Raw genomic sequence first — 72,089 nt, forward strand, 5'->3', positions numbered from 1 at the left:
AATAAAAATGTAAAAAAAAAATGTTTAAAAATTATAATTTTTGGTTATAAAATAATTAGGATTTTTTTTTTTACTAAAAAAAATAACGGAATAAATTTTGGCCAAGATTTATGATGAAATATTATTTATTTGCAAAATTTTATTCAAAAAACCCACTTTTTTTCAAAATTTTTGGACTTTTTAATTTACATAGTAAAAAAAATAAAAATCCCAGCGGTGAATAAATACCACCAAAATAAAGCTTTATCTGTCTCAAAAAAATGGTAAAAAATTCATATGGGTACAGCATTGCATGACCACGCAATTGTCATTCAAAGTGTGATAGCGCTGAAAGCTGAAAATTGCCCTGGACAGGATGGGGGTAAAAGTGTCGGGACAGGAAGTGGTTAATACAACATGGCATCCACATACTAACATCTCCACTCTAATTGCTTACAGGGATACACTGCGTGCGCCTGGAGAACCGTTCACGCCGAGATTGGGAGGAATCTGCGACTCGCAGCCCTACTTTCAGCTCGCATGAGAAAACAGAAGCTGCAATAACAAAATCCCTGACTCATCACATTAAAGGAGCCCTATTATCCTAATAATAATAATAATAATAATAATATTTTTTTATACAAAAAAAAACTATTTATTATATATATTTATATTGTTATATGTATGTTATATTTATTCCTTTTTGTTTAAACCAATCCAAAATAAACTTTTTTTGGTGAACCAAATTTCTGGTTTGAGTTCCTTAACAGTTTGCAGTTTAACTAAAGGAATTTCTGTGCTGTAATATTAAAGGCTAACTGCAGCCCAAATCACAAACAGAAAAATCAGCACAAGGGACATATCTTATAGGCAGTAGGATGTGTCCCTTTTGCTGATTCCTTTTCTGTTATTAAAAGTCTTCCTCCAGCCTGTCACCACCCTTCAGCAATCTTCCAATGTGGTGGGGGTTAATAGAACTAAGGGGCTATCACAAGCTCTCATCAAGAGAGCCAGACTATGCCCCTCTCCTCCATTCACAAAGCCCTACTACAGCTTCTGTGAATAGAACAGGATACATGAATAGAGGTCCTCCATTCAGAGACTGTTTACCATTGATAGAAGCTGTTGTATAGCTTTTGTGAATGGCAAAGCTGGGTGGAAAAGGCAGGCATAGTTGGGCTCTCTTGATCAGAGCCAGTGAAAGCCTCTTAGTTGAATTAACCCCTGCTGCACTGGAAGATTAAGGCATCGGGGGTGGGGGGTAAGGACTGAGAAGGATTTCTACCAACAGAAGAGGAATCAGCATAAGGGACCCATCCTCCTGACAGTAAGTTATGTCCCTTGTGCTGATTTTTCTATTTGTAATTTTGGCAGCACTTTTAGGAATATGCATTTTATTCAATTCTCACATTTTCAGTATTTCTAATACTTCAACAAGCTTTGCCCACTGAGAGGATAGACAGGCATCCTGAGAGGACAGAGAGGAGTTCTGAGAGAATAGATAAGGGCCCTGAGAGCACAGATGAGGGCCCCTGAAGGGATGGATGGGGAACCCTGAAAAGAAAGATGGTGGCCCAACAGGGCAGATAAGGATTTCAAAAGCACAGTGGCTAAATGGTTAGCACTTCTGCCTGGCAGTACTAGTGTCGTTGGTTTAAATCCCAACCACGGCACCTCCTGCCTGGAGTTTGCATGTTCTCCCTGTGCCTGCGTGGGTTTCCTCCGGGTACTCCGGTTTCCTCCCACACTCCAAAGACATGCTGGTAGGTGAATTGGATCCTGTCTAAATTGGCCCTAGTATGTGTATGTATGAATGTGAGTTAAGGACCTTAGATTGTACGCCCCTTGAGGGTTAGGGACTGATGTGAATGTATAATATATATGTAAAGCGCTGCATAAATTGACGGCGCTTTATAAGTACCTGAAATAAATAATATTAAATAAATAAAAGGATAGATGGTGGCCCTGAGAGGTAAATAGGGAGCTCAAAAGGATGAATGGGGGCTCTGACAGGACAGACAGGAATCCCGAAGGGACAGTTGAGGGCCCCCAGATGAAATATAGATGTAATGTGTGGAAAAGGGCAGGGGAATGGGTGCGGGGCTGGAGCAGAGAGTTGGGTATATGCAGCTGAAGCAGAGGTTCGGGCAGATGTAGGTGGAGCAGAAGGTCGGGTGATTTGGTATGGGCACTAACATGGTGCAATCTACATGTGTCACTTTTTCTTTCTTTGTAAATGTTCTCCAAATCTTCCCCCAATTTACCACGTCTAGCAAAACAGAGAAAAGAAGACAGATTGGCAGTAATCAATGACAGATTGAATAAAAACCCTATGGAAAGTCCCATCCATTGACAATAATGGATTTCAGTGGATTCTACCAGCCTGGCACCATTTCCACTTGACTATCAGAATATGACGAGAATCGTCCGGAGAAACGTCACAAACAAAAACTCATATTTCTCATGAAAAAATCCCCAACCTCAGCTATTATGTTCCGGCTTTGACCCGTCACCACTCTCCACCTCACTTCAATATCTGGGAATTCTGGCAGTGATTATGAGGGAACTCCCTGAAAGAAATCTGAATTAGCGATCATTGTCCTCCAGTGCCGAGAGAAACATAAAACCATGGAAGACGCTTCTCTCAGTGATATGTTTTATTTTAGAAAACTCTGAAAACATTCACTTACTTCAAAGACATTAAATAACATCAGACACAATCATGAATGTCAATAAATACAAATTATCACATTGTCAGCCGTCGGATTTGGCACAGAATGTGTGATCCACAAAATGATCGGCAGTGCCCGCCCCCCCCCCCCCCAACAGACTGTTTTTTATCATACAATATAACCTCCATGAGGATCGCCCACAGTCGTTATTATAAAATAATAAAAATAGAATTTTTGTACTCACCATAAAATCATTTTCTTGGAAACCACTCAGAGAAATAGTCAACTGTCAAGTGATACTGCCCCCTACAGGAAGGTTGGATACCATCAAACTTTGTAGGCCAGAAAAAGGATAGTCCCTTCTCATGTTTCAGTGTGTAACAAGCAGTACCAAAATTAATATAAACAGAGAGCGGAGGAATCTGTGCCCAGCAATGAAGCTGCAATACGAAAATCTTCACAATACATAAAGTACCCAAAATAATGTGACCCTCGGTCACCTAGGTGACCTAATAAAGTGATATTCCACAATATGAATAAATGACAAAGACCCCTATGTATTCGGGGATAAAATACAAAAGTGATAGGTGCCAAATGTGACCACACTACAAAAAACTACTGTTTGTAGTGTAGTCACATTTGGCACCTATCACTTTTGTGTTTTATCCCCAAATACATAGGGGTCTTTGTCATTTATTCATATTCTGCAATATCACTTTAATAGGTCACCTAGGTGACCGAGGGTCACATTATTTTGGGTACTTTATGTATTGTGTGTGTGTATATATATATATACACACACACACACATACATACATACACACACATATATATATATATATATTTTTATATATATATATATATTTAATTTTTTTTATTTATTTAATTCATTTGGGGAAGCGCTGCACTATATTTTATTATTTGTATACACTGTTTGGGTATCAGTTTAGAGTTTCAGCAGCTTTATTTTAGGTTACACTTCCTTTAATCGCAGGAGGATTTTGTTGAATATTTAATACGAAAATCTTATTTCATTTCTTGTCTATTGAGGGACACAGGAAGTCACAAGGCTCTACAAATCTGTTCCATGTGCTCTATTAGGAAAGGGTCCACTGTTACGGTGGAAAGATTCCTTTTAAAGGACTTAAAGTGGAAGTTTAGCTAAAATAATAAAAAAAATGGCAGACAGGCAGGAATTGTAATGCAAAAGAGACTTGTTTTGTCTCATATGCATTAAAGGTACTTACCTGCCTGTCCGCCCTGTACAGTGAGCAGCGCATTCGCAGCTCACTGTACAAATTTGGCAATGATGAAACTGACTGAACTCCCACGTATGCGTGGGAGTGATGTCTCCCCCCCCACCTGGCTAATGGCAGCAGACATCGATTGAGACACGGAAGGTGGCTGTTTGAAGATGTCAATAGCCGGGCGGGGAGAAGAGGGATGCTGTATAGCTGGAACTGAGATGAGTAGAGTTCTGCTTTAAATTCCACCAGTTTGACAGATTAAGATCATAGCTAGAATAGGGCAATGAGTAAAGCCCATCAGCGAAAAAACTAGGTTTTCAGGCAGGCTTCTAGCTGATTCTCAGTAGAATCTTTGAAGGTAAGAATGTCCTTTACTGCTATCTTAACCACTGCCCGTCCGGCCCATGTATATAAACGGCTGGACAGGAGCATTGCAGGAGCGGGTCGCCCTTTATAAATGTCCTCCCCATTCCCCGCCTGTGTGCGCTCCCTGGGAGCGCGCAGCACCACAATCTGGTGCCTGCTGTGTCCTCCAGACACAGCGGAACACCGATCGCTGTACGGGACCTCTGTGTGAGGTCTTGATCATGTGATCACTTATTGGCCAATCAGTGATCACATGGATAGTAGTTAGCAAGATGCCACTTCTGTCATCATTGCTTACTACGTGTGAAATCTGTGAATGATCACAGTGGTCACATGGTACAAGGCTATGAACAAAAGCCTTGTACCATGTGACAAGCTGTGACCAATCACAGCTCGCACAGTATTTCTCAATGGCTGCAAGAATGCAGCCAGAGAGAAGGAGAAATGATTGCTTTTACAGCCTTTATGGGTGTAAAACCAGTGTAAAAAAAAAAAAAAAATCTTCATCACCCCCCACAAGTAGTACAGTGTCACCATGGTGACACTGTACTTCTAGGGTGACAGTAGGTTAAAAATAAAACCATACATAATAATATAAAAAATAAAAATGTCAAAAACATTTTTGAAAAATTATAATTTTTGGTTATAAACTAATTTGGGTTACTTTTTTTTTTACTAAAAAGATAACTGAATACATTTTGGCCAAGATGTATGATGAAATATTATTTATTTGCAAAATTTTATTTTTATTTTATTTTTTTAAAGAAAAACACTTTTTTTTTCAAAATGTTTTGACTTTTTCATTTATATAGCAAAAAAATAAAAATCCCAGTGGTTAATAAATACCACCAAAATAAAGTTTTATCTGTCTCAAAAAAATGCTACAAAATTCATATGGGCACAGTGTTGCATGACCGTGGAATTGTCATTCAAAGTGGTATAGCACTGAAAGCTGAAAATTGGCCTGGGCAGGAAGGGGGTGAAAGTGTCTGGACTGGTAGTGGTTAATAAGGCAGAGCGCTGGAAGACACACAGGGGTTAGCAACCACTGTATAAAAAAATCCTTTCAAAATGGAAATAGATCAAACAAGCACCTAGGGGGAGTCCATGACCAAATGGGGTGCCTCAAATAAAAAAAAAAAATGGGTGCAACAGGAAGATCTTTGCAGCTGTGGAACCTCTGAAAGACCCTAGACTGGAGACAGCAGGCTGATCCTCCAGATGAAGAGTAGAATGTACCATATTGATAAGGTTGAAAATGGTCTCTTGGATTTCTGAGGTAATGATGCAGTAAAATACTGAGGCAATGCCAGCGATTCTGGACCTGAAAAGAGCTCCATTGCTAACTTGGTACCAGAATGAAGTCTGAAAAGGGCCTAGTGTGGCTTAAAGTCACTTCCAGACTATTCCTGCAAGGTCCAGTCCAGCAGGGTCTGACTATGTTCCTCCAAAGCTAGGTTGATGAAAAGGCAATCAGAATAGCTGCTATCATAGAAATCAGCTCAAGCAGTGATGTGCTGCACAATCTTAACTGAAGAAATATAAAAGAACAGTAGAGAAAATGTAAGCATAAAAAAAAAAAAGAAAAGAAAATCAGCTTGGAATTTTCCCCAGCGGAGCTGACAAGAAGATGACCATCATCCTAAGACCGTAGCAAAAAAGCTAAGACATGCTGGGAATAAGAGGTGTTTTTTCTTGGCTGGTTTATAGATTTTTCCAAGTCTCCTCTAGGCGGCAATATAACCCAATGGTATATGACTTCCTGTGTCCCTCAGTGGAGGATCCTGTGAAATCTGTAGCTTCACTGCCTACCTCACCAGCTACATCAGCCCTGATGGTATCCATCTCATTATCTTCTATATGAAACTCCTCCCCTAGATCACATTCCCTCTACCTGAATCTCAAACCCCCACCAGCCTCGTGACTGCCACAAATATCAGTTCCCCTATTCCCAAATGGTTCCACCACTACGGCTGTGTGCCCTCTTCATTCATTTCTGGCCCTGTGCATTTCCTACAGAACGGATTAGGAGTAGCCCAGCACCAAAGGAAGGAGCCTAATTATTAAATAATAATAGCCCACACTTTTTAATTCCTAAATAAACATTTTTCGAAGTGCATTCTTGTATTTACAAATCAACAAATCTAACGTTGAAGACAAAATCCAGTTGTAGTGGCACCTGAGAGTCTCCCTGGCCCATACAATTACCTGAGAGTCTGCCTACTCTGACCCATGCAATTAGCGGCTCCTAATCAGTAGTACTGTCAGAGGTCAGTGAGCACTGAATTCCACAATCCATTTTCTGGAGACGGCTTCTAATTGTTGATATTCAGGATATTGTCACTGATAACCAGCACAGGCTGGGATTTCTCCAACATATAAAGATTATGTGGTCAGGATGTGGTCAAGCATTGGTGGAGCCTCAGCCAGCCAGGACTCCATAATATCACATTATCAGGAAACTGCAGAGAAAACACGACGATGGAGAGACTTGTTTATAGTGTGGGCAGCCCAAAGAAAAAGCACCCCCCATGGTGAACACGCCAAAGACAGGTAAGCAGTGTCACCTGGACAAGCCGCTCTGCATTCATCAAGTCAACACTGCACCAACTGCCAGCATGGAAACTCTGGCTATAACAGCTCATGCTCATCGTCCTCTGACCCAGATGGCCCTTGGCGGACCTCTTCATACCACTTGTTGGTCAGACTTTTCATCTGTATGCGGCCATGATGAAGATCCTAAATTAAAAACAAACAATGTAGTTATCACTTCCGCCTTGCACAATTGGGGTCCTCAGTTCAAATCCCAGGCAGAATACTATCTGCATGACGTTTCTCCCTGTGCTTGCATGGGTTTTGCCTGAGTATTACAGTTTCCTTCCCAATTCCAAAGACATGCAGGTAGTTAACTGGCTCCTGTCTAAATTGGCTCTAGTATGTGTGTATGTGTGTATGATTACATGTGACATAGGAATCTTAGACTGTAACTTTTCGAAGGCAGGGACTGAAGTGAACATACAGCACGTAAAGCTGGTACTATAAAAAAGTCCTGTAAAAATCAAATTATAAATGATGATTAATATCTGTAAAAAAAATCAGATTTGCTCTTTGGCCAGCAGGTGGCAGAAGCGTTGTGAATCTTCTGTCGCCTATATATGGTGCAGTCCTGGGGTAGCTGAATGGCACCTTCTGCTCCCTAACACGATATACAAAGTCACCTTCCCATCCTAGTACTATATTTATACTAATACAATGCTACCAGTGTGAACTGGGGGCACACAGGGAGTAACAGTCAGTCTGGCAGAGCTATGTTACCTCCTGCGTCAGCCTGCGAGTGAACAACGGGTTGAGATATTTGGCGTCAAGCCACATGAAGCCTTTCAGATTGTGTTCTTTAATGTAATGGGCCTCATACTCCTCCTCCGTCAGCTCGGAGAGGTGTTCCGACTCCACCGTGTTCCCCTGAAACAGAAAGCAGTGTAAGCCCCTGTGGGAGGTCAGCATCATACACACTTCTCTACACACCGGGTAAAGATCCGCCCCATGACATCACCCCAGGCACAGCTCTTCCCCATGACATCACCCCAGGCACAGCTCTTCCCCATGACACCACCCAAGGCACAGCTCTGGCCCATGACACCACCCCAGGCACAGCTCTGGCCCATGACACCACCCCAGGCACAGCTTTGGCCCCTGACATTACCCCAGGCACAGCTCTGGCCCATGACATCACACTAGGCACAGCTGTCTCATGACATCACACCAGGCACAGCTCTGCCTCATGACATCACACCAGGCACAGCTCTGCCTCATGACATTACACCAGGCACAGCTCTGCCTCATGACATTACACCAGGCACAGCTCTGCCTCATGACTTCACACCAGGCACAGCTCTGCCTCATGACTTCACACCAGGCACAGCTCTGCCTCATGACTTCACACCAGGCACAGCTCTGCCTCATGACTTCACACCAGGCACAGCTCTGCCTCATGACTTCACACCAGGCACAGCTCTGTCTCATGACTTCACACCAGGCACAGCTCTGCCTCATGACTTCACACCAGGCACAGCTCTGCCTCATGACTTCACACCAGGCACAGCTCTGCCTCATGACTTCACACCAGGCACAGCTCTGCCTCATGACTTCACACCAGGCACAGCTCTGCCTCATGACTTCACACCAGGCACAGCTCTGCCTCATGACTTCACACCAGGCACAGCTCTGCCTCATGACTTCACACCAGGCACAGCTCTGCCTCATGACTTCACACCAGGCACAGCTCTGTCTCATGACTTCACACCAGGCACAGCTCTGCTTCATGACATCACACCAGGCACAGCTCTGGCCCATTACATCACCCCAGGCACAGTTCTGTCTCATGACTTCACACCAGGCACAGTTGTGGCCCATGGCATCACCCCAGGCACAGCTCTGCCTCATGACATCACTTGAAGCACAGCTCTGCCTCATGACATCACCCCAGGCACAGCTCTGCCTCATGACATCACCCCAGGATCAGCTCTGCCCCATGACATCACATCAGGCACAGCTCTGCCTCATGAAATTACATCAGGCACAGCTCTGCCCCATGTAATCAGACCAGGCACAGCTTTTCCCAATGAGAACCAGGATCTCTTTCTCAGAATCCCTACTGCAATGAGAGCTGGGACTGCCTCCCCAACAAAAACTCGAAACTCCTGTACCTCCGTCCCCAAAGACAGTCATGACCTCTTTGTTCCATTGGTTGACTGAATCGTCTAATTGCTGTTGAGAAGGCGTGAGGCACAGAGAACCACAATCTCACAGATTTAGGAATCATTCTCCCCAATTACAGACCAAGGTCAGAGGTGTAGAGGTCAGGACAGATGAACGCCCACTCACCATTTTCTCAGTCTTGCTGAGATTAACATCCTTCTTGTTCTTCTTCCGAGCTTTGGAGTCCTCATAGTCTATTAGTCGGATAAGAGGCATGGTGCCACCCCCCAGGAGGAGGATGGTGAACAGCACAATGATGATGGTCGTTGTTCCAATCAGCTGACGTTTCTCCATTGGCTCCAGCTCCAAGTGAAGACTCAAGGCATAGGGAATGGCCCCCCGCAATCCTGGAAGAACATAGCACAAGGTCAATAGGACAGACCATAGCAAGTCAACATGTCACAGCACACATGGAAACATACAGTATATCACACATGCCTCTGGTTCACTTAAAGCAGAACTCCAGGCAAAAAAAAATTCCCATGTCCTTGTTGCTGACCTCCTACCTTCACTGAATATGTCATTCATCTTCTGGTTCACTAAGTAGTTGCTCTGCAATAGACTGATGATTCTTAAATAAAACTGTTATTCCCCTGTGGTTTCCTGTTTTTAAGACCGGTGGCTGCTATTCCTCCTATTCCGCCAGCCACTGGTCCTGGCACATCCCGTCTGTAGTTCTTCCTCTAGGAAGCAGGGATGTATTTACTCCCTGCTCACTGTAGTGGGTGGAGTCAGACTCCTGGTCTGTACCTCCCACCCAGGCAGTGTTCTAAGAGTGACAGCTCAGGACACTCTGGGTCTGTCCTGCCTCCCATAGCTTCAGCTAGGAGTCTCTACACCTCCTCCACTAGTAACAGTGTATATACTATACATACTAGGGATGCACCCATATATCAGCCACCAAAAAGCGTGTTATCGGCATTTATCGGGATTGGAAAAAAAGGGGCTGATAATTGCCACCGAAAACTCAATTTTACCTGGGATTTTGCCGCTATTTTACCAGTGAGTTTACCTCCGATTTTGCTGAGATTTTACCCGTGATGTTGCTGCGATTTTTGACGTGTTTTGCATTTTTTAAATGTTTTTCTTGATGTCAAATCCAAAAAAGCAATTACATGATGTGGTACCACACTGATTGATACCCAATTGCCAGTGGGGATCCGAGCTGTCAGTGACAGTATAATTGGGTTGGTAAGACAACAACTGAGCAAAGTGACAGAACCTTTTTAACTACTTGAGTAATAGTCTGCAATACCCCTTCATTAGCAGGCCAGTTTTCAGTGCTGGAAAAAGAAACAGCCACCTAGCGCACTATCCAAGGTTTATTGAAAATGTAAAAATGAAAAACATACTCACAAAATGAAATGCATATAAAAGCCTGTAAAACCACTGAGATGGCCCAACATGATGGCAGCGTACATGATTGGTGGTGAGGTCGGCCTGCTGACGCATTTCAGGGACGTATCCCGTTCCTCAGAGCGAAAGCCAACAAGGTTTGTGCCCTACTAAATATGTGTATCAAAGGTGCCGCCTATCGCATAACCCCTCCCCTGTAAGTGGGAAGGGGGCGATAAAAACGAAAATAAAAACAAACTATTCTTTCAGTCCAGTTTTCAGTGCTGGTATAGTTTGACTGACAATAACTCATTAATAATACTCATTAATTATATAATTTTTTGAGACAGAGCTTTCTGTTGGTGGCGTTGTTTCATTTTATAAAGGTAAAAAAGTCCAAAATTCAAATAAATAAATAAGGTTTCTTTACTTTCAATATTAAAAATATTCAAAATATTCAAATCTGCTGCTTCCTACTTCCCTTCTCATGCTCCCTACATTCAATAAAGGTTAAGTGCACTTTGATACAACACAGATGTATACTTACCTTGATCCAACAGCAGTGGCTCCCAATGACTGTTTACATCCAGAGCCGCAAATCTCATTCTCCTGGCCATGCCTGTGTCACTGCAGCTCCATAGAAATCTAAAAGGCTCTAATATGTAGGCATGGCCAGGGTAGTGAGATCTGCAGAGCCCCAGAATGGTTTAGCCCAGGGACAAGGAGCTTCGGGACCTTCTTATAGTCTAAGCCCCTGGGACAGGGACCTACCAGTTCCCAAAAGGGGCAGAACCCCTGGGACAGGGATCCACCAGAGTCCTCTGGGACAGGAACCTGCTGGAGTCCCAGAAAGGCTGTGCTATTGGGATATTTATTTCTTATCGACCTTTACTGAGATTTGCAGAAAATCCCAGAAAAGTTAAGTGTCTGTGAAAAAGATAGAGAGAAAACAGGTGGCGCACACACCTAGTGCATTATCCAAGGTTTATTGTAGGAGTGAAAGAATAAAAAAAACATACTCACAGACGAAGCATGTATCTAAAAAGCATAGAAAAATGACAATGGCCACAACGGCGGGCAAGGTGTTCTCACTGTCAGTGCGGTCAAATGGCTGACGTGTTTCGGGGACTAATCCCTTTCCTCAGAGCTGATGACCAACCTCTGTTGCTGATGTATGATGAATGGAAAGTAGGAGCCTTGCTGTTGATACCTGAGTGACCATTTGACCATCCCACTCAGGCATCAACAGCAAGGCTCCTACTTTCCATTCATCATACATCAGCAACAGAGGTTGGTCATCAGCTCTGAGGAAAGGGACCACACTGACAGTGAGAACACCTTGCCTGCCGTTGTGGCCATTGTCATTTTTCTATGCTTTTTAGATACATGCTTCGTCTGTATGTTTTTATTATTCTTTCACTCCTACAATAAACCTTGGATAATGCACTAGGTGTGCGCCACCTGTTTTCTCTCTATCCAGTGGCTGATTTCCCCGTCTGAGGAGGGCTGCACCCCTGAAGCATTTCCTTTGGTTGTCGCTGTCCTGGTACCCTTGGCTTCGCTTTTGGCTGTGCATATCCTGAGGCGCTGGAGAGTACATATGATATCCTGTCTGTGAAAAAGAGCTGCAGGACCCCCAGAAAGGCTGAGCCCCTGGGACAGGGACCTATCAGAGATCATAAGAGGCTGAACCATTGAAACAGCAACCTGCCAGTGCCTCCTGGGGCAGGAACCTGCTGAAGCCCCAGAAAGGTTGTGCTATTGGGACATTTCTTTTTTATCAACCTTTACTGAACATTTTTAGGTTGTATACTACCTATTTGTGCCAGCTGCTTGGTATTAATAGCGCAGATATATGCTTTTTTATTTCTATTTGGTCGTTACTGAAAATTACAAAGCATACTGGGAGAAGATAACTGACCACTTACCACTGAACCACATGATGAACATCATTTTTGGGGTGATCTTGTGATCACGGAAGAAGTTGAGCAGATAAGACAAAGGAAATATATTGACCGCTCGACCCAGCAACACCAGAAACTAAGCGATAAAGAGCAGCATGTCAGAGACCCAACAGTCACCAATAAACTCCATGGACATAATTCATATGAACTTTTTCTAGCTTGGTTATATGAGTTCATCAACAAATGATAGGACAGCACTAAGTGCTGACATCATCCGTACAGAGGCATGCCAGGCCACAGGGCATCAATATGTCGGGCCCGTCCAAACACACCCAGCATTAAATAATGTGTACAGGGGATGGGGGAAAGGGGTGCATCACACCCAGCATTAAATTATGTGTACAGGGGATGGGGGAAATGGGTGCATCACACCCAGCATTAAATTATGTGTACAGGGGATGGGGGAAAGGGGTGCATCACACCCAGCATTAAATTATGTGTACAGGGGATGGGGGAATGGGGTGCATCACACCCGGTAATAAATTGTGTGTACAGGGGATAGGATGGTGGGGCACACCCGGTGTTATAGTGTGTGTACAGAGGATGGGGTGGGGTGGTGTGGCACAACCAGTATTTTATTGCATGTACAGGAAGCGGGGAGGTCCAGCACATGCAGAATTACACTGTTTGTACAGGGGATGGGTGGTGGGGCAACAGCTGCTGTATGAGGAGCCATGATCACAATACTTGTTAGGACATTTTGTGTGTTGTGTGTCTCCAACTGTGCTACACAGAATTAAGGGGAAGAGTTACTCTAGAGCAGTGGTTCTCAACCTTCCTAATGCCGCAACCCTTTAATACAGTTCCTCATATTGTGGTGACCCCCAACCATAAAATTATTTTTGTTGCTACTTCATAACTCCTCCCATGCACGACTGCAGGACTTCTCCAGGTCCTCCCCCATCCTCTGGAACTCACTGCCCCAATCCATCAGACTGTCGCCTTCCCTATTCACATTCAGGCGCTCCCTCAAAACCCATCTCTTCAGGGAAGCCTACCCCACCCTCACCTAACGGCCATCCTCCCTCATTCCTCCCACCACTTCATCCCCCTCAGCCACTTCCTACTGTACCTTTACCCCCTCCCTCCTAGATTGTAAGCTCGTAAGAGTAGGGCCCTCTTACCCCTCGTACGTTGTTTGTTGTTGTTGTACTGTGCCATGTATTGTCCCCCCTATTGTACAGCGCTGAGCAAACCCTTTGGCGCTATATAAACTCGTAGTAATAATAATAATAATAATAACTGCAGCAGCTCTTCTCATTCCCGCCATACAAGGTGTCACACCTCCCCCATCCCCACCACACAGAGCTGCCAGCTCTCTTCACACACGGCCCGCTCTCACCTCTTCACTGACACCATCTTGGATCTGCTCTCCCCCCTCCTCCACCCAGTCCCCAAGTAGCCGGCTCCCTGACAGAGGCCACGCCCAATCTGAGGACGTAAAAACTTCTTCACTGGGGCTTCCCGTTGACACGTCACCTCGTCTGGTTGGTCAAGTTCTAGTCCGTCCTGCATTTAGAGCTGGGGATGATGTTGCAGCTCAGCGATGATTGGGGGAGCAGTGCAGACAATGGGCGGGGTGGATGTTGTGGGAGATGATAGGCTGGGGCAGAGGGGTCAGATCTCATCACTGCTGACTGTTCTCTTACTCGTATGTGGGCGTATCTGCATGGGGGCGGACCCACCTGGAGATAGAGGAGCGGTGTCTCGGTTCCTGAGACCATCGGAAATATGTTTTTTCCGATGGTCTTAGGCGACCCCTGTGAAAGGGTTGTTCGACCCCCAAAGGGGTCGTGACCCACAGGTTGAGAACCGCTGCTCTAGAGAGAAGCCAAAAAAACATTCAAGACGCTCTGACACACATGCAGAAAAACCCCAAGAAAGAGACATCCATCCTGACACAAACAGGAACCTTGGGGGAGAGATCTCTAATCTGACACATGGAATCCCTGGAGAAAACATCTCCACACCAATACATAGGATCCCTAGGACACACAGAGAAGCCTGACACACAGAGAAGAAACCTGGGGAAGACACCTCCAACCTGACACACACACACAGGAACCCTGTGGAGGACAGCCTCCCCACCTTGACACACACAGAGGAACCCTGGGGAGAACTCCATCCTGACACACACAGATGAACCCTGGGGAGGAGAACTCCATCCTGACACACACAAAGGAATCCTGAGGAGTAGAACTCCATCCTGACACACACAAAGGAACCTTGAGGAGTAGAACTCCATACTGACACACACAAAGGAACCCTCGGGAGTAGAAGTCCATACTGACACACACAGAGGAACCCTGGGGAGGAGAACTCCATCCTGACACACACAGAGGAACCCTGGGGAGGAGAACTTCATCCTGACACACACAGAGGAACCCTGGGAAGGAGAACTACGTCCTGATACAGAGGAACCCTGAGGAGTAGAACTTTATCCTGACACAGACAGAGGAACCCTGGGGAGGAGAACTCCATCCTGACACACACAGAGGAACCCTGGGGAGGAAAACTTCATCCTGATACACACAGAAGAACCCTGGGGAGTAGAACTCCATCCTGACACATACAGAGGAACCGTGAGGAGTAGAACTCCATCCTGACACACACACAGAGGAACCCTGGGGAGGAGAACTCCACCCTGACACACACACAGAGGAACCCTGGGGAGGAGAACTCCATCCTGACACACACACAGAGGAACCGTGAGGAGTAGAACTCCACCCTGACACACACACAGAGGAACCCTGGGGAGGAGAACTCCATCCTGACACACACAGAGGAACTCTGGGGAGGAGAACTCCATCCTGACACAGACAGAGGAACCCTGGGGAGGAGAACTCCATCCTGACACACACAGAGGAACCCAGGGGAGGAAAACTCCGTCCTGATACAAAGGAACCCTGAGGAGTAGAGCTTTACCCTGACACAGACAGAAGAACCCCGGGGAGGAGAACTCCACCCTGACACACACAGAGGAATCCTGAGGAGTAGAACTCCATCCTGACACACACAGAGGAACCGTAAGGAATAGAACTCCATCCTGACACACACAGAGGAACCGTGAGGAGTATAACTCAATCCTGACACACACAGAGGAACCCTGGTGAGGAGAACTCCATCCTGACACACACAGAGGAACCGTGAGGAGTAGAACTCCACCCTGACACACACACAGAGGAACCCTGGGGAGGAGAACTCCATCCTGACTCACACAGAGGAACCCTAAGAAGTAGAACTCCTCCTGACACACACACACAGAGGAACCCTGAGGACCAGAACTCCATACTGACACACACAGAGGAACCCTGAGGAGTAGAACTCCATCCTGACACACACAGAGGAACTCTGGGGAGGAGAACTCCATCCTGACACAGACAGAGGAACCCTGGGGAGGAGAACTCCATCCTGACACACACAGAGGAACCCAGGGGAGGAAAACTCCGTCCTGATACAAAGGAACCCTGAGGAGTAGAGCTTTACCCTGACACAGACAGAAGAACCCCGGGGAGGAGAACTCCACCCTGACACACACAGAGGAATCCTGAGGAGTAGAACTCCATCCTGACACACACAGAGGAACCGTAAGGAATAGAACTCCATCCTGACACACACAGAGGAACCGTGAGGAGTATAACTCAATCCTGACACACACAGAGGAACCCTGGTGAGGAGAACTCCATCCTGACACACACAGAGGAACCCTGGGGAGGAGAACTCCGTCCTGATACAGAGAAACCCTGAGGAGTAGAACTTTATCCTGACACAGACAGAGGAACCCTGGGGAGGAAAACTTCATCCTGATACACACAGAGGAACCCTGGGGAGGAGAACTCCATCCTGACACACACAGAGGAACCGTGAGGAGTAGAACTCCACCCTGACACACACACAGAGGAACCCTGGGGAGGAGAACTCCATCCTGACACACACAGAGGAACCCTAAGGAGTAGAACTCCATCCTGACACACACAGAGAAACCCTGGGGAGGAGAACTCCATCCTGACACACACAGAGAAACCCTGGGGAGGAGAACTCCATCCTGACACACACAGATGAACCCTGAGGAGTAGAGCTCCATCCTGACACACACAGAGGAACCCTGGGGAGGAGACCTCCATTTTGACAGGAATCATGGGGGAGAGACTTCCATTCTGGCACACAGAGGAACCCAGGGAAGGGGACATCGAACCTGATACAAAGAAACCCTGGGGAGCAGACCTCCACCATGACACAACAGTGTAACAAGTGACCCTCCATAACAGACACACAATAAACCCCCTATATACAATGATCACACAGTGACAGATACTTACAATACACCAGATGACAAATGAGATCTCAAACTTGTGTGGGAAACTGAAAATTGAAAGGCCGAGAAAGGCGAAGACGCATGTTTCTGGAGAGAAAGAAGAAGAGAAGTCAGCATTTAACCACTCAGGAAAAATCCAGCCAACACCAATAATAAACACCACACTTCACAGAACGAATATACACTTTGGACACGAAAAAAACCCTACACACAAAAATGATAAACACATTAATTATACAATCCACACTGATAATACACACCGGTAACACAATTTGCCATATCAAGCCCTGATGACAATGTCCATGTACACATAATGCTCTGCCAGTAGAGAGTGCTGTATACAGGCTGTACACTCCTCATGACACAGTCTATGTACACACACTACTCTGACAGTAGAGGGTACTCTATCCAGGCTGTACACCTCTCAGGACACAGCAAATGTAAGCAGACTACTCTGTCATAAGAGAATGCTGTATCCAGACTGTATTCTGTACAGGACACTGCAAATGTACACAGACTACTCTGCCAGTAACAGGTGCTATATCCAAGCTTTGCACCTCCCAGGACACAGTCGATGTACACACACTGCTCTGCTAGTAGAGGGCGCAATATCCAAGCTGTACAGCCCTCAGCACACATTTAACGTTCATAGTTACATAGTTTGGCTGAAAAAAGACAAAAGTCCATCCAGTTCAACCATTAAAAAAAAGTTATAATACTATACCCACAGATGACCCAGAGGAAGGCAAAAAAAAACCCAGCAAAGCATAATCCAATTTGCTCCTGCAGGGAAACAAATTCCTTCCTGATCCCCGAGAGGCAATCGGATATTCCCTGGATCAACTTTACCTATAAATGTTAGTATCCAGTTATATTCTGTGTATCCAGGAAAGAATCCAGGACTTTTTTTTATAGTAATCCACTGAGCTGGCCAGAACCAACTCTTGAGGGAGTCTATTCCACATGTGCGCTCAATACTCTGCGGGTACAGGATGTTGCATACAAGCTATGCAACGTTCAGGACAAAGTCTGTGTACTCACACTGTTCTGCCAGTAGAGGGCACTGTATCCAGGCTGAACACCCCTCAGGTCACAGTTCCATTACACCGGGGGTCAGCAACCTGTAGATTGAGATCTACCAGTAGATCACGGCCAGGTGACGGGTCTGGGCTTGCTGACCTGCCATCCCAAAGCATCAGAGTTCAGCTGTAGTAGGGAGCAAGAGCTGCATAAGCTGATGGCTCCTCTGTAGTGCCGACTCCTGTCCCATGCGGAGTGATACAAACAGCACTCCAACTCTTATCCCCGCTAGCGGTCTCCAGAGTCGTGCCAGCAGCAGGAATGGAGAGATCTTCAGGTCAGTGTGAAGCAATACATATGGGCATAATAGTACAGGTCTGCTTTCACACTGATGTGCTGCGTTTACCCACACCACAGGTACAGTAAAGTGCACCAGTTTTCCTGCAGGTTTGCTGCGCTTAGCCATAGACTTCTATTATATTGGGCTTGGTACTCTTTCTATTAGCGCACCAAAACTCCTGAATGCAGGAAGTTTGGTGCGCTTTCAGAAAGTGCACCACCTGCAGGATATAATAGAAGTCTATGGCAAAGCGCAGCTAACTCAGGAAAGTCGCAGATGCACTGCGCCGAGCCTACTGTGCAGGTAAACCACAGTGGAACAGTGTGAAAGCAGTCTTATAGGGGGCTCAGAACAGCAAGGGTTCATTTACTTTTGCAGTTTTGGGGGTGGTAAAACAACCATAGTTTTATGTTTTTAACTTCCCTGCCCCAACGGCACCCCCTTTAGTTATATGCCCTTTCATGGTTGGTGGGTGTAGCACCTGCGAAGCATCACCCATTCAAGTGCATGAGGCCGCTTTGCAAGTGCCCTGCAACTTGTGCAGTACAGCAAACAAGGGGTTAAAACAGGCAGCATTGTGTTTTCTCACCACCTGATTTAACCCCTTGGACCCCGCACAAGCATGGAGTTGTGGGGCACTTAGAATGGCCCCATTTATTTGAATTGGTCCCGATTGGCAGGCGGTAGCACACACCAAAAGCAACAGGGGGTTTAATTCCTGCTGCGGCATGTGTACACCTTTTGTTGCTGCCTGGAGATGGTAAAATTGCAACTCGACAGCAAGGTTTTACCACCTTTACATGCAAAGGAGTCCTAAGGGTGCCATTGCCGATTGTAAGGCTCCTTCACAAGTGCAGCAGGCACTGGTGCTCCTCTGAAAAATGATGTGTGTTTGACAGGTAGTGAGGTGGTGATAAGTTGCCTCCTCACCACCTGATTTAAACCCATGATTGCCATGCAATGCACGAGATTGAGAAATGGTAGTACAGTAATTAGAGGTTTAAATTGGGTGTGAGGAGGTGACACTGTCCCCGGAGATCTTTGACTTCTCCTATGTTGTTCAGGTAGATTTCCACCTCTTTAAGGTTGACTACCCCTGCTGTACACAAACTGGTCTGCCAGTAGACAGTGTTGTGTCCAAGCTATGCATCCCTCAGAACACAGCCCATGTACACAAATTGCTGTGGCAGTAGAGGGTGCTGTATGTAGAATGTGCACCCCTCAGGACACAGTCTATGTACACACACTGCTCTGCTAGTAGATGGCACTGTAACTCACCGCACAAGAAGGCCACAGTTCTCAGGGTTTGCTGCATGAGGATCTGGGTGACAGGGGACAGGTTGTGATGAGTATAATGAGACATTACAATACCAGCAAACAGAATTGCCATTATACCTGCAAAACACAAGACACACCAATCAGAATCCAAATATCACAATGGATGTTACTACCCCCCACGTTACAGTCCAACCCCTGACCCATACTCATCACATCCCCCACTACTCCCCATTACAGTTCAACCCCCCTGACCCCATATTCCTGACATCCCCTACTACTCCCCATTATAGTCCAACCCCCTGACCCCATATTCCTGACATCCCCTACTACTCCCCATTACAGTCCAACCCCCTGACCCCATACGCCTCACATCCCCAACTACTCCCCATTACAGTTCAACCCCCTGACCCCATACTCATCATATCCCCTACTACTTCCCATTACAGTCCAACTCCCTGACAACCCCCACTACCACCCATTACAGTCCAACCCCCGACCCATACTCATCACATCCCCTACTTCTCCCCATTGCAGTCCAACCCTCTGACCCCATACCCCTGACATCCCCTACTACTTCCCATTACAGTCCAACCCCCTGACCCATACTCATCACATCCTCTACTACTCCCCATTACAGTTCAACCACCCTAACCCCATATTCCTGACATCCCCTACTACTCCCCATTACAGTCCAACCCCCTGACCCCATACTCATCACATCCCCTACTACTTCTCATTACAGTCCAACTCACTGACAACCCCCACTACCACTCATTACAGTCCAACTCCCTGACCCATACTCATCACATCCTCTACTACTCCCCATTACAGTTCAACCCCCTGACCCATACTCCCCACATTCCCTACTACTCCCCATTACAGTTCAACCCCCCTGACTCCATATTCCTGACATCCCCCACTACTCCCCATTACAGTGACTCCATATTCCTGACATCCCCTACTACTCCCCATTACAGTCCAACCCCCTGACCCATACTCATCACATCCCCTACTACTCCCCATTGCAGTCCAACCCTCTGACCCCATATTCCTGACATCTCCTACTACTTCCCATTACAGTCCAACTCCCTGACATCCCCCACTACCACCCATTACAGTCCAACACCCTGACCCCATACTCCTGACATCCCCACTACTCCCTATTACAATCCATCCCCCTGACACCATACTCCCGATTCTCCCACTATCCCCAATTACAATCCAACCCCCTGATCCCATATTGCTGCCACACTCCACTACCACCCATTACAGTCCAACCCCTTGATCCAATACTCCTGACATCCTCTACCTCACAGTATAGTACACCCCATACTTCTGGCATTCCCCACCCCACAGCAAAAGTAAAGCATAATATATTTTGGATTCATGAAGGGCATATATCGCCCCCCCCCCCCCTCCATTATCCTCCCATGTTTTTATCACCCAAACATAGTGCCCCACCAATCTTCTCCCATGTGTTTACTATCCCAGACACACCCAAGTGACTCACCAGAGAGTGAAATACCCTCAGCCAGTCCATATGGGAGGTAAGCAAAAATGATCATCATTCCAAATTCTAGGGAAGGAGTCTTGCGTAGATCCAGGTGCTTCAACACCTGAACACCAAGCTGAGGAAAACTACACGCAGGATAGGCCACAACAGTGTACAAAACACTGTGACAAAAAACAAGTATACAAAACACATATACAAAGCATGCACCTATACAAATACAACACATACTGTGCATCAACAGAATATGGTTTACAAAACACCAATGGCAAAAGGCAGCTTACACAAAATGGAGCCTTTGATATTGGGCTTTACCTTGTGGCACCTTCCAGACACCAGTCTGCCCCGGTTTGAGCACTTAAGGCCTTGCCTCACACTGTGCCTAGTTGCATTACCACTGTGTTGATGCAACTTATCTTTGCTAAGACACACAGAAGACAGTCCCACTGCCACAGATGACCTCAGCCCAGGGGCGGACTGACCATTTGGAAACCTGGGCACTGCCCGAGGGCCCGGGGTCAGTAGGGGGCCCCATGAGATGCCCCTGGTACCTTTTTCATAGGCTTTTTTGCGTTTGGGCAAGGACACAGGGGCCCCATGATCCCCTATTGCCCGGGGACCCCATGAGTTGTCAGTCTGCCCCTGCCTCAGCCTATACCCCTTAATGGTTCTGGGGGACTTTTTCCAGTATCCCCAGAAGGAACCAATGCCTGTAATTCGAAATCTGGGACTCATAGGGGTTGATTTACTGAAACTAGAGGGTGCAAAATCTGGTGCAGCTCTGCATAGAAACCAATAAGGTCCAGGTAAGGCCTCCATAGCTATTTGTAGGAAAACACCGATCTTGATAGCTACAATACAGAGACCAGCTCAAATAGCGAGAATCTTGACTGAAGTAAAAACAAAAAAATATCACAAAGTGAGAAGGCTAGCAAAAAATAGTTTTTTTAGACTTTTTAGACAGTTAGACAATTCTCAGTTCTTATCTTATACGTGATTGGAATGGTATACAAGATGGGGATGGACCTTAGACTTAACTTATCCAAGTTGGGGACTGTCCTTAGTCTTGTTTTACACAAGGGAATGTTCCTTAGTCTTCTCTTACACAAGATGGAGATGGTCCCTAGTCTTATCTTACACAAGATGGAGATGGTCCCTAGTCTTATCCTGTACAAGATGGAGATGGTCCCTAGTCTTATCCTACACAAGATGGGGTTAGTCCCTAGTCTTATCCTACACAAGATGGGTATAGTCCTCAGTTTTATCTTATACAATATGGAGATGGTCCCTAGTCTTATCCTACACAATATGGGGATGGTCCCTAGTCTTATCCTACACAAGATAGGGATGGTCCCTAGTCTTATCCTACACAAGATGGAGATGGTCCCTAGTCTTATCCTACACAAGATGGAGATGGTCCCTAGTCTTATCCTACACAAGATGGAGATGGTCCCTAGTCTTATCCTACACAAGATGGAGATGGTCCCTAGTCTTATCCTACACAAGATGGAGATGGTTCCTAGTCTTATTCTAGACAAGATGGAGATGGTCCCTAGTCTTATCCTACACAAGATGAAGATGGTCCCTAGTCTTATCCTACACAAGATGAAGATGGTCCCTAGTCTTATCCTACACAAGATGGGGATGGTCCCTAGTCTTATTCTAGACAAGATGGAGATGGTCCCTAGTCTTATCCTACACAAGATGGGGGTGGTCCCTAGTCTTATCCTACACAAGATGGGTATAGTCCTCAGTTTTATCTCATACAATATGGGGATGGTCCCCAGTCTTATCCTACACAAGATGGGGGTGGTCCCTAGTCTCATCCTACACAAGATGGGGATTGTCTGTAGTCTCATCATATTCAAGATAGGGGTGGTCCCTAGTCTCATACTATACAAGATGGGGATTGTCTGTAGTCTCATCATATTCAAGATAGGGGTGGCCCCTAGTCTTATCCTACACAAGATGAGGATGGTCCGTAGTCTCATCAAATTCAAGATGGGGATGGTCCCTAGTCTTATGTTATACAAGATGGGGATGGTCCCTAGTCTTATGTTATACAAGATGGGGATGGTCCCTAGTCTTATGTTATACAAGATGGGTATAGTCTTTAGTCTTAGTTTACACAAGATGGGGACAGTCCTTAGTCTTATCTTACACAAAATGGACGCGGTTCTTAGTCTTATTTTACAAAAGATGGGGGAAGTCTTTAGTTTTATTTCATGCAAGATAGGGGCAGTCCTTAGTCATATTAGAGGGGTAAGAAGGGGAACGGAGGAACTGACAAGACTGATATGAGAGAAGCAGCCTATAGCTAGTGTCAGCTATGCTATAATGAAATATCTGGTGTAGTGAAGGGGGGGGGGGGGGCAGTGAATTGAGGAAATGAGCCGCAGAAAGGATATTAATGCTGAAATGAGGCCGGTCAGTGTTCCCAGAGCTGCTGAGCCAAAAAACATCTTCAGGAAATAGGCCAAGGCCTGCAGGAAGGTCTGCCAGCCACTGACATTGGACAAGTCCCCGCGGTTGAGTCCTTCCGCTGTACTGTAGGGAGACAAGACACAAGAATCACATGTAACATATCAGACACAGGAATCATATGTAACATGTCTGTGCAGCTGGTAATGACAAGGTCTCACATCCAGCTAAGTGCACCTAAATAATGAATATAGCGAGCGCTCAGAAAAACCAGCTGCTGGAACACTTCAAGGGATCACTAAACCTCATAGTAGAGACATTATATATATATATAGTGCAGCGCTGAAAATGTGATAAAATAAGAAATATAAAATATATAAAAGTCTTTCTCATGACAATAAAGTCAAATATGTGCAGGTCTTCTCCTCATTAGGTGACTGGAAAATAACAAGATTGCGCACTCACCGACCGCACATTTAAAATGCGCCTGTGTATGATATATTCCAAAAGACCAGCCAGGTATACAGCTCCAGAGACCACACAAATCCTCCTTCTTCCACACTCTCATCCGCCTTGGGTGTAGCAATATCTCCAGATCCAAAGGTAGAAAGATAGAGATCCCCCTTTTTTGGTTCCAGACACCCCAAGAATGGAAGATGTATATCTGCACTCTCCAACAGGAGAGTCAAAGAAAAAGGGAACGCCAATAGTGTGGTACTATCAAAACTTTATTGGAGCAATAATGCCTGGGTCATATGCACACATATATCCATACACCATAAGCCAATAACGGACAGGTAGGTATGAAAAGAAAATTGTACTAACCCGGCAATGGCATAAAAACAAAGACCACTAGACCTCCTCTTGGTCTCAGTGGTCTGGAAGTCACACTTGCTACTTTTAGGAGGAGCCAAGTAGCAAGTGTGACTTCCAGACCACTGAGACCAAGAGGAGGTCTAGTGGTCTTTGTTTTTATGCCATTGCCGGGTTAGTACAATTTTCTTTTCATACCTACCTGTCCGTTATTGGCTTATGGTGTATGGATATATGTGTGCATATGACCCAGGCATTATTGCTCCAATAAAGTTTTGATAGTACCACACTATTGGCGTTCCCTTTTTCTTTGACTCTCCTGTTGGAGAGTGCAGATATACATCTTCCATTCTTGGGGTGTCTGGAACCAAAAAAGGGGGATCTCTATCTTTCTACCTTTGGATCTGGAGATATTGCTACACCCAAGGCGGATGAGAGTGTGGAAGAAGGAGGATTTGTGTGGTCTCTGGAGCTGTATACCTGGCTGGTCTTTTGGAATATATCATACACAGGCGCATTTTAAATGTGCGGTCGGTGAGTGCGCAATCTTGTTATTTTCCAGTCACCTAATGAGGAGAAGACCTGCACATATTTGACTTTATTGTCATGAGAAAGACTTTTATATATTTTATATTTCTTATTTTATCACATTTTCAGCGCTGCACTATATATATATATAATAGCTAAGTGCACCTGTCATGTACATTGTCAAAATTTCTATGAGAGAAATCATATTCTATCTTTCTTTTTTGCTCCAACTGAAATGACAGTTATCTTAAACAAAAATCCAGATCATTTCAAGCAGGATACCATCTCAAACTGCTGAAAGTCTGCAAACAAAGCAATGTTAAGAGAGATAATCTTGTAGAACAATGGATCTCCCCACACCTGATGTTTAAGAGAGTTTCTCTGATTGCCGTGCATATAGAATCTATTGGACAATTACAAAATTGATACAAAGCAGGACACCTGACAACAATGGGTTCTGTCTTTTTACTGCACTTGGGGCAAATGAACTATATTTATCTTACCACATATTTGGATGCACCTTTGTGAGTTGCCCCCACCTAAGAGCACAGCAGTCACTGGGAGCACCGACACAAGATTATCGGTGGCTGTTGTACAGAAGAGACAGTACGATATATGGGTCCCAGAACCAGAACCGACCATCAGAAGCCACCTCCCAGCAGCATGTGGGCTGCACCTCACACAATACCATTCCATACAATGCACTCACTTTGTGAGAACAATGGAGACTGCGTCATTAAGGATGCTCTCTCCAAACACCAACATGTTCAGCACCGGATCCACGTTCAGAGCATTGAAAATGGCAATTGTGGCAACGGGATCCACAGCAGAGATTAATGATCCGAAGGCAAAGCTGAAATACAGGCATACATAGAAAATATGAGAATCACTTTATAAGGAAGACAGCAAAAACAAATGTGAATGCCCCCAGTTATGTGAGTACCGTCCTTCAGCAATGCAATCATCCCTGTCCCTATGGATACTTTGTATTTTTGTCCATCCTGAGTGAACCCTATGATACGTTTGTGTGTGAATTCATATGGAACCATGTGTGACCAGGTACAATCAGAGATGGAAGAGCAGTATAATCCATAACATAACGTGACAAGTAGAGACACCCACCTGCATCCCAATCTAAGTGCTTTGCACCCCACCTGCTTCCCCCTCTGTGTGCTCTGTACCCCATCTGCACCCCCTCCATGTGCTTAGTACCCACCTGCATCTCACTCTGTGTGCTCTGTACTCCATCTACATTCCCTTCCATGTGCTCTGTACCCACCTGCATCTCCTCTCTGTGTGCTCTGTGCCCTACCTGCATCTCACTGTGTACTCTGTACTCCATCTGCACCCCCTTCCATGTGTTCTGTATCCCATCTACATCCCCTTCCATGTGCTCTGTACCCACCTGCATCTCCCCCCACTCTGTGTTATCTGTACAACACCCAAATCCCCCTTCTGTGTGCTATGTGTGATGCCTGCATGCCTCATCTGTGTGCTCTGTAGCCCTCTGCATCTCCCTTCTCCCTGTGCTCTGTATACTGTCTGCACCCCCTTCAAGTACCCTGTACATGCCTGCATTCCCCCTAGCGTGCTCTGCACCGTACCTGCATCCCTGGTCTGTGTGCTCTGTACCCCACCTGCATCTCCACTCTTTGTACCCTGAACTTCAGCAACATCCCACCTCTGTGTGCACTCTCTACCCATCCAGTATTCCCCCTCTGTGAGCTCTGTACCCCACCTGCACCCCACCTGTGTGCTCTGTACCTCACCTGCACCCCACCTGTGTGCTCTGTACCCCACCTGCACCCTGGCCTCTGTGTGCTCTGTACCCTGACTGCTCCCCAACCAATCAATCAATCACACTGCTGTTTCTTGTTGCCAATGAATGGAGTTCAGTATTCAGAGACCTTGCCTAAATCCTGGTGTGGAGGTGTTTGGCTATATCCTGGGACAAGATATGTTGAATGAATCTCCAGATCCCATGTGTGTGCACAGGAACTCATTGATAAGATATGTCTTTTATAGTGGCACTAAAGTCTGGTTTAAAAAAAAATATCCATGTTTGTATTTTTACTTTCCATTGCTCTCAGCCTCCTCCAAATTCCTTTTTTTTTTGGCTGTTGTGATCTTTTTGTTTATTTATTTATTTATTTCAGGTACTTCTACACATATATATTGTACATTCACATCAGTCCCTAACCCTCAAGGGGCGTACAATCTAAGGTTCCTAATTTACATTCATACATACACATACTAGGGCCAATTTAGACAGGAGCCAATTAACCTACCGGCATGTTTTTGGAGTGTGGGAGGAAACCCATGCAGTCACAGGGAGAACATGCAAACTCCAGGCCGGTGGTGCCATGGTTGGTATTCGAACCAGCAACCCAGTTAAAAAATTGAAGGGGCTGGGTGGAGAATTCTCAGACACACACCGTATATGTGTACAATGGTTAGTTGCTCTGGGTCACCCAATCACTGTCCATGTCTTGATAAATATTGCACAGTTGTCACATCCAATGGCAATCTGTAAATTGTATGTAGTAAATGGTAACAACTACGTATTCAAAGTATGGCAAGTCACTGCAAAACCTATCATTGTGATGGACATTTTCTTTTGCTAATCAGTATGCGAATTAGTACTGTGTATGGAAATGGCAAGTCACATCTAACCAGACTGAAGGGTTTTTTTTTTTTTTTTTAATTGATTTTGTTCACATCTTCCTGCAGTTCTTGCTTACAGTGACAGCTCAGGAAAATATAAAAAGTCCCTGTATACAGAGACAAGGACCTCAGGACACCATACATGACAAAAGGGGATAACATCCTCTGCCTAGAGTTTGCATGTTCTCCCTGTGCCTGCGTGGGTTTCCTCCGGGTACTCCGGTTTCCTCCCACACTCCAAAGACATGCTGGTAGGCTAATTTGCTCCTGTCTAAATTGGCCCTAATATGTGTATGTATGAATGTAAGTTAGGGACCTTAGATTGTACACCCCTTGAGGGTTAGGGACTGATGTGAATGTATAATATATATATATATATATATATATATATAGTGTGTGTGTGTGTAAAGCGCTGCGTAAATTGATGGTGCTATATAAGTACCTGAAATAAATAAATAATAAATAAATAAACCTGGCCTGAAGCACAAAGGGTAAATTACACGCTCCATGGCGTTCCTTTGCACAGTTACCGTAACAAGGATATACTCAGCCACGCTGTTCTCATCTTACCACATCATGAAGACAATAATGACAAGAAATGGCACTCTGCCAGATAGAAAAGGAGCCTGTACACAGACGCACTGCCCTCCCCTCACACAGCGAGCCGCCTCATCAGGTCAGATATTCATGGACTAATAGTTCCTTTACAGTGTGTGTAAGGCCTCATTCATATTGGCATTACTATGTATACCATTTGTAAATGCACCAGATGTTACCTGGGAATTATATACAACTTTTATGATTCCCAGGCCACTTTTTCTGTTTAGATGTTCCTGCTTTAAGGGCTCATTAACCTCCCTAGCGGTCTGATTATGTCAGTATTTCTGTGCTCAAAGCGGTACATTTTTTTGCATGGAAATATGTTGTTTTGTTATTGTAGGCCTGTAATTCTTAGGAATAACTCACTGAAATCTGTCCGAACAAGAGTCTAGTAAACATCCTGGGTATGATAAAACTTGAAACACAAAATCATAAATAATATAATAAATAATCATAAAAAATAATAATAAATTGAATTCAATAATGTAATCAAACCAAAAACACTGAAATTTGAAATATAGCGCCAAGTTCGCACATCACTGAGCAAAGCTGCAAAATCGTTTTCAGTGTCTGATGAGGAATTTCCCCCACAAATCATTATCACTCAATTCTGCAAGTGGTTCTGATTTACTATCGCTGTTCTCTAGCTGATCTAAAACCGCTTTTGACCTAAAGGGACGCTTTTTGGACGCCATGGACGTTTCTCAGTTTCCAGGCAGAAAGAACAGTAAAAATGCAGGCAGGGCGCCGGACAAAGCACTCGGGACAAAATGTATGTGAAATGGTTTGATACAGGAATGTTATACTATGTGATTTTAGTGAATGTCACTTTTTGTCATTTTTAAATTTCCCGCCATTCCGTCCCCCGTACGTCCTGACGCTCGCAGGGGACGGAACCCAGATGACAGATGCCGGCATCCGCCAGATTACATTGCCGGGGACACTGCAGGGGGGACATCACGGGAGCGCAGGACAAGGTAAGTGATCGAGGGATCACGGAGCAGTGCCGAGTGTAGCTCGGGGTTACCGCTTGTGGTACTGAAACTTTACCCCGAGCTACACTCGGGAATACCACCAGGGAGGTTAATAATCCTATCCATATAAGCACAGGAGGACTATATACATTTCTATTGATTCTTTCACGACCTCTGACCTCCAGCAGCTAATATGGACATTTTCGGATATATTGAAAACATGTCCGTCAATATAGAGGATGTCTTTAGTAAATCAGAACACAAAAAGAAGGGTGATTTGGACACCCGCTTTAGGAAACTTGGACATCTTATGGAAAAAAAGGTATCCACAAAGTGGGACATGCTAACCTATGAGAAGTATCTCAAAGATAGGTTAATACCCAGGAGACTCAGATGGGATGTACCAATAGGAGATGGTCTGACTGATGAGGAATCCACAGAAGAGTGGTTCAATTTTTTTCATGAAAAGGGCTTGGAACTCATTAAATTATTAATGTAAAGGAAGCAAAAGAAAATACGGAATCTAGATAAGTTAATTGATGATATTAAAGTTCAGATTGAACCCTTTAAAGAGACCCAGGAAATGATAGGGCTGAGCAATCAACTTAATAAAGATATGGAGAAATTAGAACAAGAAATAAGACATAGGAAAATCAAAAAATATCAAAGGGATTTAAGCGACTTCAAAAAAGATCAGGTCTTTAAGTGGCAAGCCACAATGAATGCAACAGAGGGGGGCCTCTGTTAACACCTCCCCAGTGAAAGATCTGAAAATAGAAACACCAAAAGATAGCTACATATAGAGAGAATGAGCAACATAGGGAAACCATGAATACTAATTATTCACACACAATTAGTACAAATGGATGCCATACTCCACGTAATGGGTGGAAACCCAAAAATGGAGGACAATATTACAAAAGACCCAAAGGAAGGGGGTACGGTAACCAGTGGAGACCTCAGTACCCACACTATAGATCTAATTATAATTCTAGACCTAATTATGGTTCTCAACCATCAGATACATTTTATAGACAGGAATACAGACAACCAAACAGAAGTCCAGGCTATTACTCACATGACAGAGAAAATCATTACCACCATGAAAGGAGAAGTCCACCACCAGTATCCAACCGGTATGACTCTTTAAGATATGACCACCCCCAACAGAATTTTTTAGAGAGGGACAAAACGGAGAGAAGTCCGGGAGGAGAAAGATGGAGAAGCCCCCCAAGGGGAGGAGAGGGTGTCGAGCAGGGGCAAAGAAACAAAAGAAAAAGAGACCAATAGGGGAAGGGGTGTTTAACCTCAGTGGGGCCAACCTATCCAGGTAGGAACTGGAAGTTCTAGATAAAGGCCTCAAATTTGCCCTTCCAAAACCGGCTAGTAAATTTGACATCTATGTCGACACACTGAAGTTCACAAGGAGACTTAATATTAAAAAAAATACTTTATGGGACTACCAGGCACCAAAAATGTTATCAGTAATGCGTCTAGCAGTGATATTGTACATACAGACCTTAGAAATAAATCTCTTTTTAATCCTCACATTTCCAAAAATAATCAGATTGAAGTTTTTAAAAGAATGGTTCACCAGGATATAGAAAAATTGAACATCCCAAATATACCTAGGAATAATGGGATCCAAATAGGTATTCGTAAATTATCTAAGAGAACAAATATAGTCAGAACAGTAAATAATTAACGAGCGCTTGGAAATAAATGGTAAGCAGCTGGCATAAAAAGGTACAAACCCAAACCTTCACACTATAAATAATAATAACATATGCAGCGCTAATATAGTGGTTAGACCTGCAGACAAAGGGGGTGGTATTGTAGTGTTATCTAAAGAATACTACCTGCAGGAGCTTAACTCACAAGTAGCGGATACCACTACATACAAAATACTTCAGAAAGATCCCACCATAACCTACAAAAAGGAACTAAAAAAGCTAGTGAAAGAAGGAGTAGACAACAAGATCTTGACCAAGAAGGAATCTAGGTTTTTAGTACCGGACACCTGTAGGATCTTGGTCATTTACATACTCCCCAAGATCCATAAGGACCAAGAAAAACCACCAGGCAGACCAATAGTTAATGGTATTGACTTCATCCTATCCAGATTGGGACAATACATAGACATATACCTAGCCACTGGTCAAAAATACAGAATCGTATCTAAGGGATACGAAACATCTGATTCAGATGTTGGATAATATCAAAGAGTGCTCTGAATTATGCATAGCAAGCGCAGATGTCTCATCCCTGTATACCATCATTGGGTATAAAAACGCAATTGAATCTACAAGTTGGGGCCTGAGGGAATTCAGTAATCTGTCTTGGAAACAAAGAAAGTACATTATAGATTGTCTGGATTTCTGTTTGACCCATAACTATTTCTGGCATAGGAATAAATTCTTCCAGCAGATCAAAGGGGTTGCTATGGGAGCCCGATTTGCCCCGAGTGTAACCAATCTTTTCATGGCTTATTGGGAACAAGACTCAGTATATCAACAGCCCCCTAAAGAATTAGTCCTATTTAAAAGATTTATCGATGACGTGATAATATTGTGGGAAGGAAATGTAGAATCTTTACAACTATTCTTGAACAGATTAAATGATAATGATAAGAATATTAAATTCTCCTGGGAATTCAGCAGAGAATCTATCAACTTCCTAGATCTCAATATTAAGATAGGAGGAGGTAAGCTTGTCACCACAACATTTTTCAAGGGGGTTGACCGGAATGGCTATATCCCGTTGGATAGCTGCCACTATCCCCCGTGGTTGCTGAATATCCCCAAAGGCCAATTTGTACGCCTACGAAGAAATTGCACACGGAAAGAAGACTATATGAACCAGGTTCAAATTATTGGGGATAGATTTAACCAGAAAGGCTATACAAGAGAACACATTACTAATAAGATTAAAGAGGTGGGAGGATTGGATAGGACCCAACTTCTTATCGATAGAGAAAAGGAAGATAAATTTGGAGATCAGGTATTGATTATACTAGACTTCAATACACATTACAAAAAAGTGGAAATGATCTTTAAGAAGTACTGGCCAATATTAAGATCAGATCAGGTATTGGAAAAATGCATATCTGAGCGACCTAGATTCATCTACAGAAAAGCTCCAACTATTAGGAGTAAAATAGTTAAAAACGTGATAGATCCCCCATTCAAAAATCAAAAAATCAAATTTTTTGACCAGAAGGGATTCTACCCATGTAGAACATGCTATGCATGCAGGGAAACCAAGGGGACCAATAAAAGAAAAAAACAATTTCAGGCTAACAATACGGGGGTAGTATATACCATCAAAGACTTTATATCCTGCCGCACGGAAGGGGCGGTATATGGCCTTGAGTGTAAGTGTGGTTTTCAGTATGTGGGAAGAACCAAGAGGCCCATGTGGAAAAGAAAAAGAGAACACGTGCAGAATATAAAAAAGGGATACTAAAACCACAGTGTATCAAGGCATTTCTCCACACATCATCAGAATGACCCATCTTCATTAAGATTTTGGGGTATAGAGAAGTTCAAGGGCCACTGGAGGGGAAGTAATAAGATACGGTCCCTTAGCCAGGCGGAGTCCAAATGGATCTTTCTAATGAGGTCTCAGGCCCCAAGAGGTCTGAATGTCCAATTTGACCTCAATTGTTTTATTAGCGACTTTTAATTTTAATCGTATAGTTGGTATTTTTGGGATGATTCTTTGTAGTTTATGGGATTTCTCTATATATGCCCAAATAATATATGAAATGAACGTGGCAATGATTGATATCGTTTATGGCCACTCACTATTGTTTATTATATACACGATCTGTCACCTGGTGCAAATCGTGAATTTTTAGATTTTCTATTTTTAGTCCATTTTTAATACATTATGGATATAAGTGTATGAATTAGGTGTCTTTCCAATTATTTTTATTATTACATTTCTATTGATCCCAGGGCAACGCTGCAGTGTATTCCCGAGTGTAGCTCGGGGTTACCGCTTTTGGTACTGAAACTTTACCCCAAGCTACACTTGGGAATACCGCCAGGGGGGTTAAGGGACAGTTCACACCAGGAATTGCACAGGAACGGCCTGCTCATTTCTGTGCAATTCACATACGGTGTGATTTCAGCTCATTCATTTTGATCGGGCTAAATCGCACCAGACCACACCAAAAATAGTGCATATACTACTTTACAAAAAAAAAAGCACTGCAACTGGATTGCGACCTGCATTTGGGGTGTCCTTAACACTAACATCCGCTGCAGATCGCAAATGCAGTGCGTTTTGAACACAATTTGGGAAACACACACAGAACGTGGGTTTCCCAAACCATATTCTGGTGTCAACAGGCACTTACCCCGCAATCCCCGCATTCAGTGAGCAGTTCTGCATGCATCTTTACATGGATTTGGATGGAATTTGCTGCATGTTTTTGGTGTACTTGCTTTGCATTTTTGGCAGTATTTACAATCCTTTTTTAAGTGAGCTACATTTGCATTCTGGTGCAAAAAAAAATGTGCAAAAAAAAATGCAGTATGCTGTACTGTTCCTAAAAGCACATGAAAGAACCACAATGGTGTATACTAAGCTCAGTAAAATACATTCATTTTTCTTGCATTTGCATTCATACTGCGCTTAAAAAGGTATTCGACTGCATCTGGTGTATATGAGGACTAAAGCAGGTTTAGATGCATTTAGACCAGAGGTGGGCAACTGTGGCCCTCCAGCTGTTGGTGAACTACAAGTCCCATCATGCCTCTGCCTTTGGGAGTTATGCTTGTAACTGTCAGTTTTGCAATGCCTCATGGGACTTGTAGTTCTACAACAGCTGGAGGGCCAGAGTTGCCCACTTCTGATTTAGACACATTCACATGCTGTGGTTAGTGTTTCTAATCAGATTCTGTATGTGCAGAAGGGGGGATAGAGAGAGAAGAAGGGAGAAGAGGGACAGAGAGAGGGAGAAAAAGAGGAGAGGGAGAGTGAGGAGGCTGAGTAGGAAATTGAAAGGAGAGAAAAAGAAGGTAGGGGGGACAGGGTAAGGGGAAGGTAAACACAGAGGAGAAGGGTGATGGAAGGGAGAGGTGGCAGGAGAGTGGGGGGGCAAGAGGGAGGGGGGACAGAGAAGTGGCAGAAAACGGGAGAGGAACATAGAGAAGGTGGGAGCTATAAAGAGAGGGGGAACAGGGAGGGGGGGATAAATAGAGGGGAGGGGGAAGAGAGAAAGGAAACAGGAGGGGGACATGGAAAAAGAGACTTGAGGTTGAAATAGAATCGAGACAAAAAAACAGAGGTTGGGGGAAGAAAGGAAAACAGAGAAGGGAATAGAGAGAGGGGGCAAGATGAGGGGGTTAGCCAGGGGTGGAAAGGAGGAGAGGGAGAGAGGATAGAGGGAAGGAGGAAGATAGAAAGGGCAGAAGGGGGTAAAGAGAGGGGCTGTAAAGAGGGTGAAAGAGAAGAGATGGAGAGAGAAAACAGTGCAAAAACAGGAGAGAGGGTAATAACATTGGAGAGGCAGCCTATAATAACACCCCTGAGGGTGCAGAATATACAATGATACCCCCACACCAACGCAAGGAGGAGCGAGAGCAGCCAGGAAACAAATCCTCCATTTACATCTATATCATGGGATTTATAGAAAGCTCTTTAATACATCAGACCCTCATCCTATCATTTTGTATGTACATACATAACCCCTGTCATTCCGTCACGTCATATCAGCAGTACCTACAACACTCTGCAGCACACTATAACACATACCATGCTTCTTGGAGGTAAAAAAAACACAGATCATTACACTTCTAATAATGGACCACTGGCTAGGATTTCGAAATATAGAATGCATCATTCTCTACTGTGTGTGTCACACATTACCCTAACAATAACCAGTTATCACCCAAAACAGCGGCAGGCACACAGAGGGAGCAAGGGAGAATGTCACCAGCACACCGAGGATCACCAATATGGGTCCAAAAGTTTTCATGAACGATCACATAGTTGCAGCAAGGCAACGTTTCGGAGTCTCGCAGGATCCCTTCATCAGGCATGAAGGGGTCCTGAGAGACTCCGAAACGTTGCCTTGCTGTAACTATGTGATCGTTCATGAAAACTTTTGGACCCATATTGGTAATCCTCGGTGTGCTGGTGACATTCTCCCTTGCTGATTCTGTTTAGTTCCAGCCGACGATCGCTGCAGCACCCACTTATACACAGAGCCATTTTTAACGCAGGGACGTGTGCGTTTGGATTGTACACTTGCATTATGCACACAGAGGGGGTACGGGGAGATAGATACCTGTCAGTCATGGTGAGTTTGTAGATGACATCCGCCTGAGAAGAAAAAAACATTACAGTCAGGTGGGAGGTGAACGGTCAGATTCCAACATAAGCGCAGCATGTCCCCTCTGTAAGAATGTGGCCTTGTATGCAGGACATCCCAGGGGAGGGCCCCTCATTACCATGTCACCATAGGTATCATGTCCCCCTATACAGGGGTGTGGCCTTCTAAACTTGATTAATCAAGAGAAGGGTCCTAATTATTATGCCATCATAAGAGCATCATGTCCCTTTATATAGGGGTGTTGCCTTCTACATAGGACTTCCCAAGGGAGGTGGACCATCATTACCATTTCATCATACAAGCATCATGTCTCTTTATGCAGGGGTGTGGCCTTCTACATAGATCTTCCTATGGGAGGGGCCCGTCATTACCATTTCATCATACAAGCAGCATGTCTCTTTATGCAGGGGTGTGGCCTTCTACATAGATCTTCCTATGGGAGGGGCCCATCATTACCATTTCACCATACAAGCAGCATGTCTCTTTATGCAGGGGTGTGGCCTTCTACATAGATCTTCCTATGGGAGGGGCCCATCATTACTATTTCATCATACAAGCATCATGTTTCCTTTTACAGGGGTGTGACCTTCCACATAGGACTTCCCAGGGGAGGAGCCTCTAATTACCATGTCATCATAGGAGCATCATGTACCCTTATACAGGGTTGTACTCTTCTACACAGGACTTTCATGGGAAGGGGCCCCTCATTACCATGTCATCATAGCAGCATCATTTCACCCTATTTGGGGGTGTGGCCTTATACACAGGAGTTCCCAGGGGAGGGACTCATGATACCCATTTCATTACAGGAGCATCATGTCTCTTTATATAGGGGTGTGGCCTTCCACATGGGACTCCCAGGGGAGAAGCTCCGCATTTGAATGTCATCCCAGGAGCATCATGTACCCTTATACAGAGGTGTACTCTTCTACACAGGACTTCCCAGGGGAGGGGCTCATCATTATCATTTTATCATAGGAGCATTATGTGTCTTTAAAACAGGGGTGAGGCTTTCCACATATGACTTCCCAAGGGAAGGGCCGGTCATTACCATGTCATCATAAGAGCATCATGTACCCCAATGTGGGGGGTGTGGCTTTCCGCACAGGACTTCCATGGGAAGGGGCCCCTTATTACCATGTCATCATAGCAGCATCATTTCACCCTATGTGGGGGTGTGGCCTTATACACAGGACTTCCCAGGGGAGGTGCTCATCATACCCATTTCATCACATGCGCATCATGTCTCTTTATATAGGGGTGTGGCCTTCCACATGGGACTTCCCAGGGACGGAGCCCCTCATTTGCATGTCATCCCAGGAGCAACATGTACCCTTATACAGAGGTGTACTCATCTACACAGGACTTCCCAGGGGAGGGGCTCATCGTTATCATTTCATCATACGAGCATCATGTCTCTTTAAAACAGGGGTGAGGCTTTCCACATAGGACTTCCCAAGGGAAGGGCCGGTCATTACCATGTCATCATAGCAGCATCATGTCCCCCTATGTGGGGGTGTGGCCTTCTACACAGGACATTGCAGCAACTGAGTCCCTCATTACCATGTTTTGAAAAATGCACTGTGGGGGTGGAAAGAGGCACTGCAGGGGCAGAACAATGCACTGTTAGAGCAATATGAGGCACTGAGGGGACCCAAAAATTATTTGAAATGGGCTGGAATGATTTACTGTTGGGGGGCAGAAACATGCACTGTGAAGGTGAAGCAAGGCACTATGGGGTCAGATAATGCACTGTGAGAGCAGAACAATGCACTGTGAGGGGGATGGAGCCACTGCAGGGCAGAACACTGCACTGTGAGGGGGAAGGTGTCCCTGCAGAGACAGAACAGTGCACTGTGAGGGAGAAGGAGCCACTGCAGGGCAGAACAATGCACTGTGAGGGAGAAGGAGCCACTGCAGAGACAGAACAGTGCACTGTGAGGGGGAAGGAGCCACTGCAGGGCAGAACAATGCACTGCGAGGGGGAAGGAGCCACTGCAGGGCAGAACAATGCACTGTGAGGGAGAAGAAGCCACTCCAGAGACAGAACAGTGCACTGTGAGGGGGAAGGAGCCACTGCAGAGACAGAACAGTGCACTGTGAGGGGGAAGGAGCCACTGCAGGGCAGAACAATGCACTGTGAGGGGGGAGGAGCCACTGCAGGGCAGAACAATGCACTGTGAGGGTAAAGGAGCCACTGCAGGGCAGAACAATGCACTGTGAGGGGGGAGGAGCCACTGCAGGGCAGAACAATGCACTGTGAGGGGGGAGGAGTCACTGCAGGGCAGAACAATGCACTGTGAGGGGGAAGAAGTCACTGCAGGGCAGAATAATGCACTGTGAGGGGGGAGGAGCCACTGCAGGTCAGAACAATGCACTGTGAGGGTGAAGGGGCCACTGCAGGGCAGAACAATGCACTATGAGGGTGAAGGAGCCACTGCAGGGCAGAACAATGCACTGTGAGGGGGGAGGAGCCACTGCAGGGCAGAACAATTCACTGCGAGGGGGAAGGAGTCACTGCAGTGCAGAACAATGCACTGTGAGGGGGGAGGAGTCACTGCAGGGCAGAATAATGCACTGTGAGGGGGGAGGAGCCACTGCAGAGACAGAACAGTGCACTGTGACGGTGAAGGATCCACTGCAGGGCAGAACAATGCACTGTGAGGGGGAAGGAGCCACTGCAGGGCAGAACAATTCACTGTGAACGCAGCAAAAGGCACTGCAGGGGCAGGATGAGGAGCTGCCAAATAATACATGAGGACTGCAGGACAACCATGAGAGATAGGAAATATAGTGAGGCTGGTGACAAACCCTACACTATCTGTAAACCCTCCATCTGATCGGATTGTAGCTCAGACACCTACCTGCCCCAGGAAGAAGATGCCGCCACCCACAATGAAGGCTGACACGGCTGTACCGATTACTGCAAACAGAGTGATGGAGCCAATATTCTGGAAGAAGTTTCCCTGAAATAAAAACAGGAGAATAAGGAGAAAGCGACATAAAAAAAAGGAAGCGACTCTTACATCTCCCAGCACCCCCTCCGCCCACATCACCATCCTACAATAACCATGATTCCCCTAATTCACATCCTGATTCAACTGCCCCTATCATCTCTATCTTGAACTTCCCAGAATCTCCATCCTGCCATGTGAGTGTTAGAACCATTCGTTGCGGAGTATCTTATATCAGGAATGTCCTACCACTTCTTCACACTCTAAAACATTTAGGGAATAAGCATTCCAGAACACGGAAGGAGACTCGTAATACCTTGGCAGCAGTAAAGGGCCAGCTAAATTTCCCAGATGTCACCTCGGCCAGCACAGTTGGACATCTATAAACCCATCTGGCTGTGTTCCTGGAAATGTAATCCGCTGGATCTTACTGAAAGGCTCACCCACAGAGCTGGAGATGTGCTAACCATTGGATTACACACACAGCAGAGGAGAGGTAAAGGTCAGCTCTGCCAAGAACAACCAATCAAACTGAAACAGATTTGTGAATGTCCTATAGAACTGCAATCGGTGGTTTGCCAGTGGGGTTAATTTACTAAAACTAGAGAGTGCAAAATCTGGTGCAGCTGTGCATGGTAGCCAATCAGCTTCTAACTTCAGCTTGTTAACCCCATTGCGGTGGACCCCCCAGCCCTTTAAGAGTTTCAGAAGTCGGAAGGCGGGGTCTTAGGGTCATGTGACCGCCGTGATTCGCTGTCATGGCGGTCAGATGATCGGAAAAGGTGCCGATCGCAAGAGGAGATCCCGACCTTTCCATGAGTCAAGGACATACCTGCTGGGAGCGCACAGGGCGCACTCTCTCAGCACATATGTATTTTCTAATGGCACGCAAATATCCCTGCATGGGTTTCCTCCGGGTACTCTAGTTTCCTCCCACACTCCAAAAGACATGCTGGTAGGTGAATTGGCTCCTGTCTAAATTGGCCCTAGTATGTGTATGTAAGGGTTAGGGACTGATGTGAATGTACAATAATATATATATATATATATATATATATATACATATATAGATATATAGATATAGATAGATATATATATATATATATAGAGAGAACACTGTGTAACAGTGCTATATACCGTATTTTTCGCTCTATAAGGCACACTTTTTTCCCCCAAAAAAAGGGGGGGAAATGTCAGTGCGTCTTATGGAGCGAATATAAAGCGGCCGGTCCGGTATTTCTGCCGCCCCCATGTCAGAATATCGGGCCGGCCGCTCAGCTCTTGTCTCCTGCAGGACCTTACCTGTTCCTTGCTCCAGCGCTGTACAGTCTTCGCGGGAAGAAGAGGGAAGGACAACTCCGCGGAAGTGGGAGCGGGTACCTGTCAAATTCAGGTACCCGCTCCCCCTCCCTCCCCAAAGGTCCGCAGTCTCTGGTCATCCCCTGCACTGTCTGCAGTCTCTGGTAATCGGTACTATGTCCCTGGTATTTTCCCTGTACTATGTCCGCAGTCTCTGGTCATCTGTACTATGTCCGCAGTCTCTGGTCATCTGTACTATGTCCGCAGTCTCTGGTCATCTGTACTATGTCCGCAGTCTCTGGTCATCTGTACTATGTCCGCAGTCTCTGGTCATTCCCTGTACTGTGTCTGCAGTCTCTGGTCATCTCCTGTACTATGTCCGCAGTCTCTGGTCATCTCCTGTACTGTGTCCGCAGTCTATGGTCATCTCCTGTACTGTGTCCGCAGTCTCTGGTCATCTGCTGTACTGTGTCCGCAGTCTCTGGTCATTTCCTGTACTGTGTCTGCAGTCCATTGGTTCAGAATATTTTTTTTCTTGTTTTCCGCCTCTAAAACCTAGGTGCGTCTTATTGTCAGGTGCGTCTTATGGAGCGCGAAATACGGTAAGTACCTGTAAAAAATAATAAATAATTTATCATAAATTAATTTTTATTCCATGAATTATTTTAGCTTTTCCTGTAACGGCTCCTTTTTCAGCTCTCTATAAATGCAAGCAAAAAACTCATGATGATTACTTGTCAGCTGACTTTTACCCACAAAAAAAAAAAAAAAGATAGAAGCACAAAATGTAACAAATTCTGAGATAAAACCTGTGAACTGAGGAATGGGAGTCAGACGAAACCGTAAACTTCTGCCAAGAATCTTCCAGAAGGGTACAGGCGTGTGACTCTTTCCAATGGAACAGGAAACCCAAACCACTAGAAGTTTAAAAAAAAAAAGGACCACAGGATCAGTTAGTGGCAACTGAAAAAGGGCAGTTATGAAATACAGACAACCGATACAAAAAACTCGCTTGTCCTGGAAGATATCTGAAAATAGAGATTCTGGTAAATCTAACGCTCGCTTCTCCATCATCTTCCAGGACAGCACAGGAAGAACAGGAACTTGCCAGGTTAGGCTTGGACAAGAGCTAGAAGAATATTCCATCCAAAGGTCCACTTCTGAGAAAATGCCAAGAGGGGGAAGAAAGTGGAAAGGCTTGCCTACGTAGCTGTCTTGCATATCTGTTCAGGAAAGACCCCAGCTTTCTCATCAAATAAGGGGTCAGATAGATACATTATCTATATCAGTGATCTGCCAGACTTTTTCTGCCCATCAGCTATACTTATTATTAGTGTAGTTTCTGTGTGGCCCAAGTCAATTCCTCTTTTTCCAATGTGGCCCATGAAAGTCAAAAGTTTGGACATCCCTGTACTACAGGAATCCAAAATATGGGTGACAGAGCTCCTAGATATCTCTGACCTTTAATCCGTTCTACAAAGAGAACAAATAAAGTTTTGGCATTTTTGAAGGGTGCACAAAAAGCATAAGTCACCCTCTGATGTCCACAGTTTGAAAAGTTGCTTCTTTTGATTTTGTATGAAATTCCAGTTTTCCTGATTATGGACCACATCTGCAGTGGCTGAAGAAGGCCTAAGGCTAGAAAAGAAAGGAATTACGAGTCTACTTAAGAAGCTCATCCGTCATCTTATCCATACGATCCTCTTGCTCTCAAAGTAAAAATCTATATCTCTGGATATCTTAAAATATAAGTATTAACCACTTCAAGTCCGGACACTTTCGCCCCCTTCCTGTCCAGGCCAATTTTCAGCTTTCACTGCTATCACACTTTGAATGACAATTGCGCGGTCATGCAACACTGTACCCATATGAACTTTTTTAGCATTTTCCGTAGACAGATAAAACTTTATTTTTGTGGTATTTATTCCCCACTGGGATTTTTATTTTTTTGCTATATAAATGAAAAAGTCCAAAAATTTTGAAAAAAAAATTTCTTATAAAATTTTGCAAATAAATAATCTTTCTTTATAAATCTTGTACAAAATTTTTTCATTTATCGTTTTAGTAAAAAAAATAAATAAATAACTCAAATTAGTTTATAACCAAAAATTATAATTTGTCAAAATGTTTTATTACATTTTTATATTATTATGTTTTTGTTTGTTTTTTTTTTACATACTGTCACCCTAACAGTGCAGTGTCACCATAGCGACACTGTACAACTTGTGGGGGGTGATGAAGATTTTTTTTTTTTTTACACTGATTGCTTTTACACCCATAAAGACTGTAAAAACAATCATTTCTCCTTGTTTTCATTGAAAAATACTGTGTGAGCTGTGATTGGTCACAACTTGTCACATGGTACAAGGCTGTTGCGAATAGCCTTGTACCATGTGACCTCTGTGATCATTCACAGATTTCACACGTAGTAAGCAATGATGTCAGAAGTTGCTTACTACTCTGCATGTGATCACCGATTGGCCAATCGGTGATCACATAATCGGGACCTCACGCAGAAGTCCCGTACAACGATCGGTGTTCCACTGTGTCCGGAGGACACAGCAGGCACCGGATTGCGTTTATAAACGGCCACCTTCCCCTGCACTGCTCCCTTCTGGCCGTTTATATACATGGGCCAGGCGGGAAGTGGTTAAATGCATTATCCAAGTTAGGATTTTTATTTCAAAGTAGATCCAACTTTCTCCAAGACTAACAAGGGGAAAAAAATCACTTTCCATAGACCGGTCTTTATCTCTGTCAGTGAAATCCTGAGAGGAGGGAGGTGGGGGGGGGGGGGGGGAAATGTGGGTTTTGGCTGAGCCAAACCATGCTGTGTGTGTCTATGGATGCACACAGCCCTGCTCAGGAGCACCCCCAGGTGCTCCCAGCACATGGCATTTTATGGAGGCACTCGCAGGATGAGGAAGCAGACAGCGCTGGTAGGGGACTCCAGAAGAAGAAGTAAAGGACATCTCTGCGCAATATCACTGCACAGGGAAGGCAGGTAGGTATAACATCTGTTTATTATTATAAAGAAAAAAAAGTAACCTTTGGTATCACTTTCAGTTTATTTTTTACACTTCTAGAACCTCTATATAATGTTTAATGACTGCCTTTGGTATCTTTTAGGAATCTTTGGAGCTGCATGCTATACTAACCAGTGCACCTGTGAGTGGCTGTGTAATACACCAATTTTATAGCACTGCATACACAATGGCAATACCCATAACTATGGTGACATGCTCCCAAGGAGACCGCTGCATTGTATTAGCAATGCCTGTATCCTTTGTTGTATGTTTACCACTAATCTGTTTGAGATTACATTTTGGGGCTGCATTCTCACGTTCTCTGTTATTCAAGTGGTTGGCTTGACCTTTTTTTTTAAAGCTGGCAAAATGTAAGCACCTTGATTAAAGGTCAATTTTATGATTTATCTTGGCGGTATCACACTATTTTGTCCCTTATATGCTTATACTTATATGTTTGATGGGGACATATGGAGTCTCAAGGCTTTTGGATCCTGATAGTATTATGAAGGCGGATTAAACTGGGTAAAGATCCACAGGAGGACTATCTCCCACCTATCTTTTTGAAAGATATAAAAGCTTCTGTTTTTTGGAATATTGGTAAGGGTATGCATTCCTTACTGCATTTAGAAGTGTCACAGTGTTTGTTTGAGTATGAGCACTGAAGAGTGATTCACATTCACAGTGGTATTTCACTGTTTGGATTCACAGTTTTTTTACTTTGTTCACTTTTTCACTGATTATTAATGTGATTGGGTATTCACTGGAATGAAGTCACTATAATTTATAATTGTTTAATTTAAAAGATAATACACTATGTGATATTTTTCTTTTTTTGAGGAATATTACCAGGGAAAGTTTCTGAAAGATTTTTTTGAACACATTATCACTCGAGAAGGGTTTGATCTAATTTTGGACTTATAGGGTTTGGACTGCATGGATTTATTTATTATTGAGGACTTATTATATAGCATCTTCTGCTTATTAATTTTTGTACATCTTTTGGGGTAAAGGTGTTGATGGTGCTGTGGGGAATTGTGTTTATATAATGTTATTTAGAGAGTGGTTTTTGATTTTATTGATGTGGCACTGATGGGCACTGGAACGAGGCACTGATGAGTACTGACACAAGGCACTGATGGACATTGACAGGTGGCACTGCTGGGGCTACACTGATCATCAGGACACACTGATCATCAGTGCCCTGATGATCAGTGTACATGTCCCCTCCGTGGAAAGCCGATTCACTGTTCAACAAATTTTTATTTTTTGCCAGTTTTGGAAACAAAAGGATCCATTTCTTAATGAATTTCACATTCTGAGTTCAAATATAACAATGAAATTTGTCAATTGGCTCTAGTTTTTCTGTAAACGGAAAGTTTTCTACTATAGGCGTAATGACTACATAATGCACAATAATTATATAGATAGATGTCTTTCCACAAATATAAAGCAAGTGATATTGACTACATAACAAAGCCTAAATGGCATAATATATTGCATAGGATTACCAAGAAAAATTATAGCCATAAGCTAAGTTGAATCATTTTAATACTTAGGATTCTCACTAGTTTTGTCTTCAGTTTGTGTCGGTTTTGCTTCTCTTGGCTTTTCTCTTGTATTCGAGGAAAGGGCTATCTCTTACAACTGCACGTGACTACACGCTTCAGGTTCTTCCTCACTTGACTCAACCACGAAGGATTCTGGTGCTTTAGGAATTGGTAGCCCCTCTCCATGAGGAACTGGACGTATTGCCGATGGAATATTTGGATAGTGCACATATAACTTTTTCTTCTTATTTAGCCCTTTTACAATTGGAGGCACCATACAAAAGTAACAATTACTAACATGATCTGTTGGCTCTCTCCAAATCATTGGCACAGCGAAAGGCATAGATGCCTTTTTTCCATTCAACCATTGCTCCAGTGCCGTCCCACAAGAATTGCAGCATATATGTGGTGCCCAGCTCTTGTCCTGGTCTCCTATCTTGCAGCCAAAATACAAGTTGTAGGCTTTCTTAATCATTCCTGTTATCCTCCTTTTTTGTGAGATAAAAGTTATTTCACCGCAGATATAGCAGAAATTATCTGCTTTATTCACACAAGTTCGAGGCATTACTGAGTAGCCTATATAAGCATAAAACGAAATGTAAAGACGCTGTCGAACTACAATCAGCTACAGATACTGCAGCTTTTATGCAGTGAAGTGATGCAATTAAAGGCTAATATTGCATCATCTCAGTATACATGCAATTTTCTATTGGTCACCAGTATCAATTGCGCAATATGCAGCTGAAGTTGCATCATAATTTTGAATGGCTTACATCATTAGATGGGTGAATATATCATGGAAACTAGAGCCAATCAACATTTTTTAGGGTCATTTTCGTTTTCAGCACCCCAAAATTATGTAAGATTAGCTAATTTTATGCCCAAAACTTTGTACCTGTTGAACAGTGTTACCGGCTCTCCTCTCGGGCTGTCAGGGTGACAGCTCTAGAGGACAGAAATGCCGATAACCAGCATTTCCCTGTTTACATGTGATCAGTTGTGATTGGACACAGCTGATCACATGACCGAGCCGACATCTGCGGCTCTTCCCGTGATCGGTGATCCGCGCACCGCCGATCGCCGCGCATGAGCGGTGAGAATGGGAGGATGTCATATGACGTCCTCCCAGAACGAGGGAACCACCTATTACTATATGGCGGGCGGGAGGTGCTTAAGATACATTCATAATTGAGTTTATTCAGCACGAAATGGAGCTTAGCTATGTAGCATGAGGCTGTATATTCTGCAATATTTACATTTTTGGTAACTCATTCAATGAATCCAAGCTCTGCAAGCTGAGATCACATGCACTGCATTGACGCATTCACACAATTTCTTTCACAGTAACCATGAGAAAAAAAACATGAAATAAAAGAATTCTCCAGCTATGTGTGATTAACCTGTTAACCTAAAATCGGTTCTGATATCGCTGTTTTACTAACCTGACAGCTTATTATTCTAAAAAGGAAACCTTCGTTTGGTTTTCAAACATTAAAGATTCTAACTTCCAGCAAGAATAAGTCAGATTCCTTACATTTAAAGAGCACCTGTCATTTCAGATACATCATGGCAGTGCCTGTTAGCAGGCATCCACTCACCTGCTGCCGCCACGTCCCTCACCTTGTTGTGTCACTGCCGCATCACCAGCCGTTCCATTAAAGTGAATGGGACTGTCGGTGAGTCAACAGCGGGTCAGAGAAGGAGCCGCTGCAGGACAGAGATGACAGTTGCTCTTTAAAAATTATTATTTAAATCGAGCCTTTTTACTAGCGATTTAAATTGTGATTTACATCAAATCCACCCTGCTTTAAACTGATTAATTTCTGTTTCATTTCCTCGTGAAACAGCCACAATCTTCCCTGTGTTGATTGTTAAAAGCAGCAAAAAGCACTTGTGAAATAACCCCAATGTATATTTATAATTTTGGGTAACATTTCAAATTCTGATCTCATGAGGAACATTTTTTGAGCAATCTGGTATACTGACTTTTCACAGATTTTACAGATTCCAATCAGGCACATATCTAATGGATTGAGAAATCACACAATAAAAGAAGAGTTACCTTGTGCAGTGAGTAACCCGACTCAAAAATAATGGGTGGGAGCAGCAGCAGGAAGAACATATTAGGCCGGAACATCTCTTCCTCCTGTATAAAGACAAATATCTCAGCTTTCCCCACATACAGCAGAGGTGGCCACATTGTTCCCAAAAGATCTCAGCAAGCTTGGAAATGGGGGGGGTTGACTGATGGGAGAGAGTAGTAAAGGGGTCTTGTAAAATGAATCTGACCTTTAAGGGGGTTATTGGCGGGAGAGCAATAAAATGGTCCTGTACAATGGCTGTGACCTACAGTAAGGTTACCAATGGGTGAGGGCAGTATAGGGATCCTGTACTATAGCTGTGACCACCAGAGGGGTTGCTGAAGGAATATGGCAGTACAATGATTGAAACTCTCATTGGTGTTACTGATGGGAGAGAAAGAAGTGAAGGGTCAAGTACAACAGCCTGGACCTCCAGTGGGCTTATTTATGGGAAAGCAATAAAGGGGTCCTGTACAATGGCTGTGACCTCCAGTGGGGTGACTGTTGGGAGAGAGTGGTAAGGGGTCCTGTACAATGGCTGTGACCTCCACCAAGGTTACTAATGGGTACAAGCAGTAAAGTGGTCCTGTATGGCTGTGTCCATTAATGGGGTTACTCAAGGAATATAGCAGTAAAGGGGGTCCTGTACAATAGCTGTGACCTCCAGTGGGGTGACTGATGAGAGACAACAGTAAGAGGGTCCTGTACAATGGCTGTGACCTCCAGTGGGGTGACTGATGGGAGAGTGGTAAGGGGGTCCTGTACAATGGCTGTGACCTCCACCAAGGTTACTAATGGGTGCAAGCAGTAAAGGGGCCCTGTATGGCTGTGTCCCCCAGTGGGGTTACTCAAGGAATATAGCAGTAAAGGGGTCCTGTACATCAGCTGAGACATCCAGTGTGTTTCCTATGGGAGAGAGAGCAGTAAAGGGGTCTAGTACAATGACAGTGAACTCCAATGGTGTAACTGATAGCAGAGAGCAGTAAAAGGGTCCAGTACAATAGCTAGGACCTCCAGTGGGGGTAACTGATGAGAGAGAGCAGTAAAGGAATCCTGGACAATGGCTGTGACCTCCAGTGAGCTTACTAATGGGTGAGAGCAGGAAAGGGGTCCTGTATGGCTGTGTCCCCAGTAGGGTTACTCAAGGAATATAACAGGAAAGGGGTACTGAGCAATAGCTGAGACCGCCAGTGGTGTCACTGATGGGAGAGAGCAGTAATGGGGGTCAGGTACAGTGACTGTGACCTCCAGTGATGTTACCCAAGGGAGAGAGCAGTAAAGGGTCCAGTACAATGGCTTTGACCTCCAGTGAGGTTACTGATGGGTGAGAGCACTAAAGGGGTCCTGTAGAATGGTTGTGACCTCTGGTGGGGTTACAGAAGGGTTAAAGCTTTAAAGGGGTCCTGTAGAATGACACCTCCAGTGGCATTACTCAAGAACAGGGGCGGACTGACTATTTGGGAACTCGGGCACTGCCCAAGGGCCCAGGGTCAGTAGGGGGCCCCATGAGATGCTCCTGGTACCTTTAATAGGCTTTTTTGGGTGTGGTTTGAGTGTGGGTTAGGATACAGGGGCCCCATAATCCCCTATTGCCCGGGGGCCCCATGAGTTGTCAGTCCGCCCCTGCTCAAGAAAGATAACAGTGAACAGGTTGTGCTGGGAAATGGTGAACTGTGCAATGGCTATGAACTCTCCTGCACTGTGCCCTGTAAATCACTCTTACCTTCCAATTGGCCAGTTTCTGAGACTCTATGATCCTGATCACTGCACCCATTAAGATTCCTGTCAATGAGGGAACACAGGGAACATGTTACCTCACTCCAAGACACAACACACATGACTTCACCTAGGGATATATGTCGCATAAACATGACCTTACCCCCAGGTACACATTGCACACACATGACCTCACTCCAGGACATACATCAAAGACACATGACCTTACTCTGGGATACACACCACCCACATATTACCTCACCTTGAGATATACATCACACACACATGACCTCACCCTGGGATAAACATCACACATACATGAGCTCAAGATACATATAGTACAATTAAAAAGGAGTTCCACCCAAAAGGGGAAGTTCCAGTTTAAAGACTGGTCCCCCGCTCCCCATTAAAGATTGGCACCTTTGGGGAGCCAGTACCCAAAATTGACAAGCATCCACTTCCGCTGACATCACCTAGGCAATCGGAAGTTGTCTTCCTACCCTCCCTCTGCGTAGTCTTCTGGGACATATGACAGGTCCCAGAAAACAACGGACCATTCAGGAAGCGCAGGGCTACTCACGCATGCGCAGTGGGCACTGGCTGTAAAGCCGCAAGCTGTCACAGCCGGGTGCCCACACTGAAGATGCCGGCGCCTGGAACACAGGACAGCCAGGCTGCGGGGAGGACATTGCGGGATCGTGGGACAGATAAGTGGCTGTTTTTTTAAAAGTCAGCAGCTACAGTTTTTGTAGCTACTTTTATTTTTTTACAGTGTGAGTGGAACTCTGCTTTAAATAAGCTGATATCAGGATACACATTACACACGTGAGCTTTCAGGTATACATTATACCCTCACACCGCCTGCATTGTGAAGACACGTGAAATCAGCTGTGAAAAGGTAGTAGGCATAGTGACATGGAAACCCTCCCCACACACAGATCATATGACATTACTTACCTAATGAGACCACAGCAACGCTCTCCGGCAGGAAGTGCAGACGGTATTTGATAAGCAAATGGACCAAAGCAATACAAATAGCTGCAGAAAACAGAGGAGATGATAATCACTATAAGAATATAATTACAAAAGGACAGACGGTATAGGATATACAGCGATCAGCCATAACTTTATGATCACTCACCTAATATTGAGTAGGTTCCCCTTTGCAGCCAAAACAGCCCTGACACATTGAGGCACGGATGCCACTAGACCTCTGAAGGTATGCAGTGGCATCTACCACCAAGCTGTGAGTAGAAGATCCTTTAAGTCCTGTAAGTTTTAGAGTGTGGCGTCCATGGATTGGACTTGTTTTTCCAGCCCATCCCACAGATGCTCGATGGGATTGAGTTCTGGAGAATCTGGAGGTCAAGTCAAAACCTCAAACTCGTTGTTGTGTTCCTCAAGATCCTTTAAGTCCTGTAAGTTTTAGAGTGTGGCGTCCATGGATTGGACTTGTTTTTCCAGCCCATTCCACAGATGCTCGATGGGATTGAGTTCTGGAGAATCTGGAGGTCAAGTCAACACCTCAAACTCGTTGTTGTGTTCCTCAAGCCAATCTTGAATCATTTTTGCAGTGTGGCGAGGCACAATATCCTGCTGAAACAGGCCACTGCCAACAGGCAATACTCTTTCCATGAAGGGGTGTACTTATTCAGCAACAATATTTAGGTAGGTGTTACATCTCAAAGTAACCTCCACATGAATGGTAGGACCCAAGGTTCCTAGCAGAACATTGCCCAAAGTACCATACTGCCTCTGCCTGCTTTCCTTCTTCCCATACTGCATCCTGGTGCCATCTCTTCCCCAGGTAAGTGATCCACTCACACCTGGCAATCCACATGATGTAAAAGAAAACGTGTAGTTTTGACCCTCCCAAAATCTGCGCTGAGAAACTGAAATTTCCCCAGTGTTGTTGCTGCTGTATTTGCCATCACACCCCCAACTATAGTAAATTTAAACAAGTGAACAAAATCACCCCTCAATACAGTGCTCGCAAAAGTAGATAAGATGTGAAACAACTAAAAAGAAGAATTAAAACATCAATATCAGCCTCAAAAAAGTCCCAAAACAAGTGCAAATCAATCCTCCTTTTGTACAAAGTTCATCCATCAACCAATGAGCCTCTTTATATCAACAGCATAAAACATGAATCTAGTGCAGATTGATGTCCTTTCACCAGTTCAAATGATCAGCCACTCATAGGAACAATGTAGCTCTGTATTGAGGGGTGAATCTTTCACTTTTTTCATTTACAAAAGAAAACGTGATTTATCAGACCAGGCAACCTTCTTCCATTGCTCCATGGTCCAGTTCTGATGCTCACATGCCCATTCTGGGTGCTTTTAGCTGTGGAAGTGGGTCAGCATGGGCACCCCAACTGCTCTGAGGCTACGCAGCCCTGTACACAACAAACTGTGATAACTATGGTTTCAACACATCAACTTCAGGGACAACATGTTTACTTGCTGCCCAATACATCCCACAGATCTTTAGAGGCCATTTTAATTAGATAATCAATATTATTCGCATTACCTCTCAGTGGTCATGGATGATCGCAGGAGGACGGGGGGGGGGGGGTGATTGGACATGGAATAGTAGGCCATGTTGTAGTTGGACATAGGATGGGGGGGGCATATTTTAAAAGACCTCTGAGGTTTTATGTGCTGATAGCAGGGGTCCTTTACTATCTCTGACTAATAGGAAATACTCTGTATAATAAGGGGAATCAAGTGAAGTGCAAATCTATCTGACTCCGGAGTATATATACTGCGGGCTCAGGACATATGAAGTACAGTATGGGCAGCACAGTGGCTAAGAGGTTAGCACTTCCGCCTGGCAGTACTCGGGTCGTTGGTTCGAATCCCAACCACGGCACCACCTGCCTGGAGTTTGCATGTTCTCCCTGTACCTGCGTGGGTTTCCTCCGGGTACTCCGGTTTCCTCCCACACTCCAAAGACATGCTGGTAGGTTAATTGTCTCCTGTCTAAATTGTCCCTAGTATGTGTATGTATGAATGTGAGTTAGGGACCTTAGATTGTACAACCCTTGAGGATTAGGGACTGATGTGAATCTACAATATATATGTAAAGTGCTGCACAAATTGATGGCGCTATAGAAGTACCTGTAATAAATAGTAATGCAGGAGAATGATGGGGGAATTGGACAAAGTGCAGACCTAAAAAAACCCCTGAAGTATAAGTCCTTTCCCTCTATGTAACTAATAGGAAACACTCTGTACAAACTGGGAGAAATAGATTGAAGTGCAGAGTTATATGACCTCCGGAGAAATACAGCAGGGAGATGATTGCACATTAGTCCTCAGCTCATGCTGTACAGAGGGCTTAGTAATCACTCAACAGATCTGAAAGGAGGTACTGTTCGGCCATATGACTTATGACTGGCACCCGGGGATCAGGTGACCAGAGCAGTCATGTACACTCTGTGGGGGAGGGGAGGGACAGAAGATGAACAATAGTCCACATTCAGGAAGCTCAGCATCCCATGACCATAATGAAACCATCTGAGATACATCTATCAGATGGATGACTCTTCCAGCAGAGGACATCCGAAATTCTCATTTGTGATTGACACAACTTCAGCTAAGAGCCATTTATTCTTCAACTGGTCACATGATCAATATAACCATGACTGCCCCTGCTCCTCAGCCTACCACAGCTCAGAAAATAAAAGAGATGGCAGTTCCCATACTGCAGCTCTCTCCTGTCACTCAGTGTGATAAACTTTCCAGCTTTTTCTTCTGTTGCCCTCAGAGAATGCAATGGGATCATCATTTGTCCTGCCAGTGGATTTACAGTTCCTGATACAATCTTCTGCAGACAAAGGGCTCTCAGCATACGGAATTATGTAAAAAACCCCACCTCCACATGTGCACAATCCTCAGGCAAGTTTTCAAGTGACCAGCAGAGAGGAATGAACACATTTCCATTTGTACATTTTTCCACACACTTCAACAAGGCTTCTGCTGTATAGAAATGATGCTGCTAACTTGTTTGCCATTTACAAATGAGGAAGTTTGAGATCTCATACTGAGACACGCACTATATACGTCACATTGGCTGACTGAGCAGGTTCTACCACCCCATGTTTAGCCATCCTTTCCTGACCCTTGTCCAACCACTTCATGTCTCAGCATTGCTCATCCAACCACTTTATGATCCATGATTCCACGTCCAAACATCCTGTGTTTAATCACGCTATGTCCTATCTTCCATGTTCAACCACCCCATGGTCAATTAAGCCTTATCCAACCAACAATGTCCCACCATCCTATGTCCAACAATCCTATGCCCCACCATCCCAAGTCCAACTACCTATGCTGCACCATCCCATGTCCAACAATCCTATGCCCCACCATCCCAAGTCCAACTACCTATGCTGCACCATCCCATGTCCAACAATCATATGCCCCACCATTCCAAGTCCAACTACCTATGCTGCACCATTCCATGTCCAACAATCCTATGCCCCATCATCCCAAGTCCAACTACCTATGCTGCACCATCCTATGTCCAACAATCATATGCCCCACCATCCCAAGTCCAACTACCTATGCTGCACCATTCCATGTCCAACAATCCTATGCTCCACCATTCCATGTCCAACTACCTATAGCCCCACGATCACACGTAAAATTACCTATCCCCCACCATCCTATGTCCAACTGTCCCACGATCTTGTGTCTAACTACCACATGATCCACCATCCCATGCCCAAATACCTATTCCCCACCATCCCACGTCCAACTACCTATGCCCCATCATCCCTGTCCAACTACCCTATCCCCCACCCTCTTGTGTCCAATAACCCCATGGCCCATCATCCCATGTCCAAACTCCCTATTTACCACCATCCCATCTTTCACCATTTATTGTTCAACCATTGCTTGTCCAACTATCCTCTCTCCTACCCTCCCAAGCCTAACCACTCTGTTCCACCATTCCATGTCCAATTATCCCATTGTCAGCCATATCACATCATATCACTTTATGTCCAACCACCCATTGTCCTGCCATGCTATATTTAACCACCCCATGGCCCACCATTCTGTATCCAACCATCCTGTTCACAATCATGACATGTTCTACCAACACATGCTTTTATTAAGCTGGTCTCTGTGTTAGTGCCAAATGCAAGGTTTGATGTGTTGTGCGTTCAGAGATGGTATTCTGCATACCTTGGTTGTAACAAGTGGTTAATTGAGTTACTGTTGCCTTTCTATAATCTCATTCAGTCTGCCCATTCTCCTCTGACATCAACAAGGCATTTTCATCACAACTGCCGCTCACTTGATATTTTCTGTTTTTCGGACCATTCTCTGTAAACCCTTCTTTTTGAAATACTCAGAACAGACCGTCCGGCACCAACAACCATGCCAAGTTCAAAGTCATCTAAATCCCATTTTTTCCCCATTCTGATGATCAATTTGAACTTCAGCAAGTCATCTTCACCACGTCTAGATGCCTAAATGCATTGGGTTGCAGCCATGTGATTGGCTCATTAATAATTTGTATTACCAAGCAATTGAACAGGTGGACCTAATAAAGTGGCTGGTGAGTGTATAAGTCCACCAAATTTTTTCCCAGTATGGTTTTATTATATATTAGTCGGTGGACCCTGTTCACCAGGTCTAACAAGAGAAATTCTTTTTATTTATGGCATATATTAGAGAGGTTCAACCTTTTTTAGTGTTGGTATATCCACGCCAACTTCTGAATCAGCGCTCTGCAAACAAATGAAATAGTTGCCTATAACAAGCAATCAAGCCATCTTTTGAATCAGCGCTCTGCAGGAATGAGATTATCACCTTTAACAAGCAGTCAAGCATGGGAAAAGCACAGTTGCAGCATAAAGGGTATCGTACACCTAATCAGTTCCACGTGTTGACTCACATATAGCCAGACTGTACCAAGTTCATTATAATCAACAGTACAAGCTGTTATGCAGCTCTTACGCTTGGTAATGTTCTCAATCCACAAGAGACAAGCTGTTAAATACAATTTGGCACAATTGCAGCATGTAAGATTTTAGAGGCAGCAACACAGGCATCATTCACACTGGGCATTTTCGAAGCTACTGCTAGGGGCGTCAGGTGTATTTTTTACTGTATGTTATCCTATGTGTCCATGCACACATAGGCTTTTCCTGTGGGCGGGGAGCGTTGTGACGTCACCGTGACGTCAATGCGTTTTACCCATAATTGGGCAGGATAACAGAATTGCAATATGATAGACTGATAGCAAAATTACATATGATACATAATCAATGTGGAAAGCATTAAAGAACATCTGTGTATTTGATTCTATCATCATTTTCTATTTATATACACATTATTATATGTTTTACATTTTTTATAGTCTTTTCTTAGACAGGCATCATTAGTTTTATTTTTGGGACTGTTTTATCCATTTTTGATAATGGGTAACCCCCCCCCCTCCGCGTTCTTTTTGCAATTATATTTATATATATTTTCACTTTTATTTTTGTCAGCTTTTGCTGAGACAACATAATTTGCACATATACATTTTATACCAGCCTGTTTGCTGAGATTTAATTGATTCAGCTTTTAATCCCTGGTGTTATTATATTAATAAAGTTTTATCCCCACCCCTTTTGTCTGGCTTCTATCCAGAAGCTAGTCTTTTAAGTTTTTCAAACCTTCCACAAAGTTTGATTATCTCCTGCAGGGTGAGAGAGTTTGCTTTGCTATTCCAAGAATGAATGCGGTGGTGTGAAAGGGAACGTCATGATATTAGATGACAATGTTGTCATTTTGGTTTTAGGTAAAGGTGAAGGTGTATATTCTTGAGTCCGTACAAATCGACCGGTACATCAGATAGCTGCATATGAAAAGACAAAAAGAGGGCGCACGGGCCTAGTGCATTACCTTTAAAAGTGAGATGTATTGATAAAAAGTAAAATACTCACAAGAGAAATAAAATCAAATGCAAAGCATGTCACAAGAGATGCAGGGTGGTTCAAGACCCCTGAAGGTGGTCTGGTGGGGGACTGTAGTCCTCAGGATAGCTGATGACTGACGCATTTCGAGGTTGTACCTCTTCCACAGAAACGCGTCAGCCATCAGCTATCCTGAGGTCTACAGTCAAATGGAAAGCATGTCACAAGAGATGCAGTGTGGTCCAAGACCCCTGAAGGTGGTCTGGTGGGGGACTGTAGACCTCAAAATAGCTGATGGCTGACGCATTTCTGAGGAAGAGGTAAAACCTCGAAACGCATCAGTAATCCTGAGGTCTACAGTTCCCCACCAGACCACCTTCAGGGGTCTTGGACCCCACTGCATCTCTTGTGACATGCTTTCCATTTGAGTGTAGACCTCAGGATAGCCGATGCATTTCTGAGGAAGAGATACAACCTCAAAACGTGTCAGCCATCAGCTATCCTGAGGTCTACAGTCCCCCACCAGACCACCTTCAGGGGTCTTGGACCCCACTGCATCTCTTGCGACATGCTTTCCATTTGAGTGTAGACCTCAGGATAGCTGATGTGTTTCTGAGGAAAAGATACAACCTCGAAACGTGTCAGCCATCAGCTATCCTGAGGTCTACAGTCCCCCACCAGACCACCTTCAGGGGTCTTGGACCCCACTGTATCTCTTGTGACATGCTTTTCATTTGAGTGTAGACCTCAGGATAGCTGATGCATTTCTGAGGAAGAGATACAACCTCGAAACGTGTCAGCCATCATCTATCCTGAGGTCTACAGTCCTCCACCAGACCACCTTCAGGGGCCTTGGACACCACTGCATCTCTTGTGACATGCTTTCCATTTGCTTTTATTTCTCTTGTATTTTACTTTTTATCAATAAATCTCATTTTTATAGGTAATGCACTAGGCCCATGTGCCCTCTTTTTTGTCTTTTCATATATAGTTCTCTTTGGATTTCTCTGGTCCATTGAGAGCAGCAAGGCTTGCATTCCCTTCATACACATGTGGGGATATTCACATTGTGGAGTCCATCGTCCAGCGCAGGAGCTCAGGCATTCGGTTGCTTTTTTCTTCCTATCAGATAGCTGCAGTAAAATCCTCTTTTTATTAATTCATCCACATGGATAAAAGCTCACAGAAAAGTTGATGCAATTTTCCCTAAGGCCCTTTTGGACAGAAACGCGTCAACTTTTCTGTGAATTTTTATACCTGTGAATGGATTAACAAAAAGGAGGATTTTACTGCCGCTCTTTGGTATGCCCATCGATTTGATATTTAAAATATGTTAATATTCTTTTAAATAATAATAAATGGACGCTCTGTAATCCTCAGGATTAACCAACCTTTTTGTGGTCTTTCCCACAAGTAAGATATGTTGTACTAGTTTCCCTGGTCACTGTTTCAGGGCAGCAATCTCATGATGGAGGATGACTGAACAAAATATTACTGACCAGAGGATGCCATCTACTGTTCAACCGCTGCTTGTCCAACTATCCTACATCCCACCCTCCCAAGCCTAACCACCATTATATGTCCCATCATTCCACGTCCAATCACCCCATTGTCAATCATACCACGTCATATCACTTCATGTCCAACCACCCATTGTCCTGCCATGCTGTATTTAGCCACCCCATGGCCCACCATTCTGTATTCAACCATCCTGTTTACAACCATGACATGTTCTACCAACACATGCTTTTGTTTAGCTGGTCTCTGTGTGAGAGCTAAATGCAGGCAAGTTGTACCTATTTCCCTGGTCAGTGTGTTTCATGATGGCTGACTGAAGATTACTGTTTGGATGATGACTGAACTAAATATTGCTGACCAGAGCATGCCCCTCTATGTCCTATCATCTATGTTCAACCACCCCATGGTCAATTAAGCCTTATCCAACCACCAATATCCCACCATCCTATGTCCAACTCCCTATGCCCCACCATCCCATGTCCAACTACCTATGCTGCACCATCCCATGTCCAACTACCTATGCTGCACCATCCTATGTCCAACAATCCTTTGCCCCACCATCCCATGTCCAACTACCTATGCTGCACCATCCTATGTCCAACAATCCTTTGCCCCACCATCCCATGTCCAACTACCTATGCCCCACCATCCCAAGTCCAACTACCTATGCTGCACCATTCCATGTCCAACAATCCTATGCTCCACCATTCCATGTCAAACTACCTATATCCCCACGATCACACGTCCAACTGCCTATCCCCCACCATCCTATGTCCAACTATCCCATGATCTTGTGTCCAACTACCCCATGACCCACCATCCCATGCCCAAATATCTATTCCCCACCATCCCATGTCCAACTACAGATGCCCCATCATCTGTGTCCAACTACCCTGGCCCCACCATCTTGTGTCTAAACTACCTATTTACCACCATCCCATCTTTCGCCATCTATTGTTCAACCACTGCTTGTCCAACTATCCTCTGTCCTACCCTCCCAAGCCTAACCACTCTGTTCCACCATTCCATGTCCCATCATTCCATGTACAATCACCCAATTGTCAGCTATACCTCATCATATCACTTTATGTCCAACCACCCATTGTCCCGCCATGCTGTATTTAACCACCCCATGGCCCACAATTCAGTATCCAACCATCCTGTTTACAATCATGACATGTTCTACCAATACATGCTATTATTAAGCTGGTCTCTGTGTGAGTGCCAAATGCAGGCATGTTGTACCTATTTCCCTGCTCATGCTTTTATTAAGCTGGTCTCTGTGTGAGTGCCAAATGCAGGCATGTTGTACCTATTTCCCTGGTCAGTGTGTTTCATGATGGCTGGCTGAAGATTACTGTTTGGAGGATGACTGAACAAAATATTGCTGACCCGTGACCTCAGAGAGGTCATTCAGCTTTCTGTGCAGCAGATGACACCGCTAACCCCTCACCTAGGACCAGCAGGCTGAAGAAGATGGACATCCCGCTGGATTGCTCCTCCTGCAGGGCCTGGACTCCAGTCTGGACCGGGATGATGGGCTTAGCCGGGGTCTGTAGAACGAGCCGTGTGGACATGGCAGGTGTGGTGAGCAGAGTGATGTTGTAGTCTCCATGGCTGTCATTCCGCATCCTGGAATAAAACCAAAATCACGTCTATCAACAATCAGAACATGTGACCTGCAGTTATCCCACATCATCCTAATAGGCCCAGCCGGGAGTGTGCAGGATATACAACAACCAATCACAAGCCATCACACATAGGACTCTCCAAATGAATGTTTTTTAGGGGTTAACGCACAACATGTTTTCTATTGAGTTCACAGCAGAACCCCGCCCACAAAAATGATAGGAATTATTATTCAGAGTATAGGGGGCCCTCAATGATAATAAAGGAGATGCACAGAGCACCCTCAGTGATAATGCATGAGATACTCAGGGGCCCCTTAGTGACTATGAAAGAAAACACAGGGGCCCCTCAGTGATGGTACAGGGGACACAATGGTCGCTTGGTGAGGATAATACTGGCAACACACACAGGATTCCACACACAGGGTCCCCTTTGGTGATAACAGTAGAGGGGACACACGAGTCCCTCAGTGCTGACAGTAGAAGGGACACATAGGGGCCCCTCAGTGATGACAGTAGAGGGGACACACAGTGGCCCCTTTGGTGATTACAGTAGAGGGGACACATAGGGGCCCCTCAGTGATGACAGTTGAGGGGAAACACAGGGGCTCCTTTGGTGATGACAGTAGAGGGGACACACAAGGGCCCCTCAGTGGTGACAGTAGACAGGGCACAAAGGGGCCCCTCAGTGATGACAATAGAGGGGACACACAGGGGCCCTTTGGTGATGACAGTAGAGGGGACACATAGGGGCCCCCTCAGTGATGACAGTAGAGGAAACATACAGGGGCCCCTTTGGTGATGACAGTAGAGGAGACACACAGGGGCCCCTTTGGTGATGACAGCAGAGGGGACACACAAGGGCCCCTCAGTGGTAACAGTAGAGAGGGCACACAAGGGCCCCTCAGTGATGACAGTAGAGGGGACACCCAGGGGCCCCTCGGGGACAGACCACTCAGTAGGTTCCCCCTCCCCTCAGTAACACGTCTATCTATCGTAAATACGGAAGTAATGAAGGACTAGCACTCACTCCGTCTCCGCCATCTTGCTACACCTTCATGAAGCGAGCGGTACCATAGAGAGCAGCTCAGGGCGGGACAGAGCGGCTCCTTGCAGTGACAGTGCCGCAACTAGTATTATCTCTCCCCGAAATGACCAGAGAGAGGAACCCGGCTGACGTCTTCTTCCGGGCTGACGGGAAGAGTGGGGAGGTTGCCTGTTGCTATGGTGAGGAAGCTTTCAGGGAGGAGGTGGAGGCAGTGGGTAGAAGGGAGGAGTCTGCACCTGCAAGGCTGTAGTCACATGACCAGTTTAGCTGGGGAAGTACTGACCATGTGACCAAACAAGTGTGGCATTTACCTACCTCATACCTACCTCCATACACAGTGCAGGAAGGAGCCATGCCATCTGTGACACGCAGTGAAGGAAGGGTCACAGTACATAGGAATTCAGGGAGCATCCCTTTAAGGAGTTGTATTTGCAGGCCTGTGTGTGGAGACACTCTTCTTCATATTATTGTGGTGGGACCCCAAGAGGGCCCCTGACTACAGCCCAGGAATCTGATATGAAGGGCCCACCAGACCCCCTGACTATACCGAGAGCCTGATGTGAAGGGCCCACCAGACCCCCTGACTATACCGAGAGCCTGATGTGAAGGGCCCACCAGACCCCCTGACTATACCGAGAGCCTGATGTGAAGGGCCCACCAGACTCCCTGACTATACCGAGAGCCTGATGTGAAGGGCCCACCAGACCCCCTGACTATACCGAGAGCCTGATGTGAAGGGCCCACCAGACCCCCTGACTATACCGAGAGCCTGATGTGAAGGGCCCACCAGACCCCCTGACTATACCGAGAGCCTGATGTGAAGGGCCCACCAGACCCCCTGACTATACCGAGAGCCTGATGTGAAGGGCCCACCAGACCCCCTGACTATACCGAGAGCCTGATGTGAAGGGCCCACCAGACCCCCTGACTATACCGAGAACCTGATGTGAAGGGCTCACCATACCAGCTGACTACAACCCAGGAGCTTTATGAGAAAGAACTGCCAGGTCCCCTAACTGCAACCAAGGAACTTGATGTAAAGGGCCCACTGAACCCCTGACTACAACCCAGAACCTAATACGAGGGCCCTACCAGGACTGCTGTCTATAGCCCAAAAGCCTGATTTGAAGGGCCTGCTTGACCCCCTAACTAAAGCACAGGAACCTGATGTGAAGGACCCACAAGACCTCATGAACAAAACTCAGGACTGCTGCACCCCCCCCCCCCCAGCTTCAGCTTCAGCTCCCTTACTCTACCACCATTGCTTAAAATGGAGAGGGGCAACCAACACAGTTTCTAGTTTCACTACAACTCCCAGCAGGTGCTACAGACAGCAGAACTACTGACCACAACCCTACAGCCACGACTTACATTTTTTCAGCTTCAGACATCATGAAGTCATATTTGGCTGGCAGATTTTTACCAGAATAATCTCCATAATATTGCATTCTTGGGGACACCAGTGTTGAGCCTGCATTGACATGTAGCCATGTCTCCACCCCCTGCATACCATGTTATCATCCTTCCTGTCCCGCTAGGTACAATACAGACTTGGATGGGCAGAGTGGTGAACCAGTGCTTCTACAAGGCCTTTCCTGTTGGATTACAGAGAAGAACATGGACATTATACATTCAAATCACCAACTATCAAGCAAAAGCCCATTGACATCACATTAACACACAGACCACAGATAGTAATCTTCTGTCAGCTGTCACTCTGCTTATTCTCAGCCTTTTCTTGCTATCAGCTTTCAGCATCCTCTTGTTGTCAGCTCTCACCCTAGTTACTGTCAACCTCCTCCTCCTCCTGCAAGCTGTTATCCTATACTTCCTTTTTGCTCTCACCTTGCTTACTCTCTGCCTCTTCCTGTCAGCTGTCACCCTGCTTACTCTCTGCCTCTTCCTGTCAGCTGTCACCCTGCTTACTCTCTGCCTCTTCCTATCAGCTGTCATCCTGCTTACTCTCTGCCTCTTCCTGTCAGCTCTCACCCTGGTTACTGTCTGCCTCTTCCTGTCAGCTGTCACTCTGCTTACGCTCTGCTTCTTCCTGTCAGCTGTCACCCTGCTTACTCTCTGCCTCTTTCTGTCAGCTGTCACTCTGCTTACTCTCTGCCTCTTCCTGCCATCTGTCACCCTGCTTACTCTCTTCATCATCTTGCTATCAGTCTTCACCATCCTCTTATTGTCAACTCACCCTGCTTGCTGTCAGCCATCACCTTCCTTTTCCCGTCAGCTCTCACCTGACTTAGTCGCAGGTTCTTCCTGTCAGCTGTCACCCTAGTTACTCTTAAACTCTTCTTGCAGTCAGCCTCCAGCAATTTATTTCTGTAAGTTCTCACACTGCTTACTCTCAGCCTCCTCTTGCTATCAGCCTTCACCCCTTCTTCCTGATCTCTGTCACGCTGGTTACGCTCAGTCTCTATTTCATGAAGTTATTACCCTCCTTTCCTCCTTTTGCCATCAGCCTTCACCATTCTCCTCTTGTAAGCTCTTACACTGCTTACTCCAAGCCTCTTCTTGTCAACTCTCACTTTGCTTACTCTCAGCGTTCCCATGCTATTAGACTTCACCACCCTCTTCCCATCAGCTGTCACCCTCCTTTCTCTCAGCTTCGTCTTCCTCTCTATCAGCCGTCACTCTCCTTTTTTCTACTGCCTTCTCTGTAATAACAGATCCTTCTTCCTCATAAATGTTTTCCCTGCTTTCTTCATTCTTTCAGCATCTTCTTTTTCTTCCTCTTTCTCATCTTTCCCCAGCATCTTCTTGAAATGTTTTCCTGATTCTGTTATCTTTGATATTCCTTTTTCTCCTCCTCCTTTTTGCCTCCTCTTGTCCATCCAGTCATTTCCTCTTCCTCCTTTGGCCTCCTCTTCTTGCAGCCTCCTCTCTGTTTTTCCATCACTGTCCTCTTCCATGGTGCAGTCATTCATCTTTCTTGCAATAGTCCAATAAGTGATCTTTCAGCATATGAAATATATATGAAGTCCAGGAAGAGTGCCGTAGCCGGCATGGCTGAGTAGTGGTTGTCCACAAACAGATCCTTTATGGAAGACCTGTTGCTGTGTTTTGTAAAACTATTAGTTTAGTTTTTTACAGTTTGTAATTGGTGCCTTAAGATTGTGCAGAATTTCAAAGGGTGCCTCGAGATTGTGCAGAATTTTAAAGGGTGCCTTGACTAACAAAAGTTGAGAAGCACTGCTCTATGTAATGAGAAAAAAAGTTAAAGCGGAGCTCCAGCCAAAAGGGGAAGTTCCGCTTTAATGCTTTGTCCACCGCTCCTCATTAAGGATTGGCACCTTTGGGGAGCGGGGGGGAAGTGGGTACCCGAATTTGACAGGTATCCACTCCCACTTCTGCTGCGACCGCCTAGGCGATCCGAAGCGGAAGTTGTCCCCCCCCTTCCCTCCCTGTAGTCTTCTGGGACACGTGACAGGTCCCAGAAGGCTACAGGGCCATTCACAAAGGGCAGCGCTTCTGTCGCATGCTCAGTGGGCACCCGGCTGTAAAGTCGCAAGCTGTCACAGCTGGGTGCCCACACTAAAGGTGCCGGCGCCAGGTAGAGAAGACGGCCGGTGAAACCAGCGATGGTGAGGACACCGCAGGACCGAGGGACAGGTAAGTGGTCGTATTTTAAAAGTCAGCAGCTACAGTTTTTGTAGCTGCTGACTTTTATTTTTTTTTTCAGCTGAAATTCTGCTTTAAGTAAAGTAAAAAGAAAAAAAAATGTAATTGCAAAAAATTAAATTTACTCCCAAGCACATAAAATGCCCCCCCCCCCCAAAAAAAAATTTGAGGTACCCCCACATATTCACACATATGAATGTAAACGCACATGTCGGGGATGTCTACGCATGAAAACATCAATTGTGATACACATGCACGCTGAAGTGAGAGCAATAATTCTACCACCAGACCTCCTCCGTAACGCTAAACTGATAATCTAAAGGGGGCCTTTGAAGTGTCGCCTATAGAAAATATAGGGAACTAACGTTTTCGCCATTTCTTGGCCGCACACAAATTTAAGGTTTGACATATTGGGTATCTAATTACTTGGAGCAACCTGGTCTTTTATATTTTACCAAAATTTGGGTAATTTATTGTGTTTGCTGAAAAAATCACTGTGTTTTTTACTGAAATTTTGCATTTCCTACACTTTGCAGCAATATTGTGTGACAAAAAATTGGATCTACCACTATTTTTTTTTTAACAGTTGCGTTTATTGAACTCATACAAAAGTACAATATACAGATTCAAGGTAACCACTTTTTTATTCTCTTGGGTGTCTGCTTTCAGAAAATACATAATGTTTTGGGGGGTTTATGTAATCTTCAGGCCTAAAATTATTTTTTAAAAATGTGTTAAAAAAAATGCAAAAATAACTGTGGCAGTGAAATGGTTCAAGCTGGCAGCTCAATATCATAGCCAGGGATCTAGCATTTCCATAAGAAGGTCAGCAATGGCATCTCCTGTATATTCGATGACGGGGTCACATAGTTACAAGTCATACAAGACATACAAGTCCACTGAGTTCAACCAATAGTAAGTATGTTTATAAATGGTTCTCTGTGTTTTTTTTACATCAAACAAGGTATAAATGTGTTATTTCTGAAACTTTACATGTTGTTCTTGTTTTATATGACTATGCCAGAGGCATCATGCGAGCGGGGCGATGGACCTGCTGATACTAATATGTGCCAGTCCATCACTCGGCTCCCAGGATGCCTCTGGCTTAGTCATTTGATACAAGAAAAGAATGAAAAAATTCTGGAATAACCACTTTATACCTTGGCTTGGTGTAAAAACAGAGGACCATTTATATAGGCAGCCTCCTGGCTTGCAGGAAGTTGAAAGAATTTGTTGAGATTTGATGTTTCATTTGCTGAGAAGGCGTCTGGTATCAGTGTGTTTTTTTTTCTAACCACCTTCCAACATTTTGGTGGGAGGGATAACCAAGGAGAGCAATGTCCTCTAAAGGCCATTCTGAATCAGGTGCAATCTCAGTGCTGCAGTCTAGCATCATTATTATTATTATTATACATGATTTCTACAGCCCCAACAGTTTGCACAGCACTTTACAATAAAAAGGAGTATAGTTATGTGACGGGAGTCACTTTGGGTGGGGGCCCATGGAACACAGCTCACTTTGGAGAGGTGGGAAGTCCCCTGTCTCAGCTCCCCATATCCCTCTTATGTGTAAGTCACCCTGTGCCTGTTAGGGGTACAGGGTGATCTGTCCTAATATTGGGGTGGGGGCTTGTGGATTGTTTAATGCCATGTGGTTGCATCCCATTGTTCTATTGTGTGTCTTGCTTGGGAGGAAGCTATTTTGGGATGTATGTGTATTGGCTTGGTGGGGTGGTGTCTCCAGCCTCCCTCTCTTCTGATGGGACTGTCTGCTGGTGTGTCTTGTTGCTAAGTGTAGATTGCCCCGCCCTGTGTCATTATGCAGGTAGGGGGGATTGTCCCCTGAGTGTATAAAAAGCCAGTTCGAGTTTCAAATAAAGATTTTCATGTTTCTACAGACTGGTGTAGTCTAGTCTTGTATGGTCTGCTGTGGTGTCTGTTGTCGGTGTTCGGACGGGGAAGCGGTAGTCTAACGGAAGTACCCAAGTGCAGTCTGGGGTCGGTTCGTTACAAGTTACAATACAATAGAAGAGGGATAAAAGGGCCTGCACATGAGAGCTTACAATCTAACAGGGAGGGGCAAGTGCTACTAAAGGTAATAACTGTGAAGGATAAGCTGATGGAAGACTTAAAAGTTCGGTTGTAAGGTAGAAACGAGAAAGGCTTCCGTGGAGAGATGATCATCACAAACAAAGAATTTCCAGCACACTTACCAGCTAGCTTGCAAAAAACCCAAGTTGACCCTGTCTAACCCTGTGTATTATTTTTTTTATTAGGACAAGTAGATTGTCATGAGGGACAAGTAGATTGGGACCCCGATTTAGTCCCTTGAACAAGTGTTTTTTTTTTAAATTTCCACACCTCTGGAAGGCCGTCCACAAGGTTTAGCAGTGTGTCTGTGGGAATGTTTGACCATTCTTCCAGAAGCGCATTTCTGAGGTCAGGTACTGATATTGGACGAGAAGGCCTGGCTCGCAGTTTCCTCTCTAATTTCTCCCAGAGGTGTTCTATCGGGTTGAGGTCAGGACTCAGTGCAGGACAGTAAAATTCCTCCACCCCAAACTGGCTCCTCCATGTCTTTATGGACCTTGCTTTGTGCACTGGTGCACAGTCAGGTTGGACCAGGAAGGGGCCATCGCCAAACTGTTCCCACAAAGTTGGGGGCATGAAATTGTCCAAAATGTCTTGGTATGCTGACCCCTTAAGAGTTCCCTTCACTGGAGCTAAGGGGCCAAGCCCAATTCCTGCAAAGACAACCTCACTCCATAATCCCCCCTCCATCATACTTTACTCTTGGAAATATGCAGTACCATTCTCCTGGCAACTGCCAAATCCAGAAACATCCATAGGATTGCCAGACAGAGAAGCGTGATTGGTCACTCCAGGGAACTCGTCTCCACTGCTCTAGAGTCCAGTGGTGGCGTGCTTTATACCACTACATGCAACGCTTTGCATTTGGTGAAGTCTGTGATGTTGCTACTCGGTCATGGAAACACATTCTATTAAGCTCTCTACGCACTGTTACTGTGCTAATCTGAAGGCCACACCAAGTTTGGAGGTCTTTAGCTATTGACTCTGCAGACAGTTGACGATTTCTGCGCACTGTGCGCTTCAGCATGCGCTGACCCCGCTCTGTCATGTGACGTGGCCTACCACTTGTTGGTTGAGTTGCTGTTGTTCCGAGTTGCTTCCACTTTGTTATAATCCCACTAACAGTTGAGCGTGGAATATTTAGTAGCCAGGAAATGTCACGGATGGACTTATTGCACAGGTGACAACCTATCACGGGACCACGCTTGGAGTCACTGAGCTCCTGAGAGCGACCCATTCTTTCACAAATGTTTGTAGAAGCAGTCTGCATGCCTAGGTGCTTGATTTTATACACCTGTGGCCATGGAGGGGATTGGAACACCTGAATCCAATGATTTGGAGGGGTGTCTCAATACTTTTGGCAATATATGGTGTATGTTAAAAAGAAGTGCAGAAACATTTTGAAGAACCCTGGCACCTACAGAGTGATATAATGGCCCGAAACACATTGCTCACATCTTAGTAGGAAGGTAGGATTGAAGATTTATTTCTTCTTCACACTGTTGGTGTATTACTTGTCCTATGAGCACTATCCACAGACAGGGAGTGTATTAGATTACATGAAGCACCGGGACCCACATGGACATCCTGCTGACAAAGTACTTCATGTTCCAGTAAGTGAATATGCTCTCCCCTGCCATGTCCTGCAACTCCCACAGAAATAACAAACATTTTCTTTTATATGCTCTCTTTACTCTGTACACACAAATTCTCTTATGGAAACAAAACTGCAATACCGTGAAATCTGCACCTGTTAATGATAAGATTGAAATTTGTATCAGGATACATTTCCAGCATGATGACTTTAAGGGATTGTGGGATTTCCTCAGTAACCCTATTTATAAGGCGAACCCCTGTTAGTGTTCTCTGCAAATGATGCGTTCCTCTCTTGTCTCTAGCCACAAATTTTCTAGGCAGCAGAATTCTTATCAATAATCTGATATAAAGTAATGTTAGAAGTAATGTTTGATTGCTTTAATCTGTTCTCACCATAACTTGTACGGTTATACTGTCCCGAAACCAGGGGCGGACTGACAACTCATGGGGCCCCTGGGCAATAGGGGATCATGGGGCCCCTATGTCCTTGCCCACATTCAAAGCACACCCAAAAAGCCTATAAAAAAGGTACCAGGGGCATCTCATGGGGCCCCCTACTGACCCCAGGCCCTCGGGCAGCGCCCAAGTGCTCGAATGGTCAGTCCGCCCCTGTCTGAAACCTACTCTATCAAAGTCATGGCTTCCATACATTGCACAAATTGCCTGAAACAACTGTATGTACTTTGGATTAAAGTTTTTCATGATATTAAGCTAGATTTGTACTGTCTACCAGCGATTCTGGATGTGTAGCTGTCCAGAAGGGCGAAAAGCAGCAACTGACATAGCCCTGTCCTACAATAAGGAATAATCTGCCTATTTTGAGATATGTGATGGAATGAGCCATGTGAATATTTTCTGTTTTAAGAAGGCCTTACAGAGCTAAGTAAAATGTACCATAAACTAATATTTTTCTAAGCAGGGGAGTGAAACACCAAATCTGATGGGTGAATGTTAGGCCGCTTTCACATAGACTTTCTGATCAGGTCTGCCTGTAAGTTTTTCAGTTGGACCTGATCAGAACCTTCTTGCAGGTCTATGGGTGTGTGGTTGTACATGGATTTGTGTCCATTTACATCTGCTTATCTCCAAGTCTGTCCAGGGCCAGATACAAAAAAGGTTTTCTGAACTCAAACATGACGGATTGGAGGTAGCCTGATGTAAATGGACATGAGCCCGTTTACGCGTGGTCACCCATAGGGCCATCACAGGTTCGCTCTCAAATTGTGGACATAAACTTAATGGGCACGGATGTCACAAAACTGACATACTGTACATCCTGGTCTGCTCTGATTCAGCAGAAGATCTGCTCAAGGATCCCCTGCTGAACAGACTAAAGAGCGTATGTGTTAAAGGACCCCTAGGGGATCTGGAGAGTGCAAAATCTGGTGCAGCTGTTCTTGGTAGCCAATCAGCTTCTAACTTCTGCTTGTTCATTTAAACTTTGACAAAAAACACGGACGCTGATTAGTTTCTGTGCAGAGCTGCACCAGATTTTTCACTCTCCAGTTTTTGTAAATCAACCCCATAGTGTTATGGTTGTGGTTACTGAGCAGCATCCATGAGGATAAAGTTGGCCATACATGGATCATAAAGGACCGGACAAATTTTGATCCAAGTATGGGCACCCTGGTTGTACACAAGTTGATCTATCGATTGACTTGTGAACAACCAGCCTGTCAGGTTTTTTGCTAACGATTTGTGCCACTGGCTATAACCACCAATTATTGTATTCTGCCGGTAGGGAAGGCTCCCTGTGCTCCAACAGGCAGAACACAATAGTGCTGCAGTAGGGATCCCCCCATCAGCACTGACTGTGTTGATGGGGGACTGGAGCAATTTTCTTTCATTTCACATGTAGGGCCTGCCTAAAAAGAGATGGGAACTAGGAGACACCCATCTATATTCCCAACTACAATTGTTTCCACCATAATATGTGTCCATCAAGGGCTAAACAATGGCTTGATGTTCAGAGAAGAAAAGCTGGCCATAGATGAAGTGATTTTCTTTCTTGCAACTACAGAATGCAGGAAACAAAATCGCTTGATTCCTCCATCAACACAGTGTTGATGGAGGAATCCCTCCCACTGGGGGGGGGGCATCCCTGCTGTAATTGTATGTAAAATCCGACAAGCTGGTTGTACCCAAGTTGATTGATCAATATACTTGGGTACATTCAGCCTACCCATCCATGGTTTGAATAGCGGCCAGTAGCTACTGAACCGGCCGAGACTTGAACTGTCTATGGCCGAATTAAATATAAATAATTACCATACAGTGTGTCTTAAGCAGCCCATAGAGGACTCTATTTTATTTCCTTCCACCATGATTGGAAGAAATAATAATTGCTTGATTCCCCCATCAACACAGTCATTGCCTCCCGAAGCATTGTTGTGTTCTGTTGGCAGGGAGTGGGGGGTTTGTGCAGGGAGCTTTCCCAGCTGGCAGACAACAATGATTACTGCTAGCAGCTATAGCCACCGGCAGTAATCGAATGTTAGAAAATCGATGGATCAACTTGGGTACAATCAGCCTGTGTCCGTACATGGATAGAATCTCAGCCTGTTGAACCAGCCAAATTTCGATCCATGTATGGCTGGTATGACATGATATGGACAAGCCTAAAATGTAATGAACCTCCTTAATCCCTTCTTTCTTATATTATTTTACCACCATTATACATGGATGTTTCATATAAGGGTTTACAGATGACAGGATCTCTTAAAACCGAGCGATACTTAAGCACTGACAGTTTTGTGTTGGTGATGTCTGAGATCTCTCCAAAATGAGTATATAGTAAAAGAAGCCAAAAGACAAACGTCATGTCCCCTAATCAACCACAACAACAAAAGACAAATGGCAGAGACAGTCACCAGTACTGGAGATAATGTTACCAGCCAAGGCACTGTTATTGTTACTGTAACCTAAGAACCCAGAGTCTTTGCATGGCTGGAAACTGCCTGATTAATTTACAAATCTATGGGGTGTTCACTGAGAACAGGTACAGGTACCATGCTGGTCTCCTCACACTTTTCCTGCCTGGCTTATTAGTCATTCATGGAAGAATGGATAGAATAATGGTCCATGCTCTGGCCATAACTCCAACTGGAGATCCTACCAACAGAAGGTTCCTAAATGTACCCCATATGCATGCTGTGCAGAGACAGCCTCTTACACATATATTCATAAATAAATAAATACAGGAAAAGTGTACCATATGAAGAAAGAAGAATGAGACCTGGGACTCTGCAAACAGCTGTTGTTAAAATGCATGTTGGGTGACACTTCATAGCTATCAGTGAGTTGGACGGGCTGCGTATGGTCACAGTTCAGGTTATATAACAGCTCATGCATATCAAATGCCACAAACAGAAGATTCTTTGTATACGTTTTTAGTTCCTTTGTTCTAGAATGACTTATTATATCTGCCGGGAGGTGACTGTTCCTTAGGACAGTTTTCATAAAATTGCCATGTAGTATGATTCACGTGTCCTTGGCCTGCCTCTAGTGTGTGAGAATGATTGCTGAAATCCCAGGCCTGGTTCCTCTGGCAGGACTATAAGTGGTTGTACAACCTTGGAGAATGTTGGAACTCTCCTGGGCTCATAGAATTAAACCAGAAGGCCTGAACTCAACATGGACATGCTGAAAGCCACTTTGTTCTGTATATTCTGTTTTCATGATTTCTGAACAAAGATTCTAACAGCATACTTTCCCAGGTTATAAATTTAGGGGGGGGGGAGTATGGTGGTATCAGACAGCTACAAGATAAAGACTAGACATGATACCAAGTTGTAAGATTAATGGATGAATTCATGTCTGGATTGAACAAAGGACAAAATATCTGTTTACAATGATTTTTTTTTCTCCACGAACGGATGGAAAGGAGTTCATATTAAACTTTACTTGTATATGGTATTGTTATTATTTGACAGGAATATTTTTAAACAAAAATATCAATTGTATTATCATTAGTATTGTAGTATTGCATGAAGTGAATACTTGTTTACTTAAGTAATTCAGGTTTTATATGACTGTATTCTAGTTCCGTATACATATATATTTTATCTATATTAATTGGTTTTTACCAATTAATACATATTGGTATATATTGTGAATATTATGTTTTTAACATTATAAATAATTAGGTTTGAGTTCATGCTTCAGAAAACGTGAAATAATAAGAAACCTCAGTACTAGGCCTCAATGGATGTCTGTAAGATGTATAGGTAGAATTTATTTTCTCCAGAGTCACTTAGGTAATACATTATTTTCAGTGACAAGGGTACCAGTCTGTAACCAATTCTGTCAAATGAACTCTTATCTCAATATTGTTTTCTTACTAGCCGGTGTTAAAGGTCAAGCTTTGACATGACACAGAAAGGGTGTCAGAAAAATCCAAAATCATTCCTAATCCTGTACTGCCCCCTTCAGGTAATTAGGAAAGCAAATTACACCTAATGTGATGTTATAATTAGGCGAGATAAGCTTTGCCCGCCTAGGTTTTTTATGGGGAGATACATGTTCTGACCAGGGGCGGACTGACAACTCATGGGGCCCCCGGGCAATAGGGGATCACGGGGCCCCTGTGTCCTTGCCCAAACTCAATAAAGCCCATGAAAAAGGTACCAGGGGCATCTCATGGGGCCCCCTACTGACCGCCCCTGGTTCTGACCCAAGAGACAGATAAACATCTCGGGACACTAGCAGACTCCTTCCATAAGAAAGGTTACAAGGACAAAACTATAAACGCCAACATAAATACAGCCTTGAAAACCCGAAGGCAAAATCTACTTCAGTACAAAGAGAAAAAAACAAACAACCGTGTACTTCTAGTAACTACATACAACCCAGCACTAGAAGGAATAAGAGAAATAATCAAAGATTTACAACCCATCATAACATAGGAGGGAACTCTGAAAGAAATATTTCTGCAACTCCCCAATACTGGCTTTTAGACAACCCCCCAACCTCAGAAATAAACTAATCAATAGGAAATTTCCTTCTGATTATGAGGTCACAAATAATGGAAGCAAACCCTGCAATAAAAAACGCTGCAAACTGTGCAACCAAATTAATCCATCAAAAAGTGTTAGACACTCAAAAGAGATCTTTAATATCTTCGGATCATACAGCTGCACCTCCAGTAATGTTGTGTACCTTATCCAGTGCAGTGCCGCCCCAAATTACATCAACATCTTGTCTCTAAATATCACCCAAACCGTACTCTCCGCCCCTCGCAAGACCTCCTGCTCTCTAGCTCCCTTGTCTCCTCCTCCCATGCTCGTATCCAGGAGCTTCCCCCATCCTTTGGAACTCTCTACCCCAATTTATCAGACTATCACCTACTCTACTCACTTTTAGGCGATCTCTGAAAACCTTTCTCTTCAGGGAAGCCTATCCTGCCCTCAGCTAATAATGGAATCTTCTACTCTTCCAACCAGTCCATCCCCCACAGTTACTACATTTTGTACCACTAGCCCCTCCCTCCTAGATTGTAAGCTCCAAGGAGCAAGGCCCTCCTTTCCCTCTTGTATTGAACTGTATTGTTGCTGTATTGTCTCCCGTTCTATTGTAAAGCGCTGAGCAAACTGTTGGCGCTATATAAATATAATAATAATAAAATTTAGCAAAGGATCTTACGCTGGCAAAACAGGACAGAAGTATGTGTATGTAGGAATGTGAGTTAGGGACCTTAGATTGTATGCCCCTTGAGGGTTAGGGACTGATGTAAATGTACAATATATATATGTAAAGCGCTGCGTAAATAGACGGCGCTATAGAAGTACCTGAAATAAAATAATAAATAAAAAAACTTGTGAACAAGGATGAATTTGCACAGACATACCATCAAGGAACATAAAGAAGATGACTTCTGCACACCTGTGGGACACCATTTCGCACAACCAGACCACACT

At 44.7% G+C, this 72,089-nt stretch overlaps 1 protein-coding gene across 1 annotated transcript; it reads right to left on the reverse strand.

Annotated features, from left to right (window-relative positions):
• Positions 1 to 6,744: 6,744 nt before the first annotated feature.
• Positions 6,745 to 58,958, reverse strand: SLC9A8 (solute carrier family 9 member A8). The gene is made up of 16 exons (XM_089657546.1): positions 58,846 to 58,958; positions 57,641 to 57,819; positions 48,711 to 48,791; positions 47,761 to 47,819; positions 46,019 to 46,102; positions 37,992 to 38,093; positions 35,083 to 35,117; positions 25,256 to 25,399; positions 23,193 to 23,331; positions 20,785 to 20,890; positions 19,275 to 19,391; positions 16,641 to 16,723; positions 12,286 to 12,397; positions 9,149 to 9,369; positions 7,580 to 7,726; positions 6,745 to 7,003 (listed from the first exon to the last, which is right to left on the reverse strand). Exons 1-16 carry the CDS (start codon positions 58,857 to 58,859, stop codon positions 6,896 to 6,898), a joined length of 1,731 nt encoding a protein of 576 aa, XP_089513672.1. The 5' UTR covers positions 58,860 to 58,958; the 3' UTR covers positions 6,745 to 6,895.
• Between the last annotated feature and the right edge of the window lie 13,131 nt (positions 58,959 to 72,089).

Source organism: Staurois parvus, unplaced genomic scaffold (assembly GCF_062004578.1).
Source record: "Staurois parvus isolate SC_StPar_1 unplaced genomic scaffold, SC_StPar_1.0 ptg001008l, whole genome shotgun sequence".
Lineage (NCBI taxonomy): Eukaryota > Metazoa > Chordata > Amphibia > Anura > Ranidae > Staurois > Staurois parvus.

Coding starts and splice junctions, on each gene's coding strand:
- SLC9A8 (XM_089657546.1), bottom strand. Junction 20,891..23,192: donor CCGGCCTCATTTCAGCATTA/ATATCCTTTCTG, acceptor CTTGGTGTTCAG/GTGTTGAAGCACCTGGATCT. Junction 9,370..12,285: donor GTTCATCATGTGGTTCAGTG/GTAAGTGGTCAG, acceptor ATGTTCTTCCAG/GATTGCGGGGGGCCATTCCC.